The sequence below is a fragment of the Meriones unguiculatus genome, chromosome 17 (assembly GCF_030254825.1).
Source record: "Meriones unguiculatus strain TT.TT164.6M chromosome 17, Bangor_MerUng_6.1, whole genome shotgun sequence".
In the NCBI taxonomy this organism is placed as follows: Eukaryota; Metazoa; Chordata; class Mammalia; order Rodentia; family Muridae; genus Meriones; species Meriones unguiculatus.
In genome coordinates this window covers 49,624,183-49,696,271 of record NC_083364.1, presented here as the reverse complement: position 1 = coordinate 49,696,271, position 72,089 = coordinate 49,624,183, and the positions used below count along the sequence as shown (strand labels likewise).

Genomic DNA, 72,089 nt, shown 5'->3' with positions numbered 1-72,089 from the left:
GAAATAATCAAACTAAGGGCTGAAATCAATCAACTAGAAACAAATAAAACTATCCAAAGAATCAATGAAACAAAAAGCTGGTTCTTTGAGAAAATCAACAAGATAGACAAACCCTTAGCCAAACTAACTAAAAAGCAGAGAGAAACTATCCAGATCAGCAAAATCAGAAATGAAAATGGGGACATAACCACAGACATTGAGGAAATCCAAACAATTATTAGGTCATACTACAAAAGCCTATATGCCACAAAATTTGAGAATCTAAATGAAATGGATAATTTTCTTGAAAGATTCCATCTACCAAAACTAAGTCAAGATCAGGTAGAAAGACTGAATAGCCCTATATCTCCCAAGGAAATCAAAGCAGTCTTTAACAGTCTCCCCTCCAAAAAAAGGCCTGGACCAGATGGCTTCAGCGCAGAATTCTACAAGACCTTCAAAGAAGTGCTAACTCCAATTCTTCTCAAGCTATTCCACAAAATAGAAACAGAAGGAACACTACCAAACTCATTCTATGAAGCCACAGTCACCTTAATACCTAAACCACACAAAGACCCAACAAAAAAAGAGAACTTTAGGCCTATCTCTCTTATGAACATTGACACAAAAATACTCAATAAAATACTTGCAAACCGAATCCAAGAACACATCAAAGATATCATCCACCATGACCAAGTAGGCTTCATCCCAGGCATGCAAGGGTGGTTCAACATACGGAAATCGATCAATGTAATCCACTACATAAACAAACTGAAGGAGAAAAACCACATGATCATCTCCTTAGATGCCGAAAAAGCATTTGACAAAGTCCAACACCCATTCATGTTTAAAGTCTTGGAGAGATCAGGGATACAAGGCACATACCTAAACATAGTAAAGGCAATATATAGCAAGCCTATAGCTAACATCAAACTCAATGGAGAGAAACTTAAATCAATCCCACTGAAATCAGGGACAAGACAAGGCTGTCCATTGTCCCCATATCTCTTCAACATAGTACTTGATGTCCTAGCCAGAGCAATAAGACAACTAAAGGAGATCAAGGGGACACAAATCGGAAAGGAAGAGGTCAAAGTGTCACTATTTGCAGATGATATGATAGTATACATGAGCAACCCCAAAAATTCAACCAGAGAACTCCTTCAGCTGATAAACACCTTCAGCAAAGTGGCAGGATACAAAATCAACTCAAAAAAATCAGAAGCCCTCCTATATACCAAAGACAAAAAGGCTGAGAAAGAAATTAGGGAAACAACACCCTTCACAATAGCCACTAATAACATAAAGTACCTTGGTGTGACTCTAACCAAGCAAGTGAAAGACCTGTTTGAGAAAAACTTCAAGTCTCTGAAGAAAGAAATCGAAGAAGATATCAGAAGATGGAAAGATCTCCCATGCTCATGGATTGGTAGGATTAACATTGTGAAAATGGCCATACTGCCAAAAGCAATCTACAGATTCAATGCAATTCCCATCAAAATACCAACTGAATTCTTTACAGACCTTGAAAAAAAGATTCTCAGCTTCATATGGAGAAACAAAAAACCCAGAATCTCCAAAACGATCCTGTACGACAACAGATCATCTGGAGGTATCTCCATTCCTGATCTCAAGCTGTACTACAGGGCAACAGTAATAAAAACTGCATGGTATTGGCATAGAAACAGAAAGGAGGATCAATGGAACCGCATAGAAGACCCAGAAATAAATCCACACACCTATGAATACTCGATATTCGACAAAGAAGCCAATTCCATTCAATGGAAAAAAGACAGCATGTTCAACAAATGGTGCTGGACCAACTGGAGGTCTACATGCAGAAAAATGAAAATAGATCCATATTTATCACCCTGCACAAAACTAAAGTCCAAGTGGATCAAAGAACTCAACATAAAACCAGATACACTAAACTGTTTGAAGGAAAAGTGGGGAAGAGCCTTGATCTCATTGGCACAGGAGACAACTTTTTGAACAGAACACCAACAGCACAGGCTCTAAGAGCAACAATCAATAAATGGGACCTCATGAAACTGAAAAGTTTCTGTAAAGCAAAGGATACCGTCATCAAAACAAAACGACTGCCTACAGATTGGGAAAGAATCTTCACTAACCCTTTATCTGATAGAGGACTAATATCCAGTATATACAAAGAACTAAAGAAGCTGAAAAGCAGCAATCCAAGTAATCCAATTAAAAAATGGGGAACAGAGCTAAACAGAGAATTCTCGACAGAAGAATATCGAATGGCAGAAAAACACTTAAAGAAATGCTCATCCTCATTAGCCATCAGGAAAATGCAAATCAAAACGACCCTGAGATATCACCTTACACCCATCAGAATGGCCAAGATGAAAAACTCAAGCGATAACACATGCTGGAGAGGTTGTGGAGAAAGGGGAACCCTCCTCCACTGCTGGTGGGAATGTAAACTGGTACAACCACTCTGGAAAGCTATCTGGCGCTTTCTAAGACAAATAGGAATAGTGCTTCCTCCAGACCCAGCTATACCACTGCTAGGTAAATACCCAAAGTTTGTTCAAGTACACAAAAAGGACACTTGCTCAACCATGTTTATAGCAGCTCTATTTGTAATAGCCAGAACCTGGAAACAACCCAGATGTCCATCAACGGTGGAATGGGTACAGAAATTGTGGTATTTTTATACAATGGAATACTACTCAGCAATCAAAAAGGAGGAAATCATGAAATTTGCAGGCAAATGGTGGGATCTAGAAAATATCATTCTGAGTGAAATATCCCAGAAGGAGAAAGACAAACATGGGATATACTCACTTATATAGACCTATAAGATATGATAAACATAATGAAATCTATACACCTAAAAAAGATAATCAATTGAGTGGACATGGGGTAAGATGATCAATCCTCATTTAGAAAGACAGATGGGATGTGCATTGAACGTATGACAGGAGTCTACTGAGCGCATCTGAAAGACTCTAACTAGCAGTGTTTTCAAAGCAAAGACTCATGACCAAACCTTTGGCAACGTACAGGGAATCATAAGAAAGAAGGGGAGTTAGTCTGATGGGGAAAGAATAGGAGCTCCACAAGGACCAAATATATCTGGGCACAGGGTCTTTTCTGAGACTGACATTCAACCAAGGACCATGTATGGATATAACCTAGAACCTCCACTCAGATGTAGCCTGTGGTAGCGCAGTAACCAATTGGTTTCCCAAAGTGAGGGGAACAGGAACTATTTCTAACAGGAACTCAATGACTGGCTCTTTGGTCTCCCCACCCCCGAAGGGAGGAGCAGTCCTGTTAGGCCACAGAGGAGGGCTTTGCAGCCAGTCCTGAAGATACCTGATAAAACAGGATCAGATGAATGGGGAGGAGGTCCCTCCTATCAGTGGACTTGGAAAGGGGCACGGTGGAGATGAGGGAGGGAGGGAGCGACTGGGAGGGAATGAGGGATCGGGACACGGCTGGGATACAGAGTTAATAAAATGTAACTGATAAAAAAAAATAAAAAATAAAAAAAAAGTTTAAAAAAATGTAACTAATAATAATAAACAATAAAAAATATTAAAAAATGTAAAAAAAAATAGAGGAGGGAGGGGGCTACAGCCAGGATACAAAGTGAATAAACTGTAATAAATATAAAAAATAAAAATTAAAAAATAGATATCTCAAAAATAGAAAAAAATCAAATAATGAGCCTAATTATGCAATTCAAGAACCTAGAATATCAAGCCATACTCTCAAATTAGTTGAAGGAAAAAAATAATGAACAATCATGCAGAAATAAGTGAAATAAAAACTAAACAAACCCAATGTAAAAGATAAATAAGCAAAGAGTTAGTTTCTAAAGATGTTCAAATATATCAGAGAACATGTAAACAGACTAAGCAGGAAAAAAAAAAGAGAATCAAAATGAATAAAATCTGTAACCACATGAGACATCACAACTGATACCACAGATGTAATATGAATCACAGCATGATAAAACCTAGTAAAGAGATAAGTTTCTGAACATATGTAAAGTTCAAAAATTGAATCATGAAAAAAATTTTTAAATACTTCAATGGAAAAGCAAGTAAAATATTGAACCAGTAAAAACATTCTAACAACAGCAAAAAGCCAAGGACTGAAGGTCTTCACTATTAAATTTTTCCAAGTTTTTCAGGAAGTTCTATTCTCGTTCCCTAAAACCTGCAAAAAAAGCACCTTGTCTAAAGTCATTCCACAAAACAAGAATTGCTTAAAAGCCAACACCTGGAAAGACACACCAAATGTAGAAATCTATATGATGACACAAAGTCCAGCATACTTTCATTGACAGCCAGGTTGAGCGATTTGCCATAGGGTATCAATTTGCTCCTGCAAGAGGTCAATCCTCTGATTGAACACCATCAAGCTTCCTTTTAGTTGAGCATTAATTCCTTTATGTACAACTAAGGCATGAGCTACATTGGCTAAATGATTATTCAGGGTCTGAGCAGTCTGCCCAGTATGACTCATGGCTAATGCCCTGGTGGTAGCTCCAACAGCCGTTAATGAGATGGTAGTAACAATGGTGGCTGTAGTTCCAAGATCCCTTTTCTGTCTGAAGAGAGTCATAGCGTGAGGGGCAACAATGGGCATAGACACCCAGTGAGGCATGCGAGTAACCAGGGCATACCTAACTTTACTAGCATTGGGGTTTAAAAAAAAAGCGAGTATCATTACCACAATTACTTGGCTCTATCTGGCTAATAATGAATAAAAATGGGGGATATAGACAAACAGGTGTGGGCTTATAGGAAATATTATGAGAAGCCTTAACCCCTCGTTGGAACATCCTGCGTCAGTTCTAGAACTAGCAGTGGTGGTGTCCGAGGTCTGAGTAGGTTCAGGAGACCATTGCCCCCAGGGGCGAGACGTGCTCCATGCCAATTGACTAACTCCATGTTTTCCTCCAATTTTGAAAGTCATTTAAGGTTCTTAAATTATTTTTTTCCCTTTTTTTCTTAAATTTTTCATCAATTACACTTTATTCATTCTGCATCCCCCTATAAGACCCTCCCTCCTCCCATCCCAATCCCACCCTCCCTCCTCCCTCTGCTTGCATGCCACTCCCCAAGTCCACTAATAGGGGAGGTTCTCCTCTCCTTTCTGATCTTAGTCTGTCAGTTCACATCAAAAGTGGCTGTATTGTCCTCTACTGTGTCACTAGCATACAACATGAGAATTTTTCCTGCGCTGCAAATCTGTCTAAACAACTGTCGAGCTATATTTTAGGTAATTGGACTGGAGAATTCGATACTACGATGGAGCAGCTGAGAGTGGCCATTGTCACAGTAAATTCTACCGGAGTGGACGCAGGACTAGCCACAGGATTATCAATATGGATTGCTGCAGCCATGAATCATCTGAAGGAATGGGCGGGCATGGGAGTGTTAGCAGGCCTTCTGGTGTTGGTCTCCTTGGTTTGCCTGTGGTATATATGCAAGATTAGAGTCTCACAACAGTGTGATGCAGCCATGATCATTCAGGCCTTTACAGCCATTGAAGCAAGACATTCTCCCCAAGCATGGTTGGATACCATAAAAAGCTAAAATGATACGCTCAGGATGCGAGGCTAAGCACTGCACTCAGGGTCAGCCGCTTTGGACCCAGAGAAGAGCATGTCTGATTGCATGCGGGTTGATGCCCCAGGTCCCGCCTCTGAGAAAAAGGTATCGGACGGGTCTGATGCTCTTTGGGTGGATGACACCTAAATGAACATCTGTACAAAGTCCCAATTTATTTCTAATATCAGAGATCAGACCTCTACTCTTGCCTGATGCGTCTAAAACAAAAAGGGGGAACTGTAGAGAGCTGCAGAATGCTATATCTTAAAGATGGAGCTGGTTTCTGCCTTCCACCTTCCCGATGGTGAGTGCTCTCTGTCAGGAACAACTCCACATTTGGCTAAGGCTGAGGATCTGGCTTGCTTCCATGTATGTGGACCTATCTGCATTGCCCCCGTGGCACGCCTGGGTTGGCTACCCAGAGGCTATTTAAGCTGTGGGCTGGCTTTCCCCGGGGTCTGAGGATTGTTCAATGTTCCTGAATAAACTGCATTGAAAAAAAAAAAGAAAAAAAAAAAAAAAGAAATCTATATGATGACTATAAACAGAAAGATTCTCACACAATACCAGCAATTAGAGTCTAACGACACAGGAAAGCCATAGTTCACCATAATCAAGGATAATGGTTTATGCAAGTTATTTGTTTTATAATATCAACAAGCTGGAGGACAAAAATCAGATAATTGTTTTATTAGCTTCACTGAAAGCTTTTGATAAAATGTAACGTCTCTTAAAAAAAATTGAGTATAGGTTTAGATATCAATCCACCATACATCACAAGAAAAACTGAAGGAGTTTCTTATGATCTCTGAAAGAAGACAAAGATGCTCGCACTCACTGTTCTTATTTTATATATTAAATATAGTATTGGAAGTTTTGTACAGAGAAGATAGTTAAGAAAAGTAAACACAAATACAAAAAAGTCAGACATATTTTTCCATAAAATGATTCTTCGCATCAAAAACCATAAAGACTACCCAAAGACTGAGAGCTGAAAAGTTGCTGATAATCTAGCCACAGACTAGGGTAGAGGCTCTGGGCGGAACCAGCAGAGCCCTAGCTGTCTGGAAACTTAGGTGGTAGCTTGATAAACACTGTCCTTATACCTCCATGTTGCACAGTCTAGAGGTTGGTGGGAATACAGCCTAACTTTTATCTCTGAAGAAAATTCCAAGATGTTCCTTTAACTGGGAATCTACCATGTCTCTCTGGTAACTGTGGCTTGCCTTGCTTGAAGTGAGGTTGCCATCAGGAACAAAAATGGACTATGCTGTGAACCTCTCACCCACTCTTTCTTTGTGTTGCATCAAAAAGTTCCCTCTAAGTAAGGACATGGGATCGTAATTTCTACTGACTCCATGTCCCTCTCTATACAACTACTCTTTATCTCTGCATGGTATATTTTCCGTGTCACATTTCAGTATACTGTGCCTTGAAATGCAGCTGCATACATTTAATTCTGAATCTGCTTTTTGGAGCTGGGGAAGAGAAAGACTTAGCACCTCTGTGTGATCATTTTTTCACAAGCGGATGCCATTTCTTATTATATAGATGTACTAACATCTTCCTTATGGATCTTAAAGTATGTATAAAGATTTTTAGTCCTAAATAAACAGATCAGTTCTAAAATAAATAAAGTCATGAATGAGTGAAAAACATTACACTTGAATTTCAGGTATAATAAGTGATGTACTGATGTTCAATAAATTTAATACTGAAAATTAAAAACACTTTGCCAAATAATTTTCTATTGAAGATGATTCAGCTAAGACGAAGCCAGAAATAGCAGATAATTCAAGCAACCAATGGAAGACTTTGGTCTATTTCCCAGAGCTCAATTTCAACAAAAACAACTTCATTATTATTTTGTTGTTGTCAAACTGATATCAATTTTTTATGTCCTTCCCAAAAGTGACTTTTTTAAAAGTAATTACTTTTTGAGCTTATGCAAAGCTATTCACTGGGCAGTGTTTACCATTCAGTAGAAATTTAGGTTAGGAATCTGGGGATTGAAGGGTAGCAGAGTGCTAAGAAAATAATTACTGTATGTTCCTACCCAATAAACTAAGAGATGCAAGGACTTAGAAGATTTATGAAGTCTCTTAGAATATTATTTACTTGAAATATACATTTATTAATAATACCGTGATCATCATTTTCAGAAGTTGCTGCCTCTCTAAAAAGGAGTCAATGAAAATAGTATTGCATATCAGAAAGAGAATTTGGCTGGAAGGGCCCCAAATTAAAACAAAAATTTTACCCTTTGTGAACTACTGGTATAACTTGGACAAAATTAGCTACATTTTTAACTTCTACTGCTTTATATCATCCCTGAAAGTCATTAGTTTTTTTGGTAAAACATAGCAAGTTTTGTTCTGAGACCATGAAAAGGAAAGACTTCAGGAGGAGTGTAGGCAAACACAGTTGATATTTCTGTGGTATGAATCAAATCGTGTTATATGTAAAAAGTCGCAAAAACAATGGGGGAAAGAGTAGAAAAAGAAAGGGAAGAGGAGGAGGAAGAGGAGAAGGAAGAGGAGGAGAGGGAGAAAGGGGGGAGGAAGAGAAAGAGAAGGAAGAGGAGAAGGAGATCAGTGTCAGGTCTAACCAAATTTCCACTGTGCTCACATTGAGTGAAGGGAAGAATTAATCTTTACTCACTCTTTGTGGGGGTTGTATGTTTCTAGAAATCTATCCTAATACCTTAAGTTATCCAATTTGTTGACATGTAATTGTTCATATTATTCTTTGGGGAGAAGAGAAGAAGAAAAAGAGAAAGTTAAAGGTTGAATAAAATAATTATAAAATTTCAGTCAGAGAAGAAAACTAAGAAGTGATTTATCCCTGGAACAGACCACACATAGCTTGTACTTAAGAATACATTTTGTCTTACCATTACAAAAAAAGACATGTAATAGGCTTAATTATTCAATTTACTTAATCATTCTTGAATAAAATAATACACTAAAATAATGTAGCATTATTTAAAATGTACAAACAATTATCATTCTTCAATTAAAATTTAAAATTGAAGAAATTAAACATCAAAGAAGACATCATCACCATTTTAGGAATTGGTGAGAAGAAATGAGACAAGGTATACAGATATTAGTTTTACACAGTTTTTCTTCACAAAAAGAGAGTTCGAGAAAAGATGCTAACAAGGAGGAAGTTCAAAAGGAAATGGCACAGGTGAACCAGGGTTCACAGAGCAGGCATGAAGAATAAGACAGAGCACCATCAAGATGAACCATCTGTGGAAATTGAGAAAGAGTGAACCAGAAAGGAGATGCTGGAGAAGAGTCACAAGGAATAGAGCCTCTCCAGTTCATTGAATTATAGTTCTACTGCACTAAAGAAAAGGTTGAGAATTTTATCTCTTCCAGATGCAATTACCATTTACTAGTACTCTTATTCAGACTAGAGAAGAAGAAGGAAAAAGCCAACAGGGAAGTAAAACTTGATACTGCTGCTGGAATACGTATTAAACATATAATCTTCGTGAAGTGGCAGATTTTAGCTCATCTGTTCATTCTTCCAGCTGAACAAACAGGGTGACATGAGCCTAATGAAAGAAAGCGAATGTGTGGGGCAGGCAAAGCCCCAACACTACTGAGTTGGGAGAGTAAAGTCACTTCTTTCTTACCACATGAAAATAAGAATAATCCAATCAGGGAAAGACAAAAAAAACTCCCTGGCATACGTATAGCCCTGTTCCACCATGCCTTGTTTCTAAACCCATATAGAATCACTGTCCCCTTTTACTTTTTCTATAGACACGAAGCTGGCATGATACGCTGAACACAGCACACCCCTGGAGAGTTAGCAGGTAAAAGCTGTAAAACTTTCCATCCAGTTAGTTCTTATTTTTGTGCCTTAATTCTATTTCAGGATAAAATTTAACACTGAAATTTGCACTGAGATGGATTTTACATAATATTTTATTCAGTCATATATATACATGTTATTGATTTTTATAGTAATGTTTTTCTATGCATACCACAAGAATCTGAAAGCTTTATACAAAATTGTCATGAGTGAAATATTCAACAATAACATACTAAACTGGTCACATCTTCATTATGGAGCCCACTTTACTCAGCTTCTGAGTTTCCATGTATATCTTCACTTTTTTTTTTTTTTTTTTCTTACCATAACCCAATTCCATATGCTTTGGACATGAATGGCTTTCCAAAACAGTAAAGGATCTTATTGTTGTTTTTTTTTTTTTTTTAATTAGAATAACATCTCAGCTCTCTTATTTTTGTATCATATTCTAATTTGGGAATTGTAGGAGTTTTTACATTAACTCACACCTAATGACAAAGTGTTGGTGTTTAACCTGACAAACACGCTAAGCCTGTACTATAAGCCATAGGGCCAATAGTACACTGAATTACTTTTCTGTCACTTTATTCTATGATAGTCATTCCTTCTATCTGTCATCTGTTTAGTTTCCTCAAATATATACCTAATAATTATCCCCGGCAATCACTGTCACTGCAGGGCTGTGTTGAACCCTTTAATCTTCTCGGAGCCTTATCTTCCCTCAGTCATAATTAAATGATGAGTTAAAGTCCCTACTTGATCTCAAATTAGAAGATGAGGTAATAAAATGAATGATCTTTGCTTCTGATACCTGCACTTCCTGCTGGACTACATATAGATGGATCAAACTTCAGAAGAAGAAAAAAATGTATCTTTTGTAGATAAATGTATAAAGTACAGATATTTTCATGCTAATTATACCTTTCTTCCTTGTTTCCAAAGTTAAAAATTCATTAATAAAATTCAATTATTTTTTATGGGATTCATAACATCATCTCTAAGGCTATGGATGTCTGGATCTCAGTTTCTGTGTTTTTGGTCCTGTAGTCCTAGGGTTCTCTACAGACTACAAGAGAAAAAAAAAAATACAATGCATGGGAAGCCGGCATGAACAAATTGTTCAGTTCCTCATTGCTCAGATGGTCACATATGTTAAGAGGTCAAACAATACATCTCCCAGATTAGTCAGATGCCTTCCTTTTGATGAGGGCATGTGTCCATCATATTCAGAGATTTCTGACACTGTATGGGTATAAAGAGAGCTAAATATACAGACTAATCAACTTTAGTTCAAACCAGGTCTGCTTGAATATGCATCAGAATCAGAGGACCATGATGCAGACCCTCCCTTAATCCCCACTCCCACTGCTCCTCCCAACATTCCTAGGGGGTGACACATTTAGTTGTAAGTATCAGTAATGGCATGGTTCACTGCCTCTTTTTACTTCTGTACAGTGAGCCTATGGATCTTTGGGGAAATTTGAGAAATGAGTTTCAAAAGAGGTTTTAACAAGCGAATGGCATCGTTTGCACCATGGGGGAAGAAAGGCAATAGGGTAAATAATTGACATGTTTAGGGATTCATTGAATTTACAAGGCTAAATAAAGGAGCCATGGCTTGAGATGTTTTGTAGCTAACACTATTCCTGAACACTTCGATTTTCTTTCATTCTTTTCTGGAAATGAACTTGAATCATATTCTTCTAGTCACTTCACAAAGGTGGTGTTTGTGAGAAATTACATGTTATTGAGAGGCAATACATTGTCATTGAGGTGTGTAATTTGATTTGAAGTAAAAGAACTCAAAGAGAACTTTTCACCTAGACTATGATCCAGTTCTACTCACAGCAAAGTCTTTACAAGAGATGAGAATATTCTTATTTTTGAGCCTATTTATTGGCCAGGAAATGCATACTGAGCTTGGTTAAGATATTATTTATTCTGTAAATATCTAGTTATACCCTTCCGTGTTTCCACCTCACTCAATGCATACAGCTCAAAGTTCTCAGCATGACATAATGTGCCTTTCTCTGAATAGCTTCTGCCTCCTCCTTTCTCACCACTCCCTCTGGAGCAAAGACTTAGTGCAGTCATTCAGCATGCCGACAATCCTTGCAAGGCTCTCAAAAGCACATGGTGAAAGGTGTTTCTTCCTGCCTTTATTTGCTCTCCCCTTTTCCCTTTCCATCAACAAGGGAGGACAGGTTTGACCTCCTTTGTGAAGGTTACAATTTTCGTTATTTTAAACATTTTGTTCTGTTCCCACAGCTCCTGTAGCTTTCATAGTACTAACTATATTCAAAAAGTCTTGTTCCTGAATGAAACCACAGACTCCTGGAAGGTAAACACTGTCATCCTACAGTCCTATCACTTATCTTTCCATCACGTAGATACAGTTGTGTCTGGAAATAAAATAGAAGATGCATTATCTTAAACTTCTTATTAAAACATGTTCTTACTTTCTTACTCAATCATTCATTTTATCTTTTCAGGTAAGGCAGGTATAAGAGACAGTTCTTAAAATGGACCTGCAATAACCTGTCTTCTGCATTATGCTCTTGAGAAATCCTTTATTCTTGTACTGGGTTTACTGAAACGTGTCTAGTAACAATCATGCAGCAGATGAGACAAGAGGTCACTTTTAAGATTCAGGTACTAAGGGACTGTGATGCCCACCTTTCTCATTTCTGCCCTTTCTGTTAATCTTCTCTCAGGATCTCAGTCACTTGATTTTTAATACACTTTAAAGAGGTCCACATGGTAAACACTTGAATAAAAACCTGGTCCCACTCAGGGATGAGATGAAGACATCAGTCCTATACTCAAAGTAGAGCTGAATGCTTGTCAACAATCATAATGGAAATGACCTCAAAGCAGTTCTTCCCCTGGTTATACTTCGAGAAAACTGCAATCTTGTGAAAGACATTGAGCCAGAGGCCTTCAGCAAAATCATACTTGAATTCCTGACCTCCAGACACTGTGATAACTATGTCTATTTCCTAAGCATCTTAGATTCAAGATATTTTGTTTCTGAGCAAGAAATACTATAGCAAATAAGGAATTGTGCTAAATTATAAAACCCTAAATTACATGTTAGTCCTACAAATTTGGTCCTGTAGCAAAGTAGTTTAGTCTAGGGTCTATGATAGTTTTCAAAGCTCAGAGATGCTTTGTACATATTTCTTTCATTTTGATAATTTCCATTTAATTAAAGAAAATGCTGATTAAACCTCCAGTATGCAAAGAATTGTTGATACATCTGGGAATCCAACAGCAAACAAGATAGGAAATAGGTCTCGCTTTGCTTGGTGTCGTGTTTTTAAACCAGTCTTCCAACCTGGGGGCATAGTTGAAGTTACCTGGCAGCACAGACGGGATCTAAAAGAAATGGAAACGCAGATGATTTGAAGTTTGAAGGACAGCGAAGGACCAACCATGACAGGCTTTTCCCGTGGGATGCCCCTGAGTAGGCCAGTGTAGAAGGCAGATAATAAAGTAGAGTGGATATGTGGTCACACGGGTAGAGTGAATCTCAAATAAAACGATTGAAACACTTAGCAGGAAGGCTGTCTGGCACTGGTGGAATGCACGTTTTCCCAGACTTTCTCTAGGATCCCGGTTGCCCAGCTTTATATTGATTTCATGCCGCACTTGAGCTTTTTCTTGCTGGCAGACAATTAGACTGCTTGTCTTTCCCAAATTAATGTCTTCAGGTCACATCTACCCTGGGACTGTTGAGTCCCAGCAGAGAGGAAAAGAGTTTGGTATGAAAATTATTTAGAGTTAATGGTATATAATAATACCAACAGCAAATTGACTTTCAGTCTGGTTTATTCTTCCCGAGAAAAAAAGAAATATAAAATAAAGATCGACCGTTAGCTTACCTTAGAGTAGGCTGACCTCACCACCACCCCTTCCTCACTGCAGTGTTCCTCCATGAGCTTCTCTGCTGTATCAGGTTAACAGAGTTAGAACACTTCTCTCCACTCACCCACTAGTGTCTCCCAAATCCCCAGAACCTGCAGGTCCTTTCTTTCTGTCCTGCTCTCTCTGAACAATGGAAAGAATGCTAACCTGAGCCTGGGAGTTACAACTCAAAGCCTGCTTCACAGTCCTATGTCTTAAATTTAAGAAATATAGGGACCTGAGAGCACACTCTTCTTTGAAATTCAAATGAAGTTGCTCAAGCTTTTCTCTCACAGATTTTATTTTTTTCATTTTTTTATTTGTAACTTTTTTTAAAAAAAATTATTTTTTTAAGACCACTGATAGGGGAGGACCTCCTCCCTTACATCTGACCCTAGACTATCAGGTCTCATCAGGACTGGCTGCATTGTCCTCTTCTATGGCCTGATAAGGCTGCTCCCCTCTCACGGGGAGGTGATCAAAGAGCCAGACACTGAGTGTATGTCAGAGACAGTCCATGTTCCCCTTACTAGTGAGCCCACTTGGATACTAAACTATCATGGGCTACATCTGTGCAGGGGTTCTAGGTTATCTCCATACATGGTTCTTGGTTGGAGTATCAGTCTCAGAAAAGACCCCTGTGCACACATATTTTGGTTCTGTTGCTCTCCTTGTGAAGCTCCTGTCCCCTCCAGGTCTTTCTATCCTCCCCTTCTTTCATAAGATTCCCTGCACTCTGCCCAAAGTTTGGCTATGAGTCTCAACATCTGCTTTGATACCCTGCTGGGTAGAGTCTTTCAGAGGTCCTCTGTGTAGGCTCCTGTCCTGTTCCCTGTTCTCTCCCTCTTCCGATGTCTATCCGGTTTGCCTTTCTGAATGAAGATTGATCATCTTACCCAGGGTCCTCCTTCTTGCTTATCTTCTTTAGGTATACAGCTTTTAGTATGTTTATCTTATGTTATAGGTCTAATATCCACTTATAGGTGAGTATATGCCATGTGTGTCTTTCTGCTTCTGGGATACCTCACTCAGGCTGATCTTTTCTAGCTCCCAGCATTTGCCTGCAAATTTCATGATTTCCTTGTTTTGAATTGAAGCTATTTTCCCCTTGATATCCTTTGTGCTATCCCTCAGCAGGATAAAGCCATTGACTGCAGTTAGCTTTACTGTTGAATACATGTGTTTCCCTGCAAAGCATGTACATTTTTAGCACATAAAAGACATTTAATAATTTTTTTGTTTTCTTTGTTCCTCTAATAAATACTGCTCAAATGACCTCATCTCCCTTAGCTTTGCTGTTCATGATGGTAATGTCCAACAAGTTCAGAGCCCACATTGTACATCACAATAAGATAAAATAATACAGTAATGAATAAAACAGATTCCTCTTTCTATAGTTGAAATATTCTCCCCTCTAACCCATAGATTTATTTTTTATCAGCAAATCTTTTCCATCTTCAGCATGAAAGTCTAACTTAATATCATTCATTAAGGAGAAAAAAAAATCTGATCTTCAGTTTCCAAGGATTTTTTTTTCTTTTCTTCTCACAGAACTTACATGGATTTTTTTTTTTTGCATTTCTGTAACATATTCATATTCAGTCACTTATTCCAACTTTAAAAAGTCCTTGATTGGCTGAGAAGATGTCTCAAAGCATGCAGTCTTCGCTATATAGGTACGAGGACCCTGAGTAGGATTCACCAGAACCCATGTAAAGTGTGACATGACAATGAGCGTTTGTTACATGCAATCCCAGTGCCCATGGCAAAACAGGAGGCAAAGACAGGAGAATTTGTGCAAAAATTCCATTCTAGACCACCTAGTGTAGTATATAAAACCAGCAGCAAACACAACAGTATGGTCAAAGTCTTTTATTTCATTTTTTTGTTATTTTTAATGTTTATTTTTTTATTAATTACAGTTTATTCACTTTGTATCCCAGATGTAGCCCCCCTCCCCAACCACATCCCCTCCCAATCCTGCACTCCCACCCTCTTCTTCTCCTATGCCTTCCCCCAGTCCAATGATGAGGGAGGTACTCCTCCCCTTCCATCTGACTCCAGTCTATCAGATCTCATCAGGACTGGCTGTATTGTCTTCCTCTGTGGACTGGCAAGGCTGCTCTCCCCTCAGGTGGAGGTGATCAAAGAGCCAGCACATGAGCTCATGTCAGAGACAGTACCTGTTCCTATTACTGGGAAACCCACTTAGACACTGAGCTGCCATGGGATACATTTATGCAGGGGTTCTAGGTCATCTCCATGCATGGTCTTTGTTTGGAGTTATCAGTTACACAAAAGACCCTTGTGCCCAGATTTTCTGGTTCTGTTGCTCTCCTTGTGAAGCTACTGTCGCCTCCATGTCTTTCTATCTTCCCCTTCTTTCATAAGATTCCCTGCACTTTGCCCAAAGTTTGGCTATGAGTCGAAGCATATTCTTTACAGACATTGAAAGAAAAATTCTCAATTTCATATGTAATAACAAGAAACCCAGAATAGCTAAAACAATAAAAGATCTACAATCAAAGATCTTCTGGAGGTATCTCCATCCATGATCTCAAGCTGAATTATAGAGTAACAATAATAAAAACTGCATGGTACTGGCATAGAAACAGAATGGTGGATCAATGGAATTGAACTGAAAACTCAGAAATAAACCCACACACTTATGGACACCTGATTTTTGACAAAGATGCCAAAACCACACAAGGGAAAAAAAATAGCATCTTCAACCAATGGTGCTGGTCTAACTGGATGTCTACATGTAGAAAAATGCAAATAGATCCATATTTATCACCCTGCACAAAACTAAAGTCCAAGTGGAAAAAAGACTCAATATAAAACCAGACACACTAACCCTGTTAGAAGAAAAAGTGGGGAAGAGCCTTGAACTCATTGGCACAGCAGACAACTTCCTGAATAGTGCACCAACAGCACAGGCTCTAAGATCAACAATGAATAAATGGGACCTCATGAAACTGAAAAGCTTCTGTAAAGCAAAAGACATTGTCATCGGAACAAAACAACAGCCTACAGACTGGGAGAGGATCTTCACCAACCCTACATCTAACAGAGGGCTAATATCCAGAATATATAAAGAAACTTAAGAAGTTAAACAGCAGAGGAGGGACAAGATGGCGGCACCAGAAGAACACTGCCTCTGAGGAACAGGACAACATTTTCTGTACAGCAACCAAGAGACTGAACTTTGGGCCCTAAAACAACAGTGGTAGTGTTTCCCAGGTTAGAGGAAACCCCCACAGCATGGGAATCAGTCAGGTCAACTCTCAGGTCACCCAGCCAGAACCCGGAAGAGATCCTGGGTCTTGCAGGCACTAGGTAGCCAGACCAGAGCCACAAGCCTGTGTGTCCTGATCATCTCCCTAGACTGAACACTGGGCACAAAAACACCAGAGATTGGGAGTCCCAGTCACAAGAAAAACCCACAGGGAAGAAAGGAAATAGGACTGACTTAGGGTCACCCATCTCTTCCTGGAAAAGGTCTCGTAGAATGGTGGGTGCATGCTGCTAGCACTGAACTGGGCTCCAGCAGTGAGTACAGAGACTTGCTGCAAGCCCAGCTCTCCAGCACAGACAGAGCTGTGCGCCCCAGGGCAACAGAGACTGGGAGCCACTGTCAGGAGTAAATCCCACAGGGAAGGAAGGAAATGGTCATCCAGTATATCCCTGGAAAAGGTTCCACAGACCGGTGGGCAAGCGTGCCTCCAGCCCAGAGACCTGCCTGCATCAACTATTTGGCACAAACAAAACTGTGTGCCCCAGGGCACCAGAGATATGGAGTCCCTGTTGAGAGAAATCCTCACAGGGAACAAAGCAAAGGGGGCAGATTTAGGTCACCCAGTATATCTCCAGAAAAGGTCCCTTAACGGGCCCAACCCAGGGAGCTGCTGTGCACCAGCTAGCCTGCTCTTACCAGGAGAGTGGTACTCACCAACCACAGATTACCTCTTGGGTACTGGGGCACAGAGCCCTAAACTCAGAGCTACAGAAGCCTGGGATCCCTGAGATCAACCCCCAGATACTACTCCAAGGGGTAAACAGTTATCCCTAACAAAACTGACCAAACCACGGGGCACCCAGGTGACAGCAGCAGCACACCAAATTTACAGTAAGAAACCCAGAAGCAAGGCAGCTGTCTCCAGGACTTCCCCAGGTGAGAGGAGAGCCCTCTTGACTAATCAGGACCACAGTTACCACCCAGGTCTCTATGCCTGAGGTGAGCTGTGGCAACTCCTGAAAAACACCAGCCATATAGTGACCATAACTAAAAAGCTGAGGAGGGTTCCTTCAGGAAAAAACATCTTCCGAGCAAGGGGATTCTCTCCACCACCGGATTCCAGGAACCACCAGAAACTGACTCCCAACACCTAAGATAGCCCAATGGGTAGAGGCCAGTGTAAAAGCTCAACCAACAAAAGACAGAGCAATATGGCATCTCCAGAACCCAGTTATGCAGGGGCAAGTAGCCTTGGAAACCTCAGCATAATTGAAATTTAAGAACATGACCTAACATCTATGCTCATGAAGAGGATAACAGAGGAAACAAATAAAATGCATAAAAACCTAGAAGAAGATAAAAACAAACAGATTATGGCCATCTGTAAAGAAAAACAGGAAGTTGCAGCCAAACAGTTTGTGGCCTTTAGAGAGGAAATACTTAAATCACTGAAAGAAATAAAAGAAACAGAGGAATGTTCAAAGAAACAGCTGAAGGAATTAAAGGAAAATACAGTCAGACAGGTGAAGGAAATCAACAAAACAGTTCAAGATCTGAAAATAGAACTGGAAAAATTAAAGAAAACACAAATGGAGGAAATTGTGGAGAGAAAGAACCTAGGGAAGAAAACAGGAACTACAGAGGTAAGCATAACCAATAGACTACAAGAGATGGAAGAAAGAATCTCAGATGTGGAAGATACAATGAAAGAAATTGATGTATCAGTCAAAGAAATTGTTAAATCTAAAAAAATTCCTGACACAGACCTTCCAAGAAATTCAAGACAACATAAAAAGACAAAACCTAAGAATAATAGGAATAGGGGAAAAAGAAGACTCCCTTCTCCAAGGCCCAGAAAATATTTTCAACAAAATCATTGAAGAAAATTTCCCCAAGCTAAAGGAGAGGCCAATTAGAATACATGAGGCCTACAGAACACCCAACAAATTTGCATGCTTGAACGGAGAGGTCACCTGGGACCTCATATTTGGCTACTTCATTTTGTCCAGATATTCATAGAGCAAAGTTAAAGATGGTCTCTTCTCTGGGCTAAAACAAAACAAGCATAAAGAGAGAATAGTTACAATGGCCTCAGCTTCTCAAACCATCTCCCATACAGCCAACCTGTAATTTTTCTTCTGTTCCTCCTAATGTGACCTCCTAATTAAACTTTCTTCCATAGGGGCTTCATTACCAAAGCATCCTCACGAAAGGCACAAGGTTGTAAAATAACCTTGCTGTGTGCGGAAGGAGGTATGCTGCACAATTGAAGATTTCTAGACCTTTCCTCTTAAACTGCAGGAAAGAATGCTACTGGAAGAAATACCTTCACAACGTGACACTACAGTTCCGTATTACCCACCATATCAAATATATTAAGTAAAAATTCCTTAAACATCGTTTCCTTTTTAAAAAATTAAAGGAAATGTTACTTAAACTAATTATTGTAACCCATCAAAGAGTACAGGAATAAAAGCTTAATTAAATTCTTTTTTTTTTTCCTAACTTTCAATCAACTAGTCACACGGCTATGGGCAGTCACTTTCTCTCACCAGGACTCAGTCATTTCATCTAAACACAAAAAGGTTGAATTAGAAGTCATTAAGGATTCCTTCAACCATTAACAAATTATAGGCCTAAATTCATAAGAGTGCTGCCCAAGAAAAACTGTGAACAATTGCAATTAGATTTTTTTCTAGTTTTCAATTAACTTGCTCAGCTGTGAGCACTGTGATAAGATTGCGATATAATTGTGATTAATGTTGTTATCATTATGATAATTTTTATCATAACAAATCAGGAGGAGAGATTCTGAAATACAAAGAAAACAGAAATGTACAGGGTGCTGCTAATATCATTAATACTTTTAATTTATAGAGAGTTTCATAGCTTAAGAAAATAGTTCATGAATTTTTCAAAGTGGTTCTCACATATGCTTTATACACTATATATTGATAAAGATAATGTTTGTAACAACTAACTATTTAGAGGCAGAATCATGGTGACTTACTGGTGAGGATTTCCAGTTTTGGGGAAGGAATCAATATGATATATACATGGCACTATCTTAGTTATTAGTTATCTTTTTATTGTAGTAATAAAACACACCAACAAAAGCCACTAAGGCCGGAAGGGCTTTATTCTGGCTGGCAAATTGTTGTTGAGAAGTTGCAGCTGCAGAACTTTGAGGCAGATGGTCACACTGAATCCATAGTCAAATAGGAGAATGACTAATAGCTGCTTTCAACTTCATTCCTCTTTTTGTTAATGGTTTTTTTTTAAATTTATTTTATTTTTTATTATTAGTTACATTTTATTAATTCTGTATCCCAGCTGTATCCTGCTCCCTTATTCCCTCCCAATCCCACCCTCCCTCCCTCATCTCCTTTTGTTAATGTGTTTAAACACAAATGAGGTCCTTTCTTAAGGAATGGTGTCACTAACAGTAGACTCTTCTATCCTCAGTTAGTCTAATCAAAACAAACCCATACAGCAATAGTCAGAGGCCATTCTTTCATGTCACTTTAGATCTCATCATGTTGGCAATTGATATTAACCATTGCAGAGATATAAATGAAGAATCATTTCAAAGTTCAGGAAGACCTGGAAAAGCTCAGGCAAAAAAAAAAAAAGCTATGTGTAAAATTATTGAATTAAGGCTTCTAGAAAGAGTTTTCTAGTATCCTTGATTATAGACGCAAATTCTATTCCTAGGATACTCATGCACAAACAAACAAAAAAAGTAAAAGCAAATTTACCCTGATATCTACAAAGCTAGGTAGGAGAGAAAATGTTTATTGTTATTTAGTTTTACCTGCATCTTCATTTACATTATTTCTCATTTGATTCTAACAATAGCTTTATGAAGTCAGAACTAGATTCACTTTTCTTGAAGGTCAGAAAGATCCACGAATGTGTCATGCAATTAGAAATCAATGAACAAAATTTAAATTTTGTAGTCTCTGTCTGATAGGAAATACTGTCTATGACACCATACCACTAGCATAGTTCAGGAAGTGGAAATGTGTGGCCAGTCCTTGTAATATCTGAGCTTAAGGATCTAGGTGGCATCTTTGTATAACTACATCCTTAACATTCTCAGTTGGGCAGTGGTGGCACACAACTTTAATCCCAGCACTCTGCAGGCAAAGGCAAGCACTTCTCTGAGTTTGAGGCCAGCCTGATCTACAGAGCAAGTTCTGGAACAGCCAGGGCTACACAGAAAAATTCTATATCAAAGAAACAAAACAAACAAACAACAAACTCCTTAAGAGGTAAGGAGATGGGGGTAATATGTGAGGAATTGGCATTGTGTTACCTGTGGTGTGTGGTTTCTATCAGGAGCATATCTTGTGGAAAGTAGAATAACAAAATGAAACTCCCAGAAACACATGACAGATACGCCAATGGCAAGAGATGTCTTATTTTTGAGGCCAGAAGCAAAAAGGAGACTGTCATGGGTTAAGGTGCAGGGGTATAGCAAATAACTGTCTTCAGTAAAACTGAAGCCCTTTCATTCTCTGAGCCTTCGTGTCTTTCTGTTCACCTGACCCTGCCTTCCAACAGAAGGCTTTCGGAAGCAGTCTGTTTCAGTGCATTGCCTGAGACTTTGTACTGACTGCATAGAGAGAGGAGAAAATCTGTTCTGAAGGCATAGACCCTATTTTTCAGTTTGTGTGTAATGTGAAACACCTCCCACCAGTATCCGCTTTAAGCCAAGTGTTTCCAACATGCCAAAGTCAGTCACCTGGGAGCCTCTATACATGTTGCTCCAGAGAGCTATTCTTTTATTTTATTTTAATTTAATTTACTTTTTAATTACTTTATTTACTTTGTATCCCCCCTCTAGTTCCCTCCCTCCTCCCCTCCAAGCCCTCCCTTCTTCCCCCTTCTCTCCACATGCTCCTCCCCAAGTCCACTGGTAGGGGAGGGTTTCTTTTTCTTCCTTCTGATCCTAGTCTGTTAGGTCTCATCAGGAGTGGCTGCATTGTCTTCCTTTGTGGCCTGGTAAGGCTGCTCCCCCCTCCCCTCAGGGGGAGGTGATCAAAGAGCAGGCCGATTAGTTCATGTCAGAAGCAGTCTCTGTTCCCATTACTATGGAACCCACTTGGACACTGAACTGCCATGGGCTACATTTGTGCAGGGGTCAGAGAGCTATTCTTTTTTTAATTTTAATTTTATTTTTAATTACACTTTATTTATTTTGTATTCCCCTCTAGTTCCCTCCCTCCTCCCTTCCCAACTCCTCCCTTCCTCTCCCTTCTCCATGCATGCCCCTCCCCAAGTCCACTATTCTTAAGGCTTCCAATTTAGTAAATCTCAAGCAGACTCTATGAAGCAGAAATCTATCTGCAATGCAATATTTTTCATCCATTGGACCAGCCATCCAGACATCTATCTATCTCACCATCTTTGTCAATTCCCAGAGTGATGCTGGTGAAAATGCGTAACACCCCCCAACTAAAGAACACAAAGAAAGAGCTAAACAGTCAAGATCTGTTGTTTAGAATATCAATGGTAAAAAAATTCAAAACCTAATCAAGGTCCAGAATATGCTATAGTGCATTTGAAGTTGGAAAACATCTTCCTGAGGACAGCTTAGAATATAAGCCATATGCGAATTTGGTGAGAAGTTGTGTATATTTGGTAAGAGGTCATGTGTTAGTCATCAAAAATGTCATGGTTTGCATCTGTGGAGAGGGGGTGGTGTTGAAAGGGGTGGTAGGGAGGAGGAGGTGTGAGTGATTGGTACAGGATTCCATACATGTGCAAAATTATTTAAAAACAAATTTGATTAATAATGAAAAACACATAATTTACTGTTTTTTTTTTTTTTTCTCTCTCTCTCTACTTAACACATCTTCCTCCACGCTTGATTCCCTGCTTGGACTGAGCCTGAACTTTCCCTCTGGGAACCACAGCATCCAGAAAGAACAAGGTATTTTTGTGTTGAGTAAGTCATCCAAGGAATTCATGTCTAAATTGCCCTTCATGAACTCTGGCTAAATCCAATCTTTGCTGCTTAAGTTTCCATCCCAGATTTACTTCTGGCCTTAATTACTTTTTCTATGATAGCTTTGACTTTATTCACATCTGTTGATAGTTGATTTACTATGAAGGTGCTGCAGTGATACATTCTCATGAGATCATGTAGTGTAACCATTGTTAGAGTTAAAATAACAGGAATACTGGGGAATGGAAGTAAGAGGGTTTGCAGCTGGGCGATGAGATTGCTAGGCTAGTTAAGAGGAAGGATAGGGCCTTGAAAAAAGCAAAACCAAAGCCAGTTGCAATTGGCTAAGGCAGGATCCTTCTAAGCCCCACCTGATGAGCACACATGCAGCTTCTTGGTTCTTTCCAAACTAAAAATCTCCAGTTTATATGTGGTCACCTCTTCCTGCATCCAGCGCATCTAATTGTCCCTTCAGGAACACTTCGAAGGAAGCTTCTGCCTTTTCAAGGAAGGAAACCATCCCAAACAGCCCCAAGGTACACATAATGCGCTTTACATTTTTTTTTTTTTAATTTAGGTTTGTTTTATTTAAGTTTAATGTTCATTCCTTGCTGGGCTTCAGTGAGAACAATACAGATCTGTATCTGTGGCTCCAGTCAAATATCCAGTAGTACAAATTAGCTTCAAGTTACACATACCGAACAAAAGAGGTTGAGTGAGCAAAAGGGGAGGCTGGGAGGAGGGAGGCGGGGAGCAGAGGAGGAACAGAGTTCAATGCCCAGGTAGGCTTCCATACCCCTTTCAATGCTAATCTGCTTCAGAGGGAGAGAAGTCGCCAAGAATGAGCAGCCATAGGTAGTTGAACTGTTACCAGAATCACGCTTTTCCACAACACTTCGGCAGAATTCCAAACACATTTTACAGCAAAATCATTACAACAAACTCCTCCAAACACCTCAAGCTAACACCCAATTAAGTTTAAACACTGGTAGAAAATTCAATTTAAACGATTAATAAAAGGAAAAATGACAGCACATATGCCTCTATTGTGTGATTAATCTTTCTTAGATGCATCGCTTAGAAGTCTAATGGCTTTCAAATGTCATTTCCATTTAATGATGATCTTGCCACATGTCGCCAGAGACAAAAACTAATGCTGAAAAACCTTCAATACAGTCCTGTTAATGTCAGAAAGAACCTAAAAGCTGAGACCAGTAAAATCCCCAGAAATTCACTCTTGCTTTATGAACTTCTGAAAGCCTGTTTATCTTTCTTTATAACGGGGTGGGGTTGGGGAATAAAAAGAAAGAAAGACAACAGGGTATGACCCTACATTCTGAGACCAAAAGTGAAAGTCAAATTTGATTGGTTCTCAGTGACAATGGGCAATTTCCGAGGGGAGGGGTGGGGAAGGTGGAGTGGTCAGAGATGGTTTCTCGTATTGGCTTTTATGATGTCTCGCTGGTTTTCATCTTCCACATCCTGCAGGGCTTCTTTATTCTCCTCTTCAGCATCGCTTTGCATGTCTGAGGTCCACAGCGTCAGGTTATCACAGAGCAGCTGCTTCATGAGCATAGAGTCCTTATAGCTTTCTTCACTCAGAGTATCCAGTTCTGTGATTGCGTCATCAAAAGCTGTTTTTTTTTTTTGTTTGTTTGTTTTGTTTTGTTTTGTTTTGTTTTTTGCCGACCTTCAGGCACGGTCAGGGGAATTAAGAATTTCGTAGCAGAATATGGAAAAGTTGAGAGTAAGACCTAAACGAATGGGGTGCGTTGGAGGAAGTTCTGCCATGAGGCTGTTTTCTGCTGCCTCCTTCCTGTCATTTCCTATGGCAAACTTAGCCAGATACCTGTGGTAGTGCCCTTTCATTATAGAATAGGAAACACTAACCAGTGTTAGTCAGCTACTGAAATAAAGTGTTTGTCCAGTACATCCAAAATGTAATTTGAGCTCAGTTTCAACCAATGGCCTGCACTCCCGAACGATCTTTAGTTTGTCCTTTCCTCCCATGTTTTCTTCCTCCTATCCAACGTGCTGACTATTCTCCAGGATGCTCTTCTGGCTCCAATCACATTTTTATATGCAACAGATAAAAGGTTTTGTTCTTCAACTGTCAGCTACGAGCCCATCCCCGCTACTTTCTTCATTGATTGCACCATTTCGGCATTCTGCTTGGCCAGCTCTGCCAGCTTAGCCTGGTACAACAGATTCTCCTGATCACCCACAACGACAGCAGCTCCAAAAGGGTCTGCACAACCAACAGATGGAAGCAAATAGCGTCTCCAGCTCTTTCTGCTTCTTGTTCCCTCCTAGTCCGAGCAGTAAAAACGGCAGCAACTCCATCTTTCACATTTTAAAGCTCTTTCTTTGCACTGTGTAGACTTGCAGAAATTAGCTCTTCTTAGAAATCAAGCTGGAATTTCTCCTTTAATAGAGTTGGTGTGATTAAAAAAAAAATGAAAGAAAGAAAGAGAAAAAGAAAACTGGAGAGTAAACCTGGTGGTGACAGATGAAATTTTGATGGCCCCTACGGATGATGAGATGCCTAGCCTGCATTTCCTCCAATCACAGTCACAAAGCAATAAAGAAATAGTAGATCAAAACATAGAAGGCTGGCTGTCAGAAGTAGCCTGTTGAGCCTCCTTTGGTCCACTCTTGGCTTTGGAAGCAGTTGGCTTTGGAAGCAAGATCAGCACACTCTGCCTGTGAGTTCCTCTTCCTTGGGAACCTTAGAAGCAGGACTGCAGCCATGTTGGGATGGGGGCAGGAGGGGGTCTTGTGAGAAAAGAGGATTTCCTTTGGCATTATCAGAGTCACACTAACAGTGGGAAACAGAAACAGTCTAAGCTTATTTCAGAGAAGGAGTAAGTTCTGCAAGTCTATAAAGTACAAAGAAATCACTCCAATTTTGGACCATACCATGTAGAAAACTATCGTAGGACACTGAAAGCTCAAGATGAAAACCAAAGAATTATTTTCCTTAGCTTTTTATAATCTCACTGAAGGTGCAGGAAATGAGAAAAAATGGACAAAAGACAAACTATACAAAAGTTAAAGTAAAATTTCAAATTATCTTGTAGCAAAAATAAAAGAAAACAAAATAAAAAGCAAATAATAGAATGGGGACAAACCAGGCAGTTACTCAAATGTTAGTTAACTGAGTTACTCCCACACTGTGTGACAGGATGTGGCCATTCTGGATTCAGGTGGATTGCCACATACAGCATCCACTGTTTCCTTTCTGGAACCCAAATATAGTATTCATTGAACTCACTAGCACTTTTTTTTTTTTAATTGCCTTGCAATTCCAGGAGACTGCAGCTTCAATTTACAAACAGCAAAAACTGACTACTGGTAAATTCTGGATTCCATTCACAGGCAAGGGATCAATACCATGTGATATGTATCCTGAGTGCCATGTTTAATATGTGTTCAAAGGGAGATATATCTTCAATCCAGGGCAGCATTTGTGGCTCTGGTTAAATTACAGGGAAGCAGAAGTCAGAGAACATAATCCTGAAGTTAGTCCAATGCTGTAGGACTTGCTACAACATCCACAGGAGCACTGTTTGTTGAAAAAAATATGTTTGCTTTACGGGCTAATGTGGTAATCGAAATTGGTGTTCAAAGTGATATATTTGAAGAATAATTTTTGTTTATTTCTTTTTCTTTTTTTCTTTATTAATTACACTTTATTCACTTTGTATCCCCCCTGTGGTTCTCTCCCTCCTCCCGTCCCAATCACTTCCTTCCTCCACCTTCTGCATGCATGCCCCTCCCCGAGTCCACTGATAGGGGAGGACTCTCCTTCCTTCTGATCCTAGTCAATTAGGTCTTATCAGGAGTGGCTGCCTTGTCTTCTTCTGTGGCCTGGTAATGCTGCTTCCCCCTTGGGGGAGGTAATTAAAGAGCAGGCCAATCAGTTCATGTCAGAGACAGTCCCTGTTCCTATTACAATGGAACCCACTGGGATACTGAACTGCCATGGGCTACATCTGTGCAGGGGTCTTAGGTTATCTCCAATGCATTGTCCTTGGTTGGAATAGCACTCTAAGGAAAGACCCCTGTGCTCAGATTTTTTGGTTCTGTTGCTGTCCTTGTGGAGTTCCTGTCCTCTCTAGATCTTACTGTTTCCCACTTCTTTCCTAAGACTCCCTGCACTCTGCCCAAAAGTTTCGCATAAGTCTCAGCATCTGCATTGATAGTCTGCAGGGCAGAGATTTTCAGAGGTCCTCTGTGTCAGGCTCCTGACTTGTTCCCTCTTTTCTCCTTCTTCTGATATCCAGCCTCTTTGCCTTTCTGGATAGGAATTGAGCATTTTAGCAAGAGTCCTCCCTCTTGATTAGTTTCTTTAGGTGTACAGATTTTAGTAGGTTTATCCTATATTATATGTCTATATGAGTGAGTATATACTATGTGCATCTTTCTGCTTCTGGAATAGCTCACTCAGGATGATCTTTTCCAGATCCCACCATTTACCTGCAAATTTCATGATTTCCTTGTTTTTTATTGCTGAGTAATATTTGTTTGTGTAGATATACCACATTTGTGCATCCATTCCTTCACTGAGGGGCATCTGGGCTGTTTCCAGCTTCTGGCTATTACAAATAAGGCTGCTAGAAACATGGTTGAGCAAATGTCCTTATTGTGTACTTGAGAATCTTTTGGATATATGCCTAGGAGTGGTATGGCTGGATCTTGAGGAAGCACTATTCCGAATTTTCTGAGAAAGCGCCAGATTGCTTTCCAGAGTGGTTGTACAAGTTTACATTCCCACCAGCAGTGGAGGAGGGTTCTCCTTTCTCCACAACCTGTCCAGGATGTGTTGTCTCTTGAGTTTTTGATCTTAGCCATTCTGACGAGTGTAAGGTGAAATCTTAGGGTCGTTTTGATTTGCATTCCCCTGATGGCTAATGAGGTTGAGCATTTCTTTAAGTGTTTAGGGATTTTGGGGTGTGTGTGTGTGTGTGTGTGTGTGTGTGTGTGCATGTTTGTGTGTGTATAGGCTTGGATGTCATAGAACTCACTCTGTAGCCCAGGTTCAAACTCACAGATACACCTGCCTCTGCCTCCAAAGAGCTGGGATTAAAGGCATGCTCCACCATCACCAGGCTCTGAAGAATGATCAAGAATAGAGTTTAAGATGGATTCTCAAGTTTTGTGTGAAAAAAAAAGCATTCTGTATTTTACGTATATCAAATATATTCTATATATTATAATTTTATATATTATAATTTCTCAATTGTTAAATATGTTTCAAAACACAGGCCATCATAAAAAATATATTTGATGTACATAAGTCTTATCAATTATCATTTAACATAGAGAAGCCAATGCTGAAGACCATGAAGGATTGGACTCACCACAAATGAGTTGACAGGCATGGATAGAGGCAGGATTAGAAATTCTTTTAAGTCAATCCTTGCTGCCCTGAACCCTTGGTTATTTCATTACCTACTGTTTTTCTTGATTAATTTATAATGTATATAAAGTATGTTTCTAGGTAAAAATTTATACATGCAAACAATGCCTACATACATATATAATTCATAAATATGACATATCACATTACATTACATTTGAAAAGAGTAGACTCACAATTTAAAAATGAAAATACAAGCACAACATACGTAAACCTATCTTTTGCTTCTATTTATTCAATTATAAAATGCATAAAATGGCATGTCCTTTACAGAGCTCCTATGTAAATGAACTCATACACGTTAAACACATGAATAAAAAATATATGGAATGGTATATCAAATACCATTTTATGTGTAAATAGTGTCAGCATAATTTGTGCAATATTACAAAAATACTTAAAGCAATGTCAGAAACATAGATTAAACTGGAGCTAATAGAAGGACCTATCTATTCCAGATCATGCTTGACAAAAAAAAAATACAATATTACAGATATAACTAAGACCCCCCCACACCTGTCTTTTCTCTCTCCATTTCTAGAAGTAACCACTGTTCTGAGGTCAGTGTCTCATCATAGGAAGAACATATTTAAATATATATAGATATCAGAAATGCTTTCAAGCTTATACATGCTATCATAGGCTAAACTTTCATTTAATAATTCAATGTATTGATTTTTTATATCTATATGCTGCTCCGTGAAATCCTAGTTGCTTTGTTTTAATTTAGTTTTCTATACAGCATTTCACTTTCTCCATTATATTTACGTATCTGCTCATTGCCCTCTTGAGGGACAGTCAGGTAGATTGTTTTCATTTCTCTCCTATCACTAAAATGAAATGATTCTTCAGCTACTTATTTAAAGGATTTTCTTTTTAATAAAAGTCATGCATATATCCCCTGTTTTGAATATCTAAGACAAGCAGTAAGTCTGAAGCTCTGCTGTAGTCTAGGAGATTGCTCTGCAAACTTTTGTGGCAACTTTTTCTCCTACCAGCCAAACTATTTTTTCTTCATCCTTCTACTCCATCAAACTACTGAATTTTATTGGCTGATAGTACAGAAAATAGTAGAGCATTAATTTTCACTTTCAAGGTACTGATTACTTGAGAGAGCAAGCATGTTTTTGTAAGTTCCATTATTTTTTAAACTTTCATCTTTGTCGTTATTATTCTTGTAAAGGTGGTAGGTAGAAGCTCAACACAAAAGCTAATAACTAATGAAATAAGTCATCCTTCTTTAGTTATTGTCTGGAGACTCACAGTAGATTAATTGACTTCTACATTTGCACATATAAGTAGGAATTTGACATATGATGATTGATATTGACTTTGATGTATTTGTGTTATAGCATCCATCTTCAAAACTCTCAGACTGTTATTCTGCCATTCCTAAAATAATTGGCAACCACAGAGAAAAACACAAAATAAGAATAACTTGATATACTTGAATGCATTTCTTTCAAAATTGAGATGGATAAGAATAGTCCCATATACTTCTCAGGGATAAAATGACCCTTTGAGTGAGTTATGAGGTTATGGAAAGTTCAATTAATTAACAACAAGATTAAAAAAAACAGAAAGAAAAAATGAAGTCTGGCAAAATTCAACCAGCTATTTCTAACACAGGAAGTCTAACATGATTATGAAATAGCTTCTTATTTTTAATTAGGAGACTATCAATCATAGAAGAAATTACTGTAGGGAATGAGTCATCTTTCATTGTATCTCATGGATATGTGAAAATGGAAAATCTTAATTTCTCCATTTGCTCTAATTACCATTGCTATGTATTACCTGAGACTCTATGAAAACCTTGGATGGGATGTTTCAAACAAGAGCGATTACTATGATGGCTCTGCATTTTATGACATTTCATAATTTTCCCTGATTTATATGCTCTTAGGTTACCCATTAACATGCTTTGTTGCATTCCATATAAAATGGAATGGGATCAATGCACATCTTAAACTCATTATGCTGATATTACAAATGCAAATTGCCTGCTACCTACAGTGTAGTTAAACATCATCCTGCAGTTTCCTGCTACTTATGAACAATTTAGAAATAACATCTGCAATTTTACATGTGTTTTCTTTGTCTATTCAACCTTGTAGTGATCCCATTATGTGCCACATCCTGAAGAAAGACTTGCAAAGGCAAACAGACTATGCCCTTTGTTTGCTGTATTATGGGGTTAATTCACTATAACTTTATTGTTCATTTCCACTAAGGCATCAACACACTTTGCTGTCCACAGGTGGGGGCTGCACTTCCCCTGTCTTTTCCGCCTTTCACAGCAAAGCAATGAGTGTTAAATATCTATGGACAGCCCTATGGATTGCTTGATGAAACATCTCCCATAAGCAACCTCACAGAATGATACCAATCAGGAAATGAATACTCAGTTTGGCCCATGACATAATACTTTCAGGACAATGTAGGGTGGAAAGTGTCAATCTGGAATGAATTCTCATTTGAACATGTTATGGAAGATGGCTGAAAAATTAGGAGAAAGACATACTCTATGCTTAAAGTTATAAAAAAGAATAGTTGGATTTCTTTGCTTCTTTTGTGTCTCCCTTATCAAAAGGACTTCAATTATGGTTTGTGTGTTCCTCTGTAAACTTGGAAGGACATTTAGTTTCCCAGTAAATGAGAATTTATGGATATTTTACCTGTTTTGGAGATCATCCTTTATTTCTTCTTCCACATTTACTGCCTGTCTTCATTCACATACACTGGCATAGATCTCATAGCAGCAATTAGCTAATCTGATAAGGTCATCATTGTTACTTAGCAAAAGCATAGTAAAGGAGCTGACAAATGTTGGCTTAAATTTGAATGATTTCTTGGACTATTTCTCTCCTTTGATCAAAAGCAGATGGGAGTTCAAGTAGAGGAAAACAATCTAGTACTAAGCTGGATGTGCAAGAAAAACTCATATACAGAGAAATAATGCCTTGAGCATACTTTGAAGTTGTTATTGATGGTGGTGGTGGTGTGTGTGTGTGTGTGTGTGTACATGTGTGTGCATATGTGTGTGTACGTGGTCTCATGCACAAGTGCACACACAAATGTATGCCTACATGTGTGTGCACAAGTATTAATGAAGGCTAGAGGTAGATGTTAAATATATCCTTCAATCACTCTCCAAGTTGTTGTTTGAGACAGTGTCTCACACTGAATCTTGAGCTCACCAATTCAGCTAGCTTCCACACCCAACAGTTCCTGGGATCGTGGTGCCTCTGTCTACCCAAAGGTATCCACTTTTTACATTGGTGCTAGCAATATAAACCCAAGTCCTATGCTTATGGGTCAAGCACCCTACCAATTGAGCCATCTCCTTAGCCTTCTCTGTTTATGTAACAGTGGTCTCAAATATGACTCAAAATGCATTCTACATTTATTTACTTGTCATGAAATTCCTAATTAAACTTACATAGTGCAGTATTAGTAGACATTCTGTGGGGTTTCCAGGGCTGCTCTAACAAAATTAAACAGACTGAGTAACTTAGAAGAGTTCTCTCTCATAATTGTGGTGGCTGTAGAGTCAATATCAAGATATGGTAGGTCAGTTTCTTCTAAGATTTCTCTGAGTGGTTTGAAGATGACTACCTTATCCTAGCTGTTAGTTAGGGTGATCTTTTTTCTGTGTACATGTCTCCTCAGCATCTCTCTGTGTCTACATTTCCTCTTACATCTGTTAAACTGGATTAGGCACTACCCTTCTGGTTTCATTTTAGGTAAATCATTTCTGCAAGGCTTTATCCCTAGTTCAGCCATATTTTGACACATGGGAAATTAGGCCTTCAACTCATAAATTTAGGGAGAACATAATCAAGGCCATGAGAAATTGGAAAGCCATGCTGTCTCCTTGGATTGGTTTGCTTCAAGCAGAATTTTGAGAATGTACAGTGTAGTCATACAATGCTGACACGATGGTGATGGAAAAACACTCTTTTCTACAACAGAAAGCCAATTCAACTGGTAGTGACAGACTCCTGACTTTTATACTGCTGTTACCTTGTCTGGCAGATCTGATGGTCATTAACTGATTAGGGAATTCTGTTTAAAAACATGACTCCTGTGGATGTTTTTACCACAAATTTCAAGGCTATTTCATTGATACATAAAGAAACGTTTGCCACAACTGACCCGCATGTTAACCGTGGTGGTACAAGTTTTTTAAACTACAGAGACATACTTTACCTAAATATAATAATGCTATTTCTATATTCCTAGAAGTCAGTCGACTAAGCCAACCTATGCTGATAATTATTTAGTGCTTTCAAATATTCATTTTTGCCATTTTACACTATTTCCTACTCTACATGGCATGCTTTTAAATTTTTTCAATATCCCCAGCCACCTTGACAATCCAAAATGTCTCTTTATCATCCCAAATTTCAGACAGGCTGTTAACTTATCAGATTCCCGCCTTTCCTCCAAGGAAGCTGAAACTAAAGGCCTTTACCAATAAGTAAAGTTAACAGTCTTCAAATCTTGACCTAAATTTGGATTAAAAGGGTTAATGTAGGAGAGGTGAGAGAAGGCAATAGAGGGGGAGGGGAGTGAAGACAATAAAGAAGGCATTTTATGCATAGTTAGGGGGGAGGTTTCTATGTGTGTCTGTGTCTATGTCTGTGTTTTTATGAAATTATTTCACTTGGGTGAAAATGGTCACTCAACAGACATAGGTTATCTAACAAAAGCCCCTAGTTTCAGGCATGGCGCTTCCTAGTTGTTGGTCAGAACATCCCAGAAACACCTAAAACAATATATGCTATTTACACTGCCTTTGCTTGCCTCCCAGAACTTGAAGGTAAAACCTCACTGCTGAAAACACCAAATGCTTAGAAGAATTGGATTCATATTTGTTAGTGTGAGTGTGTGTGTGTGTGTGTGTGTGTGTGATAATAAAAAAAAATTGTAACCTTTTTTGAATTCTTAAATGCCAATCCTTTATGTCTATACGATTGTGTCCTGCTGTTCCATATCTTAAGGCATTGGCATAGGACATTAAAGTCACCGATAGTCTCAAGCTCACAGAGTGCACATCTACCTATTTGTAATGTTCTGGAACTTTCTAGCTTCTACAAAGCTCTTTCACATTTAAAATGGCCACAGGAGACATACTAGCTTCCAGTGTAATTGAGCCAAGCCTGCAGCCTTGAATTTGCTTAATTAAAGACCCCCAAAGATTTTATTTCTTTGGGAATTCAATTTCTCTTACCAATACTTCTCTTTATATTTTTAAGTAATACTACAGAAAATCAAATTTAAACTTCATACTAAATCAATCAAATTTATGAAAGCCTCTATAATTTAAATTCCTGCAAAATACATTTTTGGTTTAAATCTTTAAGATTCTTTTTCAGAAATCATACAAAAATCTTTGAATATTAGCTTTTGAAAAGCAAAATAAAATTGTTAAAGAACTCTATTGACTCATCCCTGGATAGATGTTGACTGGAAATAATTAAAATGATAATAGTAATAATTATAGTCATAAAAATAACCACGTAGGATCCTCTTCTCACAGTCTAATGCCCTCAACTGTGAAATCCATTATGAACTATGAAATTACAATTGTTTCCCAGTAGAAAGTTATAGTGTTTGGGACCAGATAAAGTTTTAAAGCCTGCCTTTGGTTCATAGTAGATGGACAAAAAGTAGATACAGAAAACTGATATTTTTTAAACATACCAGTTATTCTGAAACAATTTATTTTACATGCAAGCATGGCCTAGAGACTATAAAGAGGTTTGCTCAGCATTAGCTGCATTTGCCCTCAAAATTCCAAAGACTTTAAAAATAATAATAACAGGCTTGGAGAGATGTTAAGATGAAGCTGCGATGCAAGGGTGAACCAGAGGTCATGCTAGTGACTTCCTAATAAATGGCTGAAGCAAAAGAGAAAGAATGATAAAAAAATTTAGAAATGGTCTTTTACTACAAAATAAATTTGTTTACTTCTGAAGGCATACTGCTTACATATTTATTTATTTGTGAAGAGACCTCTAAATTCTGATGGATAACTTGTGTGTTTGTGAGGCAAGAAAGTGTGTGTGTGTGTTTGTATTTAATTAGTCTTTAAATTTTAAATACATAGCTGTTTTAGTTCCATAATGCTAACATGAACAGATATGACAGGACAACATTTTATCCAGTTAACACAGATAATTCTGAAGTGATTTTTTTGTGACCTGTTGAGCTCTGAGTAATTCTCTTCTATATAATGTAACTTGGAGAGAATTCTTAACTACAAAAAAAAAAAAAAAATCTCAAAACAATAGAGTAAATAGGCATTTAGTAAGTAGGCTCACAGTGTGGCAAAATGCTTAGTCCTTTGAGGCACTCTGGGTACCATAATCAACAACTGGAGTTATGAAAGCTGAAAGCTTTCTGTTTTAAAATTTTCTATATTTTTTATAACTTCTTACAGTTTTTAGGCATTCTTTAATCTTTGTTAAAAAAATACATTTTAGTGGTCTGCAAATGTTCATGCACTCTGCTTGGTAAGAAAAGAAAGGAAAGGGAAAGTACTGAAAGAGGTTTGTCTAACTTGCATAAAATATTTCAGGAACTGAATCACAAGGACACAAAGGCAGAAGAAAGTCATTTAATTAGGAATGGAGTGGCTTTTTAGAAGAAAATCACTGATCTACTGGTGGGGGAAGTTGTTTCCTTTTTCTATGGAGAAAGGTGCAGAGTAGAATGTCTTCAGGAAGAATTCTGAGGTCATCTCTACTTAAGAGATTGTAAACAACCAAGGTGTGAATTAAAGCTCACCACAGTTCAGGGGTACACATCCTTTTCTGAGTGGCGTAGCAGAGATCAAAGACAGATGGTAGTTAATTTCTCAGAGTCTGTGCCAGTGAATAGAAACCCAAACCAGGCAGGATTAACACGGTGGACATAATTTCATTCACACCGAATGCTCTAACTCGGGTCTCAATGTACAGATCTCAATTATTTCTCTGTGAGAAGAATATTCTATAAGATAGACATCTAATAGTTCCAGGAAAACAAATGCAGAATGCAAATGTCAACTAAAGATGAATCTGGTGCAATGCCCAGCTCTTGTCAAGGTCCATGGAAATAATATGGCATTTACGCCACTATGTCCTCAAACTAAGAAGAACAAATCAATTATATTCAATGTAATAGTGACTCAGACATATATAGACTTAAAGACAACCAGTGCAAAAGAACTAAGAGGCTGAGTTAAATCACTTCTCCCTCCCAACAGACCATAATTTAGCTTTACAATTTTCTCCTTTTGGTTGGATATTTATGTTTTCCCTTAGTTTATATTGTGATAAATAGATACATTTTTAGTTAGCCAACTTTATAAAGGAAAATAACCTAAACATGTGTTGCTACAAAAAAAGTTGGAATAAAACACGAGTGGGGCTGTTTCCCATGAATAAGACCAAGAGATAGGGTTGAGATGGAAAAAATAGCCTCCGAAGCAGAACCCACAGCTTCAGAGTTTGGAAACTTGAGTTTCCCACCTCTACCGTGTTCCCAAACATTCTGGGCAGAAAAACAAAGCATCAATATATTACCAAGAGTGTATCATCTGAGCTTGAAGTAAAAGCACACTAAATACAGTCCAACTTACTCATCCAGGAGGGGGAGGAATAGGATGAATCAGAGATTCTTGGCTCTTTCGATAGAGTGCCATGGAAGAGCCATGGATGAGTCTGGCATAGAATAGTTAGTTCATTATACAGTTACCGCTATGAGGGCCTTCTGTAGGCTTCTACAGTGAGTACTGTCCATGAAGGCAGTTTTCTTCATTTTAGAAGATATTAAATATTTGAACATTCAGGATAAAAGTTTAAATATATATACATATGTATACATATATGTGTGTGTATATGATGATACAATCAATAAAATCATGTGAACAAAAGAACAGTTTCAGGCTAACATCACACACACACACACATATATATATACATATAGTCGGTAAAATAACATAGTGAATCAGCATATAACAATCAGATAGTATATCAGGAATTTGTGGCCAGTATGAATTTATATATACCCTGGACCCTTTGCTTAAACCTTAGATTATTTTGAATTCAAATTCCAGAAGTCGTATCTTTGAATCAAAACAAAATAAAGACTCTTAAAATGTAATTATGATATCATTTTCACAGTTTTAAATACTATATTAATTTCTCAGCTTCATTGATTATCTAATCAGCATTTGAATTTTCTTATGTTTTTTTTATAGTCTGTTTATTTGTATAGGATTCTAATAAAATCTCTACTATGGGAGCTGGAGAGATGAGTTAACAGATAAAAAGTTTGCTGCATAAGCATGAGAACTAAAGTTCAGATTCTCAGAAAACACATAAAAACCCAAGTAGACATGGAAGGCTCCTGTACTCCCAGCACTTGGGGGAAAAGGATAGAATCTTCAGGGGAAGGTGTTAGGTTTTACAAGCCAGAATAGATGGCATCAAGGTTTAGCAATTATCCCTATTGTACAACACATGTGTGCTCAGAATAATAGAAAATGAATTCATAAATTGGAGTTGTTTCATGTATGTACTAAGATTTTTCTTACATGCATATACCATTATCACTTTTTTTTTGTTATAAATTGGTGAATGTGTGTGTGTGTGTGTGTGTGTGTGTGTGTGATGTTAGCCTGAAACTGTTCTTTTGTTCACATGATTTTATTGATTGTATCATCATGGCAACATTTAATATAATTCCCCTGTTGGGTAGTTGACAAGTGTAAGTGCTTCAAAAGATTTGGGTGTGATGTTTTAAATATGATTTTAGGAGACAACCCCACTTGTTTTGGGGATCAATGATTTGGAGAAAAAGAGTTCATTTGGCTGCTATTGTCTCAAAGGCATGTCTTAAAAGAAATGCATTTCAAACTTGTGTTTATAAGCCAGATATAGTGATAAACATAATCACAGCTTTGAGACTATGAAGCAAGAAAATTATGATGTAGAGTCCAGCCTAGGCTACAAAGTGAGTGCAACACTAGTCTAGGCTGCAAAGCATGATCTTATCTCAAAGAAATTGCAAAGACTTCACTCAAAATAACTCTAGAGAGTATGGGATCAGGAAGAAGGAAAAAGTAATCAGCCATGGATTAGCATGAGAGAAGCACATGGCTGGCGTGGACAGAGAAATTTGGCCCAGATAAAGAATAAACAAGTATTTACGGAATTATGGAAGGGAGGTAGCCTGGGAAGGAGCTAGAAGGTAAAGATAGTTTAGAGGGTTAATATCTGCCCTGATCCAGGTGAAATAGGCTATTCTAAACTGTATCAGGTATCTGTGTCTTTTATTAATTGTAATAGCAGGTTAGAGTTACCACCATAGTAGTTATAGGGCAAATAATATGCATTATTAGGCCGATACCTGTTATTTTTAGAAACAGGCACCCAACCAATTTAATGTATCTGTACCCTCAAAAATCATAGTTTGGTGGGAGTGGGTTATAAGTTCCCAGAGCAATAACCCAAACTTCAAACCTACTTGGGCAGATGGGAAACAAACAGAGCATGTTATATTGACACACATGTGTCCACAGGATAGGGCATTTCACAGGTGCTGCTCATGGCTGCTGCTCATGCCTCAACTCTGACAGGGCAACAGCGGCTGCATGACTGGTTGGAGAGGCAAAAGTGGGAAGCTGACAGTCTTCTAGACAGAGCTAAGCCTAGAACTGCACCTAAAATGGAAGACACCATGACAAGAGGGAACTTGGACCTTTTATGGTTTTGTTCTGGTTGTTGTTGTGATGGAGCTGGTTACAATGTGTTTAATGGTGATCTTCCCCATGTCCTCTCTAAGAAAATGCAGGGAGAAAGCCAAAGGATGGATTAATAAGTTACAGGCAATAAAAAAGGAAGAAGGAATTCTACCCTTCCAGATAGAGTTGATAGTAACCAGAGCTCAGAGTTCTCTGGCTGCAAGACGTTTGTCTGCTATTTCTGGAAAGGACCCACTGATATACTTCAGCAAAAGCTAAATTCCAAGGAATGATGAAATATTTCAGCAGGGCATCTGTGGCACCCACCTTTAATCTCAACACTAAGGAGTCAGAGACAGGCAGATCTCTAAATTCTAGACCAGTCTGGCTTACACAATGAAGTCAGGGCAGGACCCCATGCTGAAGAGATAAAGCCAATTACAAAGACAGTATAGGATTCAAAATGACATTTTTTTCCTTAAAGTTACCTTGTAAATTTTTTCTCAATAGAGGATAAATACCAATCTTAGGGTTATGTAAGAAGACAAAGAGCCTGTCAGCTCCATCTTCATTCTAGTGGTATTTGCTCTCCCTGTCCTCCCCCCGCCTCCCAGGCATGTGTACTTTCCAGGGTAACATGCAATTCTGCATTTGTATATGCCTGGGATGGAGAAGGAAAATATCCCACGGCTCTAAAAGGCCAGCCAATCTCCTTAGAAAGTGGGGCTTCTATAAGAGAACTTGTGCCAAAGGGCATTTTGGCCTAAGAAATATGTTCTGTTGGCCAATGTAAGGACCCAAAGTTAGGCTGGGAGAAAATGTAAGCTGCATGCCTCCTACAGTCAAAAGATTTTGAATGCTGACTAAGTTGAGGTGCCAGATTGCTCTGGAAACCAGCTTATCCCTTTAAACGTGAGGCATTTTCATGGGGTACAGGTATTGGTCACGCCTGGTACAAAAAAAAAGACACAGGAGACTATACAGGTGGCAAAGTATACACCAGTCTAGTTAGGCCCCAAGAATTCAAAGGCTATAATTCACATGGTTAAAAGGCAGAATTGTCCATCACATATGGGAAAAGAGGTGGGACAAAATAGCTGCAGCAAATGTAAAAACCCAGGCCCAAACTTCTAAACATGGACAAGGTGCATAGGGTGTGCTTAATCATTAAAAGTAGAAAGAATTTTATATAAAGTTTATTTAAAAGGTTCTGCCTTTTCTGTTGCTCAGGGAAACCGAATTGGCTTTTTAAATGTAAGGCCTTCTCTCAGGAGACAGGGAGTAGCTCAGACCAATGCAACAGTTTCCCAAGAGCCAAGAGGAGAATTTTTAGATCTATACAACCTTGTTTTGATTTCAACCTGATAAAGACTGTATGTTCGATGGTAATGGTAATATTATACATCCTCTTTCAGAGAGGTCAAAATGTAACAGGCCTATATAAAAGAGAGACTGCTAAATTAAATCAATCTATATGACTGATATGACTTATATGATTTCAAACTGCAAAATAAGCAGGTAATATATATTGTTAAACCCGCTACAAGAAAATAACTCTAAGACTGGCTGAGACATAAATATCTATGCACAGCCAGTAATTCCAAAAATCCCTATGACTTCTTCATCATCATCATCATTATTTAAAATGTAGCTTCCATTTTACCACTTTATTTGCCCAGGGTGTTTTTCTTCTGCCTTTCTGTCACCAACGCCTTTTGTATTTACGTAGCCTTTGGTGGAGGTCATGGTGCAGCATCAGCAGGTCTAAATCATGGTGAGAGTGTTCAGTCCTTCAAAGACAAGGCCCTGGGTAAGATGCTCAATCCTCATTCAGAAAGGCAAACAGGATAGACATTGTAAGAGGAAATAGGACAGGAGCCTCCCACAGAGGGCCTCTGAAAGACTCTATCCAGCAGGGTATTGAAGCAGATGCTAAGACTCATAACCAAACTTTGGGCAGAGTGCAGGGAATCTTATGAAAGAAGTGGGAGATAGAAAAACCTGGAGGGGACAGGAGCTCTACAAGGAGAGCAACAGAGCCAAAAAATCTAGGCACAGGGGTCTTTTCTGAGACTGATACTCTAACCAAGGACCATTCATAGAAATAACACAGAAACTGTGCACAGATGTAGCCCATTACAGTCTCTCAGTGGGTATCCTAGTAAGGGAAATTCAGTGGCTGGCTCTTTGATCACCTGCCCCTGATTGCAGGGGGTTGGGGGAGCAGTCTTACCAACCCATGCAGCCAGTCCTGATGAGACCTGATAGGCTAGGGTCAGATGGAAGGGGAGGAGGACCTCCCCTATTAGTGGACTTGGGGAGAGGCCTTGGAGGAGAAGAGGGATGTAGGATGGGACTGGGAGGAGATGGGAGAGGAGGCTACAGCAGGGATACAAAGTAAATAAATTGTAATAAATTAAAAAAAAATTAAGTAAAAAAAAAAATCATCATCCGGAACATTGTACAGACTGGTGTCTTCAATGCTTCCCAAACTCTACATCAAGCTGCATTACTGCGTGAGCTATGCCATTCGCAGCAAGGTACTCAGGAATCAATCTTTTGAAGCACATGACTTACCAAATGCCATCCTATATAGGGCATGAATGCAGATTGGGGAATGTCTTTCTTCTGCTCATACATTGAGGAGAGAACTATCTTTAACCGATCTGTACATCCTTCACATCTCATAAATTTGTATTGTTAGGACTGTATAATCCTTATGAAAAACTATATATTTTGAGAACCAAGAGACAGATATTGATGACTCTGGATCAGACCCAACAGTATTCATCCTCTAGAATGCTGAGATGCTGACACATCTCTTCCAGCATCCTTCATGTTCTAGCTCAACTGCTTGGGTTGCTGTTTCTCATCAGAGCCTGCTCCCAGGACAGCTTCAAAGAAAGCTGCTGATTTCCATTGGTCCAGAACTTCAGACTGTTCCAAAAAGGGATTCTAGTAAGCCTGAAATTTCTCAACATTTAGAGACTGGACCACAAATGTTATTACTAACTTTCTTAATTTTTTTTTCAATTTATTTGGGCCTACGAAAAACTATACTATGCCTCAAAATAAGCAAGAAGTAACCCTAAGAGAATGATGTCCCATTTCCCTTAAAAGGGGTTGGGTAGGTTTTTGGTTGTTTTCTTGGGCTATGAATGTTTATTGTCATTAGGGGATGGTTAGAAGTTACTAGTGATCTTATTTTTAAAAAGTATAAGAACGTAGACTTGGGCATTTCTCTCTTTTTTCTTTTCTCTTTCTTAGGCAAGGGGAAAGGGATTGAAAAGAAAGGATAAATATAGAAATATAGGGATGATAAGACAAAAGGTATATTATTGAATCTACTCCTCAACTAAAAGCTTTACTTGTTGTTCTCAAATAAGTTTATTTTGTCACATTGGTTTAATTCAAATTTAAGGTTATTTTTTAATACACACAGATATATGTATATGTGTGTCACAGGAATATGCATTCTAGATTTACAGATAGATGTGATTCTATAGATAGATTATGTAAAAATGAATAGATAGATAAAGTCTTTAAAAACCTCAATTCTAAAAGGTCTTTAATTTCTTTCTTTATTTCTTCCCTAACCAAGCTGTCATTGAGTAGTGAGTTGTGAGTTGTTCAGTTTCCATGTATGTGCAGGCTTTTTGCTATTTCTGTTGTTGTTGAGGTCCAGCTTTAGACCATGATGGTCAGAGAGGATACAAAGTATTATCTCAAACTTCTTGTATCTGCTGAGGCTTGCTTTGTGCTCAACTATATGGGTCTATTTTGGAGAAGGTTCCATGAGGTGCTAAAAACAAGGTTTACTCTTTTGATTTTGGGTGAAAAGTTCTGTAGACATCTATTAGGTCCATTTGATTTAGGGCTTCTATAAGTGCCCTTATTTCCCTGTTTTGCTTCTGACTGGCTGATCTGTCCCTTGGTGAGAGTGGAGTGTTGAAGTCTCCCCCTGCTCAGACATAGCCCATGGCAGCTCATTATCCAAGTGGGTTCCCTAATAAGGGGACAGGGACTCTCTCTGGCATTAACTCTATGGCTAGCTCTTTAACCTCCCCAGACCCCTTGGGAGGAGCAGCCCTGCTAAGCCACAGAGGAGGACATTGCAGCCAGCCCTGGTGAGATGTGATAAATTAGGGTCAGATGGAAGGGGAGGAGGACCTCCCCTATAAGTAGACTTAGGGCAAGGAGGAGATGAGGGAGGGAAGGTGGGATTGGGAGGGAATGAGAGAGGGGCCTACAGCTGGGACACAAAGTAAATAAACTGTAATTAGTATAAAAATTACATCAAAAAAGAAATAAAGATGAATAAAACATACAAAACACCTCAGAAACTTACAGAATGTGGCATTTTTAAAATGTCATTATTTTAAGGATTCTTTGACAAGACAGGTCAACTCCTGATAGCACTCAGCCTACTTCAAAGAAGGTGATGAGCATCGAAGAACCTCCATATGGAGGTGGTTTCAAGTGTGGCAAAGCCACTGGGCAAAGAAAATGCCCTATTTTCTAATACAGACAGAATTCTGCCTAAAATGGATAAGCTTGGATGCAAGCCAGGTTGACTGCCCAGCTCTGCCAAGAAAGGGTAAGCAAATCATTAATAGTGCCTGCTTTATAAATATGTATGTCAGATATGCTGGGCCAGAAGGCTGAAGATGATGCTCCAACACTACAGAGAGTTTTGGGTGGCTGTCCAGGCAGAAAAATATCTCTATCAATTTTTGGTTTTTGAAGCTGCTAGCCTGCATTTCCTCTTTTCTCAGGTAATTAATTTTATTCCTTCTCAAATCTCTGATGGGTTTGAAGATTAACTAGTTACAGTTTTACAATTAAGCTTAGTTGCTTAGTGTTAAAAAGATGTTTTAAGGTCTAGATAGATGTTTTTAGGTTGATAGATACAATATATGATAGAGAATCGTTTAGGTAAAAAACTTTAAACTCGCCAACAGAATGTAATATTTTCTTCAATGTTGTCAAATACCTTTTGACTAGATAGTCATATTTATAAGTCCTACGTATTGGTTTTTATAATTGTTTCATAATTGTTTTTACTGTAAATGGTTTCTAAAAATAGCCCCTTTAACTAGACAAAAAAGGGGGGAATTGTTAACAGCATGGTCTGGTGCATTGTATTTGATTGTTAATTAATTTGCTCCCCAAGGTCTGCTTGATGTCATTTATGGGCAGACACACATATACCCCAAAACAATGTTTGACCAATAAAAAGTTGACATATCAGAGCAGGGCAAAAGGGGTATGAGTAGCTAAGGTTCCTGGCTTTGAGGACAGGAGAAGATTTGGGGAAGGAGACAGTACAGGAGCAGAAATATGGAAGAAGCATGCAACCATGAGCTAACATGGGAAAAGCACATGATCACCATGGATGGGGGAATTGACCCAGGTGAAGAATAAGTGAGTTTTTATGAAACTGTGAATGGGAGGTAATGTGGGATGGAACTGGGAGGTAAAGATAGTTGAGAGGGTTCATATCAGTCCTCCTCCAGGTGAAATTAGGCTACTCTAAAAATTTTTCAAAGTTCTGGAATATAAAAAATAACTACAACAGCTTTTATCCCCAGCAATATCATTGAAATGAGTATATAAATACGATTATAATGAATTTCTAAAGATATGGCATATGACATTTCTCATGTGCCTGAAAAATAACTTCATGTTTCATTTCCCTTGTTCTCAAAACCAGTTCATCCAGTAGAGCCCACAAAGTAAGGGAAACACAAAGGTCAATTAGAGGATAACTAAGGAAATGTGTTTGAAAGAGAGAACTTGCATGCAAAGATAAGAAGAAAAGAGAGAGAGTTCTCTATGCTACACTGACATTAAACATTGAAAATTTTTGAGAGTTGACACAAATTGGGAAAATATTGAGTGGTAGAAAGTGTTGTTATTTGAGCCTGGAATAACAAAAAAATCAAATGATAGGGAAAAAGAAGATATTGCTACAATTTGACTTCAATAACTGCCTTGACGGAGCAAATAATTTCATCTGTGCTTTGTTTTGGGTTTCATAGTAGACTTCAGTCAAATAGAACCCTGCCCTGAAGGAAACAATGTAAACAATATTATATTAGCTGTAAATGGATAAGTTATTTCTGATTGAATCAATTATTATGAAAATTTGGTTAGAAAAGATAAACGTATATATGTTAAAGTCACTCTGGCAACTAACAGCCAGAGTTCAGCAAAATGTGTTTTCAGGACATTAACAAAAGATTAAGTCTGAGGATATTTCTTCATTGAAATTTTTCATTTAGCTGTTCTCTCAGAATGGCTGAGATTTACATCTTGAAATTTACACAAGTATCCATGTTCTAACCTCTCTCCTTCTTGTGCCATGGGTCCTCTGAAATGCCTCTGAATTCCATCCACAGGATATTACCTAGACTTTCTTTTTGGGAGAGAGCTGAAAGTTCTGAGTGTCTACCAACAATAATCATGGCATCAAAGAAAGAACAGAATATGTGTGTATTAACGTGTTTGTATATTTATTTCTAATGAGACTATGACTAGTAATTTTTTGTCCACTGAGAATTTATCTACATTTTTTCCCTGACATTTCACATAGCAAAAAGGTAGCAGATGTTTAATTTATCTTTCTGACATTTGCTCAAACATATTTCTAGTGATCTAGACAATATGTTCCAGCTAATGCATCTTACTTGACCTATCAGCAGCACCTGACACACTTAATCACTCCTGATTCACTGTGAGATTTCTGTGCTGGCCTCCAGGATACCACATTTAGCATTTCTCCCTCCCATCTGTGATGGTTTCTTTGCCCTTTTCTCTCCTTCTCCCTTATCTCCCTTTTGTGTCCTCCCATCCTAACATTAGCGTGCTCATGAATGAGTCTTCGGACTTTTTTTTCCTTATCTAAAATCCTCTTCTTGATGATCACCATCATTCTGATAAATCTAAACACAGTATACCAAGAATTCTAAAGCTAAACTTTCCAACCAGATATCTCTTCAACAGCGGTCTTGTATTTCTAATGGCCTCTTTAGAATCTTCAGTTGGATCTCAAATTAGCATCTTAAAGGAGTCCTGTGCTCAACCTACTTCTCCTGCCATCTACGGAGTGCATTCTCCAGAGTGAGAAAGATGCTGTCTCTCTAGTTTTCAAACAGGTCTGATACAACCTAGTATAACCCACTTCCAAATGCTTTGCCAATCATGCTGGCCCTATTTCGACACATCTCTAGAATTAACTCTGTCTAAGTAAGGTTAAAAATTTGAAGAAACTCTAGAATTTCCAGTTGGAAATATAAAAATAAGTGAATATTAAACTATCTAATCCCTAGCACCTACAGGGTCCTAAGAGCTAACTCTCAAGGTTGCTCATCTTTCATGCTCTTCATTGAATTCTTAGTGCTCAAGGTAGTTGGGTATGGGGCTCCTGGACTATGACTCCAGGCAAATGGCATGGGCCAGAGATGAAGCATGTTCAAAACCCAGAAAGCTCAAAGTTGAAATTTAAAATCTCATCCTGAGAATGGAAGGTATGGGACAAAGCTCTCTCCTTGTTTCTGTGCCTGACTCAGGAGCATGGAACACGTTCCCCAAGTGGTCAGCCATGTAAGCTGTTGCCTGTTATTTTTCCCCCATGTGAGTAGAGCATAAGAGCATCCTAGCTCCAGCCAATCAAACACATTCATCCTCAAAGCTCCACCCCACTGCCCAAGGTTTTATAAGTCGCGGTTCACATTAAATAAACCATTGAGCGTCATCTACTTAGACTGGCTACATATTCTCAGCTAGAACACTTAGGAAAAGAAGGCCTCCCCTTCTACCTGAAATATTAATCACTTGACCCCCAGACTTGACTGTCACTTAGGCAGTTGCCATGGAACAGCAGAACCACCAAGGTCACCACTAGAGCTTGATAGCTGCTGGGAGCTTCTGCTGTTCATTGGTGTTCACCTTTCACCTTTCACCTTTCAGAACAGCAAACATCCAGCTGTTCTGCAGGCAGCTAGTCCAGTCTTCCAAGTCAGATCCTGCCTCTCTTGCCTCTGCCACTGCCTCACTTGGTCTTGGAGCCCTGATGTCCCACCTGCTTGGTTCAGCTCCAGAGCCAAGTTTCAGCTATACGCTGGTCAAGTACAGGTGAAATGTACCTGCACCATTTGTCACTAAGGCTACTGCTTAACTAAGAGAGCTATTGATACTTTCTCTGAAGAGAATTCTTTCTCCTCTGCACTCCCCAGCTAGATCAGATATCCTGTAACACTAATCTCCTTCCAAGTTTCACTCTTCCCTGCCTGGTTACCGACATTCCTGAGAGAAACTGCACTTGAAAGATTGTTTTGTTTTTTTTTTTCACAACACCCTTGCATGAGTAGGGTAGGGAAACGTTTGCTTTCTTTGTGCCTACTGTGAACAATAGTGGTCCAATAAAGAGGTAGCACTAGAGGGTGTTGCCACAGGGAATATTAAATGGTACACCTTTATGTCAATATTTTGTTTGGCAACCATTAGAAATAATTCATAGGCAATTTCCTCAATCTATCACATTTAAACTCATAAAAATATCATCATCACATGAATGATATTTTGTTGGATGATTCTGATGCAGATACTTTTGAGAAAATGTTTAAAGAAATGCAAAGAATTCTGCCAAGTTTGGGATTACAGATTGCTACAAACAAACAAACAAAAAATATAAAGAAGAGATTCACTTAGTTACTTGGGTTATAACACCAGTCAACAAAAAGATCAATCTACAGATCCATAGGGACCAATTGAGAACCCTTAAAAATTTTCAAAATTTAATGGGTGATATTAACTGGCTAAGACCTACAATTGGATTGAAGACCTTTTGAGTTAAGTAATTTGTTTCAATCATTACAAGGAGATTCAAACTTCAACAGTCCAAAATGTTTAACAGCTGAAGCAGGAAAAGAATTAACTCTTGTAGAACAAAGACTGAAAGATGCATAAGTGGATTGAATTGACCCTAAACTTGACTGTATTTTGGGCATTTTGCCTTCAACTCATTGTCCTACTGGGCTCATTATGCAAAGAGAAGATATTATTTTGGAATGATTTTCTTAGCATGTAAACAAAGTAAAAAAAATGAAGACATATATAAAAAAGATTTCTGAATTGATTAGAAAAGTCAAATAAGACTACACCAATTGTCAGGAACAGACCCATCCAAAATTGTGGTACCTGTTATTAATACTGAGATCATGTCATTGTGGGTGATCAATGAAGATTGGCAAAAAGCTTTTAATAACTACTTGAGAGAAATTAATACTAAATAGCTTAAAAGCAAATGTATTCAGTTTAGAAAAAGAAATAATTGGATTCTTTCACACATTGTAAAGAGAGCATCAATTCCAGAGGCACCAACATTCTATACTGATGCAAACAAGATGGGCAGGTTGTAAGTCAGAAAAAAATAAGCAAGGTGATTAAAAGTCCATGTACCTCAGTTCAAATGTCAAAACTGTATGCAACCCTTATGGTATCATTAGATTTTCCTGAATTTCTTAATATAATTACTGATTCTTTATATGCAGAAAGAGTAGAAGGAATCATTATATATTACTCACATACTGTGTCATACAGGTTTGCCTGTCCACTGGCACAAAGAAATGAGGAAATTGACCAATTACTAATAGGGAATGTGTCGTAGGCCCCCAAATTTCATGAGAAACATCATGTTAATGGCAAAGGTTTAAAGAAAAAAAAATCTATCACTTGACAACAAGCCAAAGAAATAATTTTTAAAAATGGCCTACATGTTCTTTATACAATCGTATTCTGTTATCTGCTTGTAGTAAGGCTAGGGATACCAAACAAAATGAAAAAAAAAATGAAATCTGGCAAAGGGATGTTTTTCACTTTGCAGAATTTGGAAAACAGTGGTATATATACCATACCATTGACACATACTCAGGGTTTCAATGGGAAACTGCTTTAAGTTCTGAAAAGGCTTTTGTGTAATTACACACTTATTAGAAATAATGGCAATTATGGGGATACCTGCACAAATTAAGACTGATAATGCTCCTGCATATGTATCCAAGAAGATGAAACACTTCTTTGCATATTACAATACAAAGCACATTGCAAGAATGCCACACAATCCCACAGGACAAGCAATTTTAGAAAGAGCCCTAAAAGACATGCTTATTAAACAAGAAGATAGGTTAAAAAAAAAAAAAACAGGGACAGGCTAAATAATGCTTATTAACTCTAAATTTTCTTAATGTTGATGAAAAAAGAACACCATCAGCTGAGAGACTGAGATACACTGGGTTATAGGAAAAAAAAAAAAACTGAAGAACTAGTACAACCAATATTCTATAAGGATATGATAGCATTAAAATGAAAACCTGCAATAGTTTTGAGAAGGGGATATGATTATGCTTATGTATCTACAAGGAATGACAAAATATGGTTGCCAACAAAACTTATAAAGATTAAATCTGACCATGGAAAACCTCTTATCACCTGAAACATGAATGTCTTCACAAAGCAAGTAGTCCAGGTGATTCATTCTCATGGATTGTCTCAGTTATGAATTTTTCCAAAATTTGCATGCAAATCATCTTTAAAAGGGCTATGCTAAAGGACAGAAAACACAGAGTCTGGGTAGACAACACAGATAATGGACTTAAAAAGATACAACTAGCTTTGCCTGGACTTGGCCAATACTCCAAATTTTCATAGGGCACCCAAAAGATGTCTTTGCCTACATGATTTCCCCATTCCCAAAAGGTGGGTAGGATGGTTTGGGTCAATTGTTGTGTTATTTTACCTTGGTATGGATTAATATATATTGATAAAAAATTTAAGGCTATTTTATATTGTATGTTGATAGAAATTTAAGGTTATTTTGTGTAAGTTTAAGGCTATTTTATATTGTACACTGATAGACATTTAAGTTTGTTTTGTGTAAACTTAAGTTTTTTGCATTGTATGTTGATAGAAATTTAAGGTTATTTTGTGTAACTTTGGAAATGTAAAAGCTATTTTATTTAATTATTGTATATTGATGGAAATTTAATTCTGTTTGACTGTTGTTTGATGTAAAGTTCTAGATTTATGGTTCCCATAATTATTCTTATTATTTGTAGACTGAATGTTAAAGGAAAAAAAAACAATTTTAAAAAACAGAAAGGGGAATATGAAGAATAAATTTCTGGCTTCTTTGAAGACTCAGTTTTGTCATGTGATGTTTTGCTGGAGGTTGACTTGTGAGAGGGCACATGATGTTTCACAGTGAGCTCTCTCCTTCAAGGGGTGTAAGTTTGGTGAGCTGAGGACATCTGGGCATGGATACTGAGAAGAGGAGATATTTAGAGGCCTATGCACAGTGAGGTACTGCCTTTTGGATCGACGTTGCTGAACTGATCTTCGTGCTTCGACACTTGGCTTCACAGAAAGAAACATTCCAGAGAACTTCTGGAGGCAATCCAACTGAGTCTTGTGGCTTTTGCTGACTTCGTGTTGCTGCTTGGTGTTGGCCTGTGGACTGGACTGCTGATATCCTGACCACTGAGTTTGGCAATCTTCTACAGACCCATTGACCCTAAACATTGGGAAGTATATAAAAGAGGTCTATACCACTTTCCCTACTAATTTTCTATATAAGGCCAGGCATGGAGGTTAAAAGGGAGGTAAAGGTGTTCAAGAACCCTAAATAAAGTAGGTTTGGTGAAAAATCTAAACCTATACTGAAGCTCTCATTATAAAACAATAAAAAGGAAAATATTCAAATGTGCCAATATGGGTGATAAGGTTTAATTTAATATAATACATTTTCTGTATCTTACATATACCACAAAGTGAATTGCATTGATTACAAATGGTCTGAACAACTGATTGTGATCTCCAGGACCCACATGGCTAAAGGAGAGAACAAACTCCCACAAGCTGTTTGCTTACCTTGACACCTGTGCCATTGCAGATGCATGCATGGTTGTGCAAATAAACAGTAAGGACAACACCAACAGTAATAAATGAAATTTAAAAGTGTTTCAAATGCTTCAGCATACATACATCTTATTTAAAATGAAGTACTATGGCAGAGAGTGCTTAAACATACTTGTGTATGGGTTTTCTTGATGCAGAAAGTTGTGGTCTTTCTTTAAAATCTGAAGGTTTTAAGCTCATATTTTCCAGTCATCAAAGATAGCACAGATGGGAAGGACTGATGGACTGGGGCAGTAAGTTTTGGTTAAAGTTAGTGGTGCCATTAAACACACCATCTTTCCTTCTTCTCTATATTCACTTCATCTGCATCCTTTTCTATCTGTTCTCATCTGTAAGGAATCTAGGATATTTTATTCTTTAAAGTTATTTTTAGCTTTAAATATATTTATATCATATTTATCCCCTCCTCCAAGTCCTTTTAGATTCTCTCCCACTCCCTACCCACTGAGTGTTCCTCTTACTCTGCATCCTCACCAGCATTAGCTATCACTTGTTGATCTTAGCCATTCAAGCAAATGTAAGGTGAAAACCTCAGCATAGTTTTGATTTGCATTTCCCTGGTGGCTAAGGAGGTTGAATATATCTTCCAGTGTGCCTCAGTTATTTGGGCTTCCTCTATTGAAAATTCTCTGTCTAGGTAAGTACCTCATTTTTAACTGGGTTATTTGTTTTCTTGATACTTAGTTTCTTGGGGTCTTTATATATTTGGGATATTAGTCCTCTGTCAAATGTGGAACTTGTAAAACATTCCTTCCATTCTGTAGGGTGGTGCTATGTTCAAATGGCAGTGTCCTTTGCAATGAGTTAGCATCTTGGTTTCATGAGGTCCCATTTATTTTAATGCCTGTTCTAATGTTTTATTTTGTTTTTAAGAAAGTCTTTTCCTGTGCCAGTGAGCTTAAAGCTATTCCTTACTTTTTTCTTCTATCAGGTTCAATGTATTTGGTTTTATAGGAAGGTCTTTGATCTATTTGAAGTTGAGTTTTGTACATGGTGGTAAGTACTGATCTATTTTGGATTTTTCTGCCTGCAAGACATTCAGTTTGACCAGTACCATGGGTTGAAGATACTGTCTTTTATTCCCAGTGTGTGTTTCTGGCCTGTTTATTGAAATTGAGTGCCCATAAATGTGTGGATTTATGTCTGGATCTTCAATTCATTCCATTGATTAATGCGTATGTTATGCCAATATCATGCTGTTTTATTACTATAGCTTTGTAGTACAACTTGAAATCAGGAATGATGATACCACAAATGGTTCTTCAATTGTTCAGGATTGTTTTAGCTCTCCTGTGTTTTTGTTCCTTTGTTTGTATTGTTTTACTCTGTTTTGTTTTGTTTTTCCATATGAAGTTAAAAACAGTTGTTTCAAGATCTGTGCAGAATTGTGTTAAAAGTTTGATTGGGGTTGCATTGAATCTGTAGATTGGTTTTGGTAGGATGGTCATTTTCTATTATGTTAATCCTACTGATCCATTAGCATGGGAGATCTTTGCATCTTCTAATATCGTCTTCAATTTCTTTTTCTTTAAAGACTAAGGTTTTATCATACAAGTCTTCCACTTGCTTAGTTAGAGTTACCCTAAGATACATTACTTGAGGCTGTTGTGAAAGGTATTGTTTTCCTGATTTCTTCCACAGTCTGTTTGTTCTTTGTGTATAGGAAAACAACTTATATTTGTGTGTTTATTTTGGATCCAATTACTTTGCTGAAAGCATTTATCAGCTGTAGAAATTTCCTAGTAGAATATTTTGTGTCATGAATGTATACGATCGTATCATCTTCAAATAAAGATACTTTGATTTCTTCCGTTTCAATTTGTATCCCTTTTTATTGCTTTCATTTTTCTTATTGCTAAGACTATACCGAAGCACTGTATTGAATAGGCATGGAGAAAGTGGGTAACCTTGCCTTGTTCTTTATTTTTTGAGATATTGCTTTGAGTTTCTCTCCATTTGGGTGTTGGCTATGGGCTTGCTGTACACTGCTTTCATTATGTTGAAGCATGTTCCTTGTATCCCTAATCGGGACTTTTATCATGAAGAGATGTTATGTTGAAGCATGTTCCTTGTATCCCTAATCAGGACTTTTATCATGAAGAGATGTTATGTTGAAGCATGTTCCTTGTATCCCTAATCGGGACTTTTATCATGAAGAGATGTTAAATTTTGCCTCTGATCTTTTCTCCGTCTAAGAGATGATGATGGTGTGTTTTTTCTTTCAGTTTGTTTATATGGCAATTTACATTGACTGATTTTCATATGTTGAAATATCTCAGCATCTCTGAGATGAAACCTACTTCATTATACTGGGTGATCTTTTTAATGTGTTCTTGGATTTTTTTGAAAATGTTTTATTGAATACTTTTGCATTGTGTTCTTAAGCAATTTGGTCTGAAATTCTTTCTTGGGTACTTATGTGGCTTGGATATCAGGGTAACTATGGAGCTGTAAAATGATTTGGGCAGTGTTTTTTCAGTTTTTATTTTGTGGAATAATTTGAGGTGTGTTAGCATTAACGCTTCTTTGAAAGTCTGGTAGAATTATGTGCTAAAACCTTATGGCCCTGAGCCTTTTTGATTACTTACTACATCTATTGACAAAGCTATTATTAGTTATTACATCTATTAATTACTACATCTATTTCATGAAAAGTTATAACTGTTTAAATTGCTTATCTGATCTTGATATAACTTAGTAAATTATATTTATCAAGAAAATTTTCCATTTTTTAGACTTTCTAGTTTGTGAAGTACAGGTTTTTAAAGTATATCCTTATGATTCTCCAGATGCCCCTAACTTCTGTTGTTATATCCACCTATGCAATTCTATTTTACTAAATTTTACCTTCTCTCTCTGCCTTTTAGTTAATTTGGATAAGGATTTTTCAAACTTACTGATTTTCTCAAAGAACCAACTCTCATTTTTTAACTTTTATTAATTACACTTTACTCACTCTGTATCCCCCCATAAACACCTTCCTCCTCCCCTCCTAATCCCACCTTCTCTCCCCCTTCTTCACGAATGCCCCTCCCCAAGTCCACTGATAGGGGAGGTTTCCCTCTCCTTCCTTCTGCTCTTAGTCTATCAGATCTCATCAGGAGTGGCTGCATTGTCATCTTCTGTGGCCTGCTAAGGCTGCTCCCCCCTCAGGGGGAGGTGATCAAAGAGCAGGCCAATCAGATTATGTCAGAGGCAGTCCCTCTTCCCATTACTATGGAACCCACTTGGACACTGTGGGTGAACATCTGTGCAGGGGTTCTAGGTTATCTCCATGCATGCTACTTGGTTGGAGTATGAGTCTCTGGAAAGACCCTTGTGTTCAAATTTTCTCCTTCTGTTGCTCTCCTTGTGGAGTTCCTGTTCTCTCCAGATCTTACTATTTCCCGCTTCTTTCATAAGATTCCCTGCACTCTGCCCAACAGTTACCCATAAGTCTCAGCATCTGCCTTGATAGTCTTCAGGGCAGAGCTTTTCAAAGACCCTCTGTGGCAAGTTCCTAACTTGTTTCCTGTTTTCTTCTTCTTCTGATGTCCATCCTTTTTGCTATTCAGGATAGGGATTGAGCATTTTAGTCAGAGTCCTCCCTCTTGATTAGTTTCTTTAGATGTACAGATTTTAGTAGGTTTATCCTATATTATATGTATATATGAATAAGTATACACCGTGTGTTTCTTTCTGCTTCTGGGGTACCTCACTCAGGATAATCCTTTCCAGATCCCACCATTTACCTACAAATTTCATGATTTTCTTGTTTTTCATTGCTGAGTAATATTTCATTGTGTAGATGTACCACAATTTCTGCATCCATTCTTCAGTAGAGGGGCATCTGGGTTGTTTCCAGGTTCTGGCTATTACAAATAAAGCTGCTATAATTATGGTTGAGCAAATGTCCTTATTGTGTATTTGAGCCTCTTTTGGATATATGCCTAGGAGTGATATAGCTGGATCTTGAGGAAGAGTTATTCCTAGTTGTCTGAGAAAGCGCTAGATTGATTTCCAAAGTGGTTGTACAAGTTTACATTCCCACCAGCAGTGGAGAAGGGTTCCCCTTTCTCCACAACCTCTCTAGCATGTGTTGTCACTTGAGTTTTTGATCTTGGCCATTCTGATGGGTGTAAGGTGCAATCTCAGGGTTGTTTTGATTTGTATTTCCCTGATAGCTAATGAGGTTGAGCATTTCTTTAAGTGTTTATCTGACATTCAATATTCCTCTGTCGAGAATTCTCTGTTTAACTCTGTTCTCCATTTTTTAATTGGATTACTTGGATTGCTGCTTTTCAGCCTCTTTAGTTCTTTATATATACTGGATATTAGCCCTCTATCAGATAAAGGGTTAGTTAAGATTCTTTTCCAATCTGTAGACTGTTGTTTTGTTTTGATGGTGGTGTCCTTTGCTTTACAGAAGCCTTTCAGTTTCATGAGGTCCCATTTATTGATTGTTGCTCTTAGAGCCTGTGCTGTTGGTGTTCTGTTCAGGAAGTTGTCTCCTGTACCAATGGCCAACTCTCATTTTTATTAATTCTTTTATATTAGTTTGTTTGTTCATCTGTTTCTCTTTGTATGATTTCAGCCTGGATTTGCTTATACTATGTTGTCTACTCCTTTTGCAAGTGATTTATCCTTTCTTATAGAGCTTTCAGATGTGCTGTTGTTAGTTTGAGATCTCTCCTCATTTATTTATTTATTTGTTTGTTTGTTTATTTTGCTGAGCATGAAACTGGAAGACTGAACTTGGAGGAATGGGGAAAGAGTTAAAGCTCTACAGTTAGCCTACTTTCTTTTCTGATCAGAGCAAGGAGGGAGATTGTGAGGGGAAGGTCTGTGGGATCCACTAGAGATGAGGTGGGAGGCTGCCACATACATTCTGCTGAAGAGCTGGAGATGAGACTTGGGAATTGGACTTGGCAAATGGGGGAAGAGCTAAAAATCTGAAATTACCCTAACTGCTTCCCTGATGGAATTGCCTGTGGCTTCCCAGGGATTGCCTCTTGGGGTTGTGGGCTGTGATAAAGTAACTAGTCTACTCAGGGAAAGAGGTTAGGAGGGGAAGATCTGTGGGATCCACTGGAGATGGGTAGGGGAGGAGAGGGAGGCTGCAGCAGGCGTTCTGATGCAGAGGTGCGGATGAGACTGCGGGATTTGATTTGGTGGAGCAAAAGGAGATGTGAAAGTCTCCAGGTAGCCTACGTGCTTCCGTGGGTAGAGCTGCTTATGCGTTCACAGGTGCCTGCTGGAGTAGGGGAGGGAGGTTGTAAGGATCTCCGTAGTCCACTGGAGGACACAGTGGCAGGGAGGAAGGGGAGGCCTGTAGCTGCTGGTTTTCTGCATAGCTAGGAATGAGAATGCCGGGAGCTTAGATTTGGAGATGCTGAGGGACAGGTGAAGATCCGGTATGATCCTACTGCCAGAGGGATCTGTGGTTTCCCAGGGATTGCTGGTTTGAATTGGGTGATAGGTCACCCAAAACAATGAGGATGGAGGAGAGAGGTCAAGAGGGGATGATGAGGGATCCCTTAGCAATAAGGTTTAGGGAGGCTTCAGCAGGTTCTGCTGCAAACATAAGGGTTTGCACTAGTAGAGGATTGGACTTGAAGAAATGGCAGAAGAGGTGAAGATGTAGTCAGAACACAATTTTAGTTTTTTAGAAAATTGTGCTTCTATATTCCTGTCATATGGCTTTATTGCTACTAACTGAGTATGACACAGGCTCAGTGTTTATTCTGCTCTGAATGTGAGATGGCCCAAATTGGCATAGGTGTTTGAAAACTTACTTACTGGTTAATGGTGCTGGTTTGGAAGGTTCGGGCCTTTTTGACATAGAGCGTATCTGGTGGAAAAGTAAGCGTAGATACCTAAGAGGGTTGGTACAGGGGGAAAAGATTATGCTACTTTTAAACTCAATTCAAAAATAGACCATGTTAAACATGCAATTTTTTGTTTATGACACCACACTTAAGAGAAATGAATATACATGTCTACACAAATGCACAGTTGTGATTATAGCAACATTTTTCATAGTAGCCAAAAAGCAGGAACAATCCAAACCTTATCATCTGGACAACAGATGAGTAAATTATAATAATGTAGTCATACCATGAAATAGTAATAAAATATCATGTAGCTCAAGTCACAAATGTATGTACAAAGACTTCTGCTAAGTGAAATAAGCCTAACAATGTTCTAATGATAACTGTATGTGAGTTAAAGAAGGAAAAACCTATAGTCAAAATGAGCAAATCAGTTGTTCCTTAAGGGGAGTTTGAATAGAGAAGGAATGTCAGAATATTTTTAAGACTAAGGACTCTAGTATATTTTGATTATCTGCTGCTCTCATGATTGGATATGATTATCAAAACTTATCAAGGCTTAAATTATATAAATTTTATGTACCACCTGTAAATAATGCCTTTAAAAAGAGTAGTGGCAATTATACCCTGCTCAGAACTTTGAGAAAGTATTAAAGCTTTGCATGCAGGGCAAGATTTCAGAGATCGTTGCCATCTATATTAGGCTCTGGTGGACAAAGAAATGACATCCATGGGGTTGTCAGCATTTAGCACAGAACCTAGTACATGTAAGTTCATCTTGAATGCTTATGAAAACTGAAGAGAACAACAGCAAGATTAGAAAAGGTCAATGGCACTCAAAAAAGATGTGCCAGTTGGCACTGAACTCCACAATTCCGCATTTTGATAATTTATGATTCTTTGCAATAGTAATAATTTGTTTCAAAGTGAAGTTTCCTTGATGATTGATGAGGAAGACACCTATCTGTGTGTATAATGATAAATATTTAGAATGTAGTTAGAGATTATGGTGGTTGAATAAAGTGGCAATTTTAAGTTTTTCTCCAAGTCTCATGATTGCACTTGCTCTGGTTAGTTAGCTAGGTTTTCTGTACCATAAATGATTTTTCTAAGTTTCAGGTGGGTCATTGCTGAAGACGATGAAAGATTATAAGAGCCAGAGAAGCCAGAGGTTTGCTATAAGAATATGGTCTTCCAGCCAGCCCAGCTGGATTAGTGGGTTCCAGATTCTCTGCCTCCAAGGCCAAGATAAAGAGTGATGGAGAGAGCAGTCTGATATTTACCTCTGGGCTCCACACATGAACACATACACACATACACATACATGCAACACATGCACACAAGAAGGCACTCACTCGCACACTCACACACCCCACAGAAACATAAATAAAAATTAACAGAGTGATCTTACTTCATGAAGGTAGAGGAGGGCTCTCTGATTCATGGTTTCACTGTACTCTAAAGAGCACCATAGACCTGACAGCGAACTTGATAAATGCCCAAAACATCTAAAGCCAGCCCTATGTGCACTTAAACTGGGTTAGTTTTCAGATTTTAAGCATTTTAAGCATTTAGAATTTGTAAATCAGAGGGAACAGGGAGCTGTCTCTTGGTTGATGGTACTACATCAACTAAGACTACTTACTATTCAGCCTAGAAATTTAACTAAATATTCACAACAGATTCAACAGTTCCTGAGAAACAAAAGACCTTGACAAAACAAAAACAAAAACAAAAAACAAAAACGGGTGTGTTCTAGAAAACCTGCAAACAATGGAGAGGTAAGCTGGTTCCCTGGACTTTTTCTCTGGGTGCAAAACCGCAGAATCTGGTTCTGCAACAGCTCAGATGTAGCTGTGTACTGAGAGGGGGACATTTGGAGTTTCTTCACCTATGGAGTGCCAATTGCCTTCACAATTGCATGCACATGGAGGAGAAAATAAACTCCAAATTACACTGTGCACAAAAGAAAAAGAGTATGGTCTTCTAGACATGTCAAAAGCTACACCCAGGAATTCTCACCAACATGGCTGCTTACATGTGACCTGAAGAAAAATGACAATAGACATGCAAATGTGGAAAGATGAAAACTCACAAGACCCCAACCTAGACACAGAACTACAGCAACTAAGGAAGACTGAGAGTGGGAAAGCTCCCCCCCCCTCCAGGGAAGAGCACACCAGTTGGTTAACCAAATACAAAATGGTCAGTTCTGAAAGCAGATATATAGAAGTGACATTACACAGACTGATCAGTTTCTATTTATATATGTAGGGAAAATATATGAAACAACAATAAAAGGAAAAGAGGCATTGGATCTAAAAGAAAGAAAGAAGTGCACATGAAAGGTTTTAGACGAAGGAAAGAGAAAGACAAAATGATGTTAGTTATAATCTCAAAATAGTTTTAAAATGTTTTTAAAAGAGAAGATAAAATTCAGGGTAGAAAATTGTCTCGAGCCCCTCAGTCTCTGAGGGAAGGTATTAGATTTGGTGAAGCACTTGGATTTGTTTTGTCAGTAACAGAAACTCCTGGAGATAAGAATGATTGGAGTAGAATTTTCTCATCTGTGCCTTAAGAATATTATTCTGCATCTAAGTGAATTGAGTATAAACAGAGGATATGAAGATGGGCAGATAAGTAACAAGCTATTATCAAGGTATACATGAAAGAGGACATGATTGAAATGGCTAGTAATAACACAAACTAACATAAATAAGAAGAGACAAAGGTAGAGACTAGAAATGTAACAACATAGTCATGAAGAAGAGTTAAAAATAGAGATGACATAAAATGATTGGCCTGCTCCTTGATCACCTCCCTCTGAGGGGGGAGCAGCCTTACCAGGCCACAGAAGATGACAATGCAGCCACTTCTGATGAGAACTGATAGACTAAGATCAGAAAGAAGGAGAGGAGGACCTCACCTATCAGTGGACTTGGGGGAGGGGCATGTGTGGAGAAGGGGGAGGGAAGGTCGGATTAGGAGGGTAGGAGGGAGGAGTTTATGGGGGGATACAAAGTGAATGAAGTGTAATTAATAAAAGTTAAAATAAAAGAATAGACATGATACAAACGCTGAGAACACAGAAGGGTGACACTATGTTCTTAGTTGAGGAAGATTTTATTTAAAAAGAAAGATAAAAAGACTTTATATTTAATTTTTTTCTTTAGCATGCATCTATTTCTTTTCATTTACTTTTTATTTTATTTTTTTTATATATAGAGTCTGCCTGTGTGGCCTGGCCAGCCTGAAAATCACAGTGTAGATCAGGTCGGGCACAGGTTAGCAGCAATCCCCTGGCTTCAGAATCCTGGGTTCTAACATTATAGAAATGAGCTACCATACCCAGTACAACATTTAATGTATACAAACAGCTATATGAAAATAGCAGGTGATCTATACTTAGAGATAGTTTCCTATGTCATGCTTCAAGTTGAATATAGATCTGATATTTCAAGCAGAAAGCTTCTTAAATGTAAGAAGTCTGTTATTAAAATACAGATATCCACTAGGATACATGGAACTTCATTAAGCCTTCAGATATAAATTTTAAGACAAATATGTTAGCTGAGATGCTGAGGGTCTTACAATGCTACATAAACAGTCATTAGTCAGCTCTGACCCCATTTTCTTTATTTCTTCAGAATCCTGATAAAGGAAGAAACAAAAAGGAATCATTTTCCAGCTGATTCCCTGGTGATGTCTCATCTGTCATGAATTACTTGGTTAAAATTAAACCATTCATTGTTATGAGGATTAATATGACTTGAAATTAAAATGAGCCTCCATGGAGGAAGAGCCTTTTATTGCTTGTATTTATGGGTACTGGAAACCCTGGGAGGTCACAGGAACACACAGTACTATAGAATTTGAACCTCTGAAGCAATGGCACAGATTTAATGTTCTATGCCTACAGAAAAACGAATACACTTCGTTTTGGTAGCTCCTTCAAGTCCAGAAAGGAGTTTTCTAAAGCTACCTAAGTCACACCCGCCCTCAGGACTTCGGTGACCTTCTGGTCAAAAGTCAATCAGTAGGCTGCACATCAAACCTGGTCCTTCTGTTTTGTCACTTTGGTTTACTATTTTTGTTGTTGGTGGTGGTTGGTTAGCTTTTAAGGAAAGGTAGAAGCATATGAGATGAAATATATCTGCTTAAATACTAAAACTTGAACTTTAAATGTGTAAAAATTCTGATTTGGGCAAGGAAAGGTCTGGGCAGAGATGGAGGTTGATATTTTCTTCAAACAGTGCTGAGTAGACACATAGCAGATATCTTGTACATTTTACTCACTGATGTTACCAAACAAAATACAGTAAAAGGAGAATGAAAACCATGAAAATGAACATCTTTAAATACCATCATATTTGCTTATCATATGTCTTAAAACTTACAAATGTACTATTGGTATATAAGAAATATGGATACAGTACTTACAAAGTAATCTGTGTGCATTTTTCATTTGCACTTGCTTCCTTGTGTGTGTTTGTGTACGTGTGCATTAGTTTGTTTGCTTATGTGTATATTTCCACGCTTATGCACGTGCCTGTGAAGACCAGAAGTCAGTGTAGGTAGCCTTTCTCAACTATTTCTCCAGCTTATTCTTTTGAGACAGGGCCTCTCACTGAAGTTGTGCTCACTGATTTGGACAGACAGACTGATCAGCAAACCTCGGTAATCCAGGCTCTGGCTCCCCAGATCCAGGATTACAGGTATCCCCCACTGCTTCTGGCTCTCATGTGGACGCTCGGGGCCTGAACTCACGTCTTGATGCTCATGTGGCAAGCACTTTACCAACTGAGCCATATACTCATCCCTGAAGCAACATTTTAGTAACTGTTTTTATAACTCTGAGGTGGAATGTTATGCACAGTGACAGATGCTTGAAATCTCAGCACTTGGGAGGCTGAGTGAATTTGAGATAAGCTTGTGTTACATAATTAGTAACTCCATATACAACATAATGAGTACTAGGCTAGCTAGGAACACATAGCAAGATTCTATCTTAACACAAACACCACACACACACACAGACAGACATACACACCAAAACAACAACAATGAAACAATACATTTTCAAAAACAAATACATTTTTCAGTGGCTACGTTTTTAATATAATTTTTATTAATTACACTTTATTCATTTTGTATCCCCCCATAAGCCCCTCCCTCCTCCCCTGCCGATCCCACCCTCCCACACGTACACAAACACACACAAGCAAGCAAGTGCAAATGAATAATGCACACAGGTTACTTTGTAAGTACTGTATCCATATTTCTTATATACCTATAGTACTTTTTGCATGCATGCCCCTCCCCAAGTCCACTGATAGGGGAGGTTCTCCTCTCCTTTCTGATCTTAGTCTATCAGTTCTCATCAGAAGTGGCTGCATTGTCATCTTCTGTGGCCTGGTAAGGCTGCTCCCTCCTCAGGGGGAGGTGACCAAAGAGCAGGCCAATCAGATTATGTTACAGGCAGTCCCTCTTCCCATTACTATGTAACCCATTTGGACACTGAACTGCCATGGGCTACATCTGTGCAGGGGTTCTAGGTTATCTCCATGAATAGTCCTTGGTTGGAGTATGAGTCTCTGGGAAGTTCCCTGTGTTCAAATTTTCTTGTTCTGTTGCTCTCCTTGTGGAGTTCCTGTCCTCTCCAGCTCTTGCTATTTCCCACTTCTTACATAAAATTCCATTCACTCTGCCTGACAGTTGGCCATCAGGCTCAGCATCTGCTTTAATAGTCTGCAGGGCAGAGGCTTTCAGAGGCCCTCTGTGGCAGGTTCCTAGGTTGTTTCCTGTTTTCTTCTTCTGGCTTTCAGAGGCCCTCTGTAGCAGGTTCCTAGGTTGTTTCCTGTTTTCTTCTTCTTCTGATTTCCATCTTCTTTGCCTTTCAGGATGGGGATTGAGCATTTTGTTAGCAAAAAGACACACATGATATATACTCACTCATATAAACAGTGGCTACTTTTTAGTTGAATATACGTCCTATCATTCTTTATTACTATAAACTGTAAGACTGAAAAAATGCATGGCTTCAAATACTAATCCATTATAATTTGAAGTTTGTGATTGGGTGAGCTACTTTTCATAAAGCAAAGAACTATCTTCCCATGTTTTGACAGTCTTGATACCCTTACTGCACTGCGAATCTACCCTTTTCACACACAGTTTAATAGTAGCTCAGACAGGAAGAAAGTGTTCTACCCACTCTGGCAGTTACCTGAGGAGCCCAGGTCAATATATCACAGAGATACTTGCGACAATGTTGATTGCAGCAGGAGTCGTACTAGCTAAAGTAATGAAGTCAACCTCACTGAGTGTCAAAAAAAGAAGGAATAAAGAAAGCGTGGTATTAAAGTGCAGAAGAATTTTACTGGGGCATAAGAACAAAATTATGTCAATTTCAAAAATAGGCTAGAACTATGATTGTCATATTAAGCTATTTAAGTCATAGAGAACAATATCCTGTCAGCTTTTTCTCTAGTTTGTGGATCCTAGAATTTATATAAACTTAGGTATATATACATATGTATACATATATACTTAAGTATACACATATATATATATGTATATATATACACACACTTAAATACATGTGTGTATTTGTGTGGGAATGGCATGACAATAGAAACAAAGCTACCTAGCTACCTAGGAAAACAAAGGGGACTAACAATATGGAGGAGGGTGAAAAAAAGGAAGTTTGAAGCATGGTAAAATATACTATATTCTTATATGAAATGTCCTTATGAAATCCAGTACCATATACAATAACTATTGCCGATAATAGTGCAGCACATATCTGAAAAGAGTCTTTATATAATTAATAGTAAATAAGGTTACTGATAACAATAATAGTGGTAATCATTTTCATTAAAGTAGTCAACATACTTTTTTACCTAAAGAAGCAAAGCCCGCAGAGCTGGGCGTGAGGCTGGGAGATTAGACTTGGAGGAATGTGGAGAGAGGTAAAGGTCTGCCCTTAGCCTACCTGCTTCTTTAGCAGGAGTGGCCTATGATTTCACAGGGAACACCTGGTGGGGAGGAGTAAGATAAAACAGATGAGTTGAGGAAGGGAGGTTAGGAAGGAAATATCTGTGTAGTCCATTGGAGATGGAGTTGGAGAAAGGGAGACAAGGGGAAAAGGGAGGCCTAAAAAGATGGTCTGCTGCAGAGTGAGGAATGAGACTGGGAGATTGGATTTGGAGGAGTTGAGGGAGAGGTGAAGATTTGCTGTTAGCCTACCTGTTTTCCTAACCAGAGTAGCCTATATGTTCTCAAGCTCTCAACTATCTTTTATACATCCCAGTAGATGTCAGTCTGTTCTTGGATCAGCTGCTGTCAGTAGTCACTTTATGGAATTAATCTTGAATTACAATAAATTCACTTCGTAAAAAAAAAAAAAAAAAAAAAAAAAAAAAAAAAAAAAAAAAAAGAAGCAAAGCCCTTGGTTCCCGTGGATGTCGTAGCACAGCTGGCTGGAGGTGTGGTGAGGTGAAGCTGTGGATGATAGATACTACACTTTCCTCCCAAGACCTGGGTCATTTCCTCATTTGCCAAGTTTGCCCCCCTGCAGCATGTCTGCTCTACTGCAACCCTATCATACCATGCATCTTAGATGAGAGAGAATTGCAGCTTCACTGAACCCCTTCCTTACTGTTTTACTAACAAGATGCTTGATGTGTAAGACCAAAAACAGGAAGGAAAAATAAGAAAAGAGAGAGAAGGAAGGAAGAAAAAGAAAGAAAGAAAGAAAGAAAGAGAAAGGAAGGAAGGAAGGAAGGAAGGAAGGAAGGAAGGAAGGAAGGAAGAGAAAAAGAAAGAAAGATAGAGTCACACTAATGTAGATAAAGATTGTTTTTGATTCCCCCCTTTTCACATTCTCACTCAGATAACCTACCTACCAGCAGACACAAAGACTTCTGAATGCCTGGGGCTAGGCAAATATATTCTCCAAAGTGCCTGCATAACAAATTAGTTTGAACTAAGCCAGTCTCTCCTCTCAAAGACAGCATGTGCCTCAGAAATCCCTGCTTACTGACACCTCCTAAATCATTCAACGATTATTAAGCCATAGTAATGTTTATACCCACTCTATTTCTGCTTTGTCTGCTTATTCAAAAAGACATATACCAAGTGTGTGGAGGTGCATTTAGTTAGTAACAAACAAAAAGAGATTTCTTAGTAGTAATCTACTGCCTGAGTTTACATGCAAAAATATCATTGTTTTGCCAGAATTTTTTCTTCCATTTCTTCTTTAATTTAAGTTTTAAAGAAAATATAATAAAATATAATGCCATTGAAAAAACAATATATAAATACTAACCTAATAGCAAAGCTCATTGAAAACACAGGACCCTCTTGATGCACCACCACTTCATGTGTGACCTCAAGACAGCATACATGTGATCTTTCAAAGGACCAGCTGGAAATTGCCTTATCAAAAGACAGGACCAAATTATAAGTCAGACAATAGAACATATACAAAACCCAGCAGCTTTCTGAAAGGACCAGAAACTAGAAGACCGCCTACAGTGGCAAGGATTAAAAAGAAAACCCTGGCATTCTGCGGTGATCTACCTTTGTGTCTCTTACAGCCATCTCAGCCTGGCATCTCACAAATGCCAGAGATGAAAGAATGTTTCTTTTCTTTTTTTTTTAAAATAAACTTCTGGTAATCCCTTCCTGGCACTGGGTTACTTTAGTAAGTAGTAGAAATATTTAAAAATAAATGCAAAAAGAATGCCTGCTCAATGATGCATCTAAATAGAATATGTTTATTCACACAGAGAGGCCACTTTATGGAATTACACTCAGTGCTGTACAAATTAAAGCCCAAAATAAGACAACATATTATCAAGGGCCTATACTTATTACTCTATATAATTCATAACATAGCAGCTTTCAGGAAAATTACATGTTTCTATAAAAAGTCAACCTACAGTCTTTGGATAAGATTATCCCTTTGAAGCTACATGTTCCTAAACCTAGGAATTTGGAGTTTCAAAATTGCTGTAAAATGAAATACTATTTTTCAGGTTATTCCCTATCAGGTTCCTGAATGAACATCTTGTCCGAAGTTTCATTTATCAGAAAGCACAGCATAGAACAACATTTTCTTTGAAGATATATCATAATAATAATATTGGTAGAAAGGTAAATACCTTTTTCTCATAAACATGTACATTCATACGTTGTCAAGTTTACAAGAAGAGACAGGTTTAAGTGGACTATTTGTCCTTTAACTTAGAGAAATGAAAGTAAGATGTGAAGGTGGGCATCTACAGGACACATCACATTTTTATTTATGCCCATTTATCGTTAAGCAATAACCACGTCACCCTGAGTCTATCTGCTCTAGCCTGAATATATGGGTCCTCCTAAAACTTATACTGAAACCTAGCCAAAAAAGTGTTGATGTTATGAGTGGGGGCTTTTGGAAAGTGATTATGAGGTTTAGTGCCCTTAACGGAGAAGGTACAATGAGCAGCTTTCTCTCCGTCATGGGAAAACACCATAGAACAGTGACATCTTTGAAGAATGAGGAGAACCGATAGCAGACACCAAATTTGCCCACTTTGATCTTAGCCTTCCGAGGCATTAACACCTTGATCAATAAATTTCTAATTTTTTATAATTGTGCAGGTTCAAGTATTTTGTTAAAGGAATGTGTGCTGTCTGAAATACTTTCCAAAAATTGATAAATGTTTAATCAGAAATAATTTTCCATATGTACAATGTCTGTTCTTCTGTGGTTCTCATACATCATTTTAATACACATTTTAATCCATGTTTATATAAGCACACTTAAAATTTATTCTTTCACACTTTACTAAGTATATATAATGAATTTTAGTTCTTTTCATTCCTTACTACTCTGCCTTTTTCTCCCATTCTCTCTCATACCTAAACCCATCTTTTCCAAACAAACATACTTACTACTTGTGTGTGTGTGTGTGTGTGTATGCATGTGTGTGTGCTTGTGTTATTGCTGCTTACATAAACAGAGGTGGGAGATTATTTAATAGAGCATAAGACAACTTATCAATAGGTTTATCATTGAAGAAACTAAAAATCTCCTCCATAGCAGCCATTAATGTCCAATAGTGTCTCAGTGTGCAGTGGGACCACATCTATGCTGGGACATTGTGAATGCATAATGCTATGCATTACGTTGTAAATGTAACCACAGATACAGTGAGTTTATGAGTACGAAGCCTGGGGTATGTTCAAAAGACATCTTTTTGCTGCACATCTCTCCATCCTCTGACTCTTATATTCTTTTTTGTCTCTTCTGCAATATTTCATAAGCCTTGGAAAGATGATGTAAATTATTGAAACTTTGATCAGGTATAAGTTTTCATTACTGCTTGCCATAAAAATCTTCTCCAGCAAATGCAGAGAACAGCACTGATCTATGTATATAAACGTGAGTTTTTAGTAGGCAGTTTGACAATGTAACCATTAAGCAAAACAGTAACAGTAAATTTCTCCCCAGGCCTTTGACCTCCTCAGACATGTACAAGTGACTGTATTTACAGTATCAGTTGTGAGTTGTCCTCCATGCAGTTTTGCTCATGTACATTCAGGAAGCAGCTGGTTACCAATATAACAGCCATGACACCATTGTACCACAAGAGAGAGCTTGTTTGGCGTGTCATTATTATATTGTAGCTTGTGTGTTTTGTAGCTTGGTCTCTCTCCTAGCAGCCTGTATAGCACCTCCTAGCACTATAGGGTTAACCTGTAGAGAGGAAGCTTCTAGCTCAGTTTGCTTGATTTCTCGCTGCCCTGTGTGATGCCTTCAGCAACAGGGTCTTGCCATCTCATTATGATAGGCAATCAAGAGCAATAACAATAGTTTTGAGGCCTCTGGGGTCGCCTTCATCAACATCTTATAGCTACTTTGTCAGGCTCCCAGGCTCTATCACAATCATGGTTATGTTAGTTTGCAAAGCTCTTTGAAGTGTTTTTGAGGCATATAGACTTTTGAAGTAAGTCCTAATGATTGTTTGGATTTCCTCAGTGTCTGTAGTTATATCCCCCTTTTCATTTCTGATTTTGTTGATTTGGGTGGTGTCTCTCTGCCTTTTAGTTAGCCTGGCTAAGGGTTTGTCGATCTTGTTGATTTTCTCAAAGAACCAGCTCTTGGTTTCATTGATTCTTTGAATTGTTTTATTTGTTTCCAATTGATTGATTTCAGCCCTGAGTTTGATTATTTCCAGCCGTCTACTCCTTCTTGGTGTGTCTGCTTCTTCTTTTTCTAGGGTTTTTAAGTGAGCCATTAGGGTGCTTGAATGAGCTGTCTCGAATTTCGTCTTGAAGGCACTTAGTGCTATGAACTTTCCTCTTAGCACTGCTTTCATTGTGTCCCACAAGTTCGGGTATGTTGTGTCTTCATTTTCATTGATTTCTAGAAAGACTTTAATTTCTTTCTTTATTTCTTCCCTGACCCAGCTGTCATTTAGTAACAAGTTGTTCAGTTTCCATGTGTGTGTAGGCTTTTTGTTATTTCTGTTATTGTTGAGGTCCAGCTTTATTCCATGGTGATCAGACAAGATACATGGGATTATTTCAATCTTCTTGTATCTGTTGAGGCTTGCTTTGTGACCCACTATGTGGTCTATTTTGGAGAAGGTTCCATGAGGTGCTGAGAAGAAGGTAAATTCTTTTGTGTTTGGGTGTAAAGTTCTGTAAATGTCTGTTAGGTCCATTTGATTCATGACCTCTGTCAGAGACATTGTTTCTTTGTTTAATTTCTGTTTGGTTGACCTGTCCTTTGTTGAGAGTGGGGTGTTGAAGTCTCCCACTATTAATGTGTGTGGATCTATATGTGCTTTAAATTTTATCAATGTTTCTTTCACAAATGTGGGTGCCCTTGTATTTGGGGCATATATGTTCAGGATTGTGATGTCTTCCTGGTGGAATTTTCCCTTGATGAGTATGAAGTGTCCTTCCCCATCTCTTTTGATTAATTTTGGTTGAAAGTCTATTTTATCAGATATTAGAATGGCTACTCCTGCTTGCTTCTTGGGTCCGTTTGCTTGGAAAGTCGTCTTCCAACCCTTTACCCTCAGGTAATGTCTATCTTTGTGTCTTAGGTGTGTTTCTTGTATGCAACAGATTGCTGGGTTTTGTTTATGTATCCATTCTGTTAATCTGTGTCTTTTTATTGGAGAGTTGAGTCCATTGATGTTGAGAGAGATTAATGACCAGTGGCTGTTAGATCTCTTGATTTTGATGTTGGCTGTGGTCATATGGTTGTGTGCTTGGTTGCTTTTTGTTTTACCCTCTGGGGGGGGGGAGCAGCCTTACCAGGCCACAGTAGAGGACAATATATCCATTCAAGAAATCATGCTTCTCATCAGCTAGAGCTTAGATATCTAGTATCCAGGGAAGGGAAGGAATAAGTTTCTGGTAAAGATACTTAGGTTGTGGTGCTCTGTAACATCAGCTCTTATAAACTAATATGCTCTGTTTTTACGTTTTTCTTTTCATTTCTTCATTTATTTTGTGTGTGTGTGTGTGTGTGTGTGTGTGTGTGAGTGTGTGTGTGTTTGTGGGCATGTGCAGGTCAGAAAACATCCAGGAGAATCTGGCTCTCTCCTTCCATCACGTGGGTCCCAGGGATTGAAATCTTCGGGTTTGGAAGCAGACATCTTTACGCATTGATTTATCTTGCTGTCCTCAAGTATTAGTTTGTACATAAAGTTGTATGCTCAGACAACTTTAATGCCAGTTTCTGGTTACCTGTACAAGAAAATTAGAAAAAAAAAATAGTTTCATCAAATACTTTATTGTATATTTTTAAAATCATGAAATGCTATGTGATCTAAGCACACCATGTTTTCCTGAACTTAACAACAATAAAACTCACATCTATCGCTATATCTCATGACTATGCGTGTGTGTACTTGCAATATGCATACCTGTGTCTAAATGTGTGCATAGCTGTGTAGTGATGCACATGAAGCACATAGGAGGGTCTCAGGTGGCCTCTTCATTACACACCACCTTATTTTTTTTGAGGCACAGTCTCAATCATATAAATATAAATTATACATAAATATAAAGCACTAACAAGTAGAATCACATGTGTTTGGACAGAGATGTTCACCTATGATAAATGTGTTCAATTTTTATTTTATCACTCAACAATACTTTGACATTAATTTATATTGTATTGCCTCTTTTTACTGATGTAAAATGTCACCTTGCATGAATATATCTCAATTATGCTTTTGCATTAGAATGAAATTTTAGGGTCATCTGTTTCTTGTTTTTCTAGTATCAGTGCAATCAATTTTCATAAACCCACAGATACACATATACTGTTTTATTGTGCAATGAGGAAAAGTCCTCTACGATATATGTCAGTAAATAAAATTGTTGGCATTACTAGTTGGAAAGGTCAGATAATATTAAAAAAGAGTATTATGTAATAGAAACTCTGTGATCAGACTGCCTGGGCCTAATGCTGGTTGTAGAATCTTTGATCATTAGCTAAGTATCCTAACCTCTCTGTGTCAATTTCCTCATTCAATAAATGATGAAATCTGTAGCATTTAATTCACAACCTTATAAGGTGAGTTAGTATTTCTATATTTAGAAAACTGCCTTATTGTAAATATTCACTGTATTCCTACTCATCAGGGATTTAAGAATGTAGGACTCCTGTTAATTCACTAGGTACTACAGACTTATTTGCTCTGTGTGTGTGTGTGCTTGTGTACATGCATGTAGATATAGTTTACTTAATCCAACATAAATATTTAACCTGATAATTCTCCTTCTAAAGGAATTTCATATTTTACCTATTTTTGCCATCATCCCCATCACTAAGTAAGCATTGTTATATAGGTGGTATTTGGTGTCTAATGATTAAAATTTCTTTCTAGTTATGTGAAATATAGGTATCTCAAAAACAAGAACAAATCCCAAATTTGAAATAAAACCAAATACACAGCCTTAGATTATATATTCATGTCTAAGGCCTAATTAATGAATATTTCTACACTACTTCAAAAACATCAGCCTTACTGTGTACAGTGTTCCCAAGACATAAAAACTGAGACTTTTCCCCTCAGGAAGATTTAAAAGTGGCTGTGTTTCTGAGAAAGGATTAAGGGACTCGAAAGAAGAGTTTATAAGTGTTACAACATGCCTGAGTAATATGAGTTGTCAGTAAATAAATATGTCAATAACCGTAGGAGTGTTGTCCTTCACCTCCTTCCACCATCCGCTGTGTCATGTCACAGGAAGGCAGCATCAGTGCACCGCTGAGTACGGAAAATTCTCCAAGGTCATGGCAAAGTATGTGAGAGTGAGATACACTGTTCAAGACTGAAGTGGAAAAAGGTTCTTCCATTCTGCGTCTCCTCCCTGCTGGGATGACACCAATCATACTCTTTAGTCACTTCTTTAGTGTTCGTCTTTAATAATCTGTAACCACAACCTGTCATTACAATCAAAGGACAAAATCAAACATAAAAGTGTGAATAGAGGCTACATAAAAAAATAATCAGTTTGCTCATCACAGAGTCCCTGGCGGCTGCCTTAATTCTTATTCAGCCCCATGATCTCATCTGTTCTGCCTGAGGCTTCACCTCTCACCCTTCTTTCTGCAGTGACCAGATAGCCTTTGCTTTCTTCCACATTGTCACCTACAGGAAAAATCGTGGATTCAAGTGACCGAAAGTAATTTCCTCAATAAGCTTGTAAAAACAAGATGGCAGCATTCTTCCCTAGAGTCAATAACTGTGACATGCTATTCAAAGCACTGTACTTGTGGGGCTGAGGTAGAGCTCAGTGGTGCAGACTTTGCCAGCACAGCAAAAAGAATTTTACAGAGTCCGAGATCTTGTAGTAGAGGCAGAATAAAGTTGTCGAACATTACTCTTATAAAACAATAGGAAATGGGATGCAAAGTGTACTAATTCACAAACTACTTGAGCTTGAAGCTTTCAAATTCCACATATAATGCATATATGTACATACATGCACACATACACACACACATATCAAATCTCTCATATATTTATTCGTACATTATGTAGTGTTAAAAGTCATCTTAAAGGACAAGTATTAGTTTATTTACTTTAAATCAAAGAAATATGTAAAAACTGAAGTCAGTACTGAAGCTAAACCAGGAGGCATGGCTGGTCTCTTATAGGCTGTAAAATGGTCTCTCATAGACAATCTCTGATGAACAGTTTCATTTTGATTGCAATAAACATGGAATTAAATAATTGGAGCAGTTCCCACTTTTTGTAGTCCATATGCAAGAGCAGAAACCCCTTCTCCAACCACGGGTACTATTGCATAGTTCACACACGGATTATGTGACCTTTAAATGTCCTTGTGAAGTTTCTAAGTCTCTTAACAAAGCTAAAGTCCAACCCTGCTTATATACTAGAATCTTGGGAACTAAAGAATATTCTAGTGCCCACAAAACCTGAGAGATTCAGATTTTCCTGGCCAGTGTAGAATACGCTATTTATTTATATGCTATAAAATGATGCTTGAAAGCTCTCTGGATGATTATCTGCAATGATCAAGAAAAGTTTTTCCCAGAGTCTGTGATGCATGATCAAATGCAGATTCCTGCTTTGTCCCTTCACATTAGTGCACAGACCAAATGCCTAGAACCATTCAGTGAGCAAATCAGGCAGCAGACTTGAAAGGAATTGAGTAAATACTGTCTCTCCTTATTAATCCCCCTGGCTAGACTTCCACCCAGTGGATATGGACCCAAGCTGGTACATCTTTTAGACACCAACATGAAGGGCAGAGGTTGTCTGGGAAAGCTATACTAAGATGCACAGATTCCATGGTGCTTAGTACACTCAGTGGGAACTTGGTGAGCCTTTTAGAAAACCTATGGATTTCCTAATCATGCCCTAAGGGCTGAATTTTGGCAATAATCATGCCATTTTCACATTGTGTGTAGATGAAGAAGCAGGATTACATGGGTGACTAACAGCCTCATTCTCATCGTTATGTCCCATCTGCCTCTGTTTCAGCAGCTGTGGGTACCAGACTGACTCATTTCACTCTGGACCTTGACATCTGCACAGTCCCTTTCCTGTAAGTGTGCATAGTTTTGTAACTTATCCATTAGTTCTACAAATATTTTTTCAAACCTACATTCATGTTTTACACTGTTATTTATTGCATCTGAGAATTGTATTAATTCTATTTCTACTGCCAAAAAAGGAAAAAAAATCCATTTCAAAGAAAAGTGAGGAAGACTATTAAATGTTTATATAAAAGCACCTACTACGAGCATAAACGTGGTTAAATGAGAAGATGACATTTTATTACAGTACGCTATTTTAGTGAATAACTGTGGAAAGTAATAATATATTACTATTCATTTGTATGACAATGTATTAACTACTCATAAACTTATGTGTGTGATTTTTAAATAGCTTCATAAAAAATTCGGTGATTGCTAGTGATTTGCTAATATCAATACCCTTGAACACAAAAATATCTAATTACATCCTTAATATTGGAAAAAAGCAACAAGAAAAGAATCCTATCTAACATGAGTTCATATATCATTTTTTTTTGCAGAAGCCACATAAGAGGGGGTGGTTGGATTTGCTTTAAAGCTGTTAAATATCATGTTTTACAATT

The 72,089-nt window shown here is 38.1% G+C and overlaps 1 pseudogene; it reads right to left on the bottom strand.

Moving 5' to 3' along the window:
• Positions 1-23,923: 23,923 nt before the first annotated feature.
• On the bottom strand, positions 23,924-69,816 carry LOC110543969 (14-3-3 protein epsilon-like; annotated as a pseudogene).
• Positions 69,817-72,089: the final 2,273 nt, after the last annotated feature.